Source organism: Manacus vitellinus, unplaced genomic scaffold, assembly GCF_001715985.3.
Source record: "Manacus vitellinus isolate BGI_N305 unplaced genomic scaffold, ASM171598v3 scaffold_2_pilon, whole genome shotgun sequence".
NCBI classification, from domain to species: Eukaryota; Metazoa; Chordata; class Aves; order Passeriformes; family Pipridae; genus Manacus; species Manacus vitellinus.
In genome coordinates, this window is record NW_021940208.1 from 9,512,732 (window position 1) to 9,584,820 (window position 72,089).

At 37.0% G+C, this 72,089-nt stretch overlaps 1 protein-coding gene across 1 annotated transcript; it reads right to left on the reverse strand.

Annotated features, from left to right (window-relative positions):
- Nucleotides 1-1,892: 1,892 nt before the first annotated feature.
- PGR (progesterone receptor) lies at nt 1,893-37,145 on the reverse strand. The gene is given in 9 exon segments (XM_018070991.3): nt 1,893-2,114; nt 4,552-4,709; nt 9,704-9,834; nt 12,656-12,800; nt 14,164-14,466; nt 21,407-21,523; nt 34,610-34,761; nt 35,985-36,025; nt 36,027-37,145. Coding segments are annotated over 9 exon segments (2,322 nt in total). The 3' UTR covers nt 1,893-1,958.
- Between the last annotated feature and the right edge of the window lie 34,944 nt (nt 37,146-72,089).

A 72,089-nucleotide genomic window follows, 5' to 3' on the forward strand; every position in this document is an offset into this window, starting at 1 on the left:
CAAACACAAATTAAAATAAATAAAACAAAACTTCAGTATTTAGAAACAAAGAATTTTGTGGTATTTATTAAAACATAATTGCTTTAAGGATCACAGTTAAAAGTCAGACTGTACTGAATATGAAAGAAATTGCTTGTCTGGGCAGTCAGAAATGATAAACCTAGTCAAATAACACAAAAGTCTGCCTATACCACTTATTGAGGGCCACATCTTTACATCAACTCTAGTGGGTTTTGTACTACTATGTGAGGAATATATAAAATGTTTTATCCCCAGTTGTAATGTAGTTTCTTCTTCATTGGCTTTTGGAAATTATGACCAGTTAGGATACCTTTAGATATACCTTTAGTTGTCAATTGCCAACATTTTTTTCAAGAATCAAGAGGTAATCTTTATGAACAAGTTACATCATATAGTTCTAATGAGGGGCACCCTGGTTTAACCAGGGATACTGAATTTATGTCCCATGGGCCTTTGTTCATGTGACAAGGGTATGTCTGTACAGATCAAGCTACACACCACCAACAGTACATGCTCACACAATTGATGCATCCAACATGTAATGGGTAAGCAAAAGCGTACAACCAGCAAGTATCCAAAACTCACCATTTCCTACATTTAAGTATCATTTCCAGTGACTGGCATAATTTTTCATATTTTAATAGACTCATAAATTCTTCTTAAGCTTTTTCTGTTTCTCTGTTGTTCGAATATGGCTACAATTTACAATTTACGTGCCTTAAATGCATGAGTTGCTTCATATCCATATCAAGGGAACAAACACCACCACATTGTAATTTTTCAGTAAAATATTCATTTCCATGGTAAAACATCATTCTTCTTGAATGTATAAAGCTAATTTAGTTCAACTCCTCTTTTACAGTTACTCCAATTATAATGGCATGCATTTAAAATATAAAATATTTTAGCTCCACTAAATAGTACTGAAATGAGTCTGATTGTATCAAAATATTTGCAGTCATCTTTTCCATTTCTTTTTGCATTTAGTCTCATTCTAATTTGATGCTAATGGCCTTCTGAGTATTCAGCACTGGAGTTCAAAACATTAAGATTATTAAGAGCTGTAGTCAGTGAAAACATCTCGATTTAAAGCTTCTGAAATACAGAATGTTATAGCTGATGAATTTATGATTACAGCTAAGTGATTTAGCTTTAATAAGTGCTGGACTTCTGAGGAAAATAACACAAACCAAAGCTTAGTGGGTTTGCATACACATTACTTCTGGTGTAATATACACTGAAATTTTCCTAAGATTTCTGATTTTTGAAGGAGAGCTGCACTGAACGCTGTAGAAAACAGTATGCTGGACTCAGAATTTCAATGCATCATGAGCATAGACAAGAATATGAATATATAGTGTTATAGTGTATGCCTAGAGCTTCAGTTACTCATGAAGGTACTGCAGTAATGTGTGCTTAATCCTGGATGGCTGACTTTGAAAGGCTGTTTCTGTGAGGCTAATTAGTTAATAAAAAGTTAAATATCCATGAGAAAATGTGGGCAATATTTATTTTAATTCCTAAAAAATATTGTGTTATGCACATACCCACGGGTACCCAAGCACACAATGTACTAAAGTAAAAAGTTTGCACCATGTCATATCAGAAATTCAAGAGCGTGCAACATATAAGAAAAATGTATAACTGTTGTTAGAAATCCGGAAAGTCTACTCACTGTCATCCATATGCATATCTAAAAAGCAGCCTAGCCAAGTTTACCAAACATTTCTTACAACTGTTGTGATTTTTGTAGTTAAGGAATCAGAAACTCACAATATATACAACAAGCTTAAATGGCTTGTGTATGTTACAAGTATACAGCAGGAGGCAAGGTAAGTATGACAAATATACTGACGTCCTGATGTTTGCAAAATCTTGACCAAAATAAACAAACAAAAAATGACCCAGAAATCACCTCTATGATAAGAGAAGACATTTCACTTCTTGTGAAAAAGAAGAGGTTTCACCATCCCGGCTAGAATCTTGGGTAGCTGGGCAGCAATCACCTCTGACATCATCTCGGGGAATTCAACACTCAGTGCACGGGACTGGAGAAATGTGTTCAAACAGAAGAGATGGAGCTGTTTCACTAGCTGGATTTAATAAAATACAAACATGATCAATCAGGCTAAGAGTAATGCAGCCAGATAAACATGCTGTCAACAACTTAGTTCATACATTCATTAGATGACATCATTATAAAGACCTTACTCTGTCATTTCTTGAATCAATAATGAGGGTATTTGTCACTCCCTATTGATGGCAAAAATCATAAATATAGCTAAATGTCATGTCATATAAAAATTGCCTCACTAATATTACAAAGTAGTATCATTCTGACTCATGAAATTTGCAATGAACAGTGGCAATTACTTAACAAGTATTCAATCTTCCATCACCCTCAAGATGACTCAATGCTTTGTTTACTACATGCCATTCAAACACTGCTCTGAGAGACAGCATTTACTACTTACCTGTGAGCTTTTCCATGGTTCTGATTACGATCATATCTGAGTATGCCGCAAACATTAAACTCCATAGCCCTTGTCTCTTAAAGAAACTGCTCAATACAAGTGACTATTTCATCTCTTCTATCCTCTCTGAGAGGCTCCAATTTTTCTTTCAGACCAATGACCTTTATGTTGTCAAATAACATACTATTTCTACTACCCTAAGCTTTAACATCATGCAGTCTCCTCAGTGTGATGATCTATCTTTTCCTTCTATCTCCCATCACTTTTTCAGCCTGAGTTGAAACAGGGGTTGAACAAAGTTACTCTATGGACCACACATCACTTTGCTATTTTGCAGCAAGCCTCCCTCCCTCTCTCCCTCCCTCCCTGGCTCTTTTACTTTATATATTTGAAAATAAGAGATTGAATTAAAACAAAGCGTAAATTTGCTGAGTGCTGAAGAATACAAAGATGCAAAGATTCCATCCACCCTGTACTCCCTGAGAGTTCCTCATAATCAACTCTGAACTCAAAAGTGCTTAGGGGTTGGTATCAGGACCAGTGCTGTTTAACATGGACAGTGGAATTGAGTGCATCCCCAGCAAGTCTGCCAATGATAACAAGCTGTGGTGGGTCTGTGTGAACCTCATGAAGTTCAACAAGGCCAAGTGTGAGGTCTTGCACCTGGGCTGTGGCAACTCCAAGCACAAATACAAGCTGAGTGGAAAAAGAATTGAGAGTAGCCCTGGGGAGAAGGACTTGGGGGTGCTGGCTGATTAGAAGCTCCGTATGACTCGCAGATGTGCTACTGCAGCCCAGAAAGCTGACCATGTCCTGGGCTACATCAAAAGCAGTGTGGCCAGTAGGTCAAGGGAAGTGATTCTGCCTTCCTACTCTGTTCTCACGAGACTCCATCTTTGGGGTGGGGTCCAGGTCTGGGGCCCCCAAGACAAGAACAATGTGGACCTGTTGAAACAAGTACAGAGGATGGCCACAAAGGTGATCAGAAGGCTAGAGCACCTCTCCCATGAAGATGGGCTGAGAGAGTTGGGGTTGTTCAGCCTGGAGAAGAGAAGGCTCCAGGGAGACCTTATTGTGGCCTTTCAGTACCTGAAGGGGCCTACAAGAAATCTGGGAGGGAACTTTTTGCAAAGGCACGTAGTGATAGGATGAGGGGGAACAGCTTCAATCTAAAAGAGGTCAGGTTTAGATTAGATATTAGGAAGAAATTCTTTAATGGAATGGTGGTGAGGCTGGAACAGGTTGCCCAGAGAAGTTATGGATGCCTCATCCCTGGAAGTGTTCAAGACCAGGTTGGATAGGGCTCTGTGTACCTGGTCCACTTCCCCCCTCATATAGCGAAGGTTGGAATTAGATGATCTTTAAGGTCCCCCTTCAAACCAAATCCATTCTATCATTCTATGGATATTCACATGGATAAAGGTTTATATGAAATGTCACTCCTCAATTTTAATGAATTTAAAAACAATAGGATACATGTTGGATTCTCAGAGATGTGAAAAGAATTCAGCTGCATCTTTTAAGACACCTATGAATCTCTGATATCACTACTAGAATTCTTAAAGATTACTCAGTTCTCAGACATAGACAGATCCTGAAAAATGGCACAGAATATACACATAAAATAGTTGAATTAAGGTTTCAAAGAAAATCTTGGTTGTCTTTCTTTAATTCTTAGTAGCCTGACTTTGCAACTTGAATTGCCTATCCTGTGCATTATTATTTTCCTGAACACGTATACACATGCTCACACACACATACACACCACCCCCTACCAAAGCCCATAACTGTATGGCAGGCAGCATGAAACAAAATGGTAGCATTCAAATACATTTCCCACGAATACTTATATCTTGTATACTATAAAATATAGGCACAATTTATATAGTGATGCTGAATATATCTATTCACACAAATATACACGATAAAAGAAAAATGTTTTGTTGTTTTCTTTTGTTGTTTATAAATGTTAACTACTTCCTTCTGTAAAATTATTTTTAAGAAATACTAGTTCCTTCTTACACAAAAAGCAAAACACATTAACAAATAAACTTACATCATGCATAGAATCCATCAGTTTTGTAAGTTGATAGAAACGTTGTGAGTTGGCCACAACACCTTTCTGGCGCAAACCAATTGCCTTCACCAGTTCTCTAATGTAACTCGTTCTCATCTCATCAAATTGGCTTTGACTCCTTAGACCTTCCAAAGGAACTAAACAAAAATAAGACTTGTGTTACAATTTACTCCGAAGGCAATGAAAGAAATTTAAAGTACAGGAAAAAATTATAGTATTTCATGCTGTACAGTGCAATTCATTACTAGATGCCAGGCATTTTTTCCCATTCAAAAGTTACTCCAGAAACAGTGACACAATTAGTTAAATGGATATACCAGCAATAATCCATTAATTTGCTAATAGATCTAGAAATACCCTAACCTTCAGCTACATGTGTTTGCTGAAAAAAAAAAATATGGCCAAAAGAACCACTGCCATCTTTGAGGAAATATGTTATGGACTGATTCATGTTTACACTGCTGAGGGTCAGCTCTCTTCACAGCAAATTTATGGTAGAGAGATCTAGCTTGAGTACTTCAAAATGGAGTCAAGCAATGAACAATCAACTCTCCAGTAGTGTCGACAATAAAGCATCCAGGGCTCAGGTCTCCCATTTGAACCTCTTTCACTTAACAGAACAGATGTACTATCAGAGTCTTACATGTGAACAGCTTTTTAGAAAAATTAGCAAAGAGGAGAAAATGGTTGGACTTCCTCTTCTCTTAATGGTCAGGTGTAAGAATCAAAATGAGGACATGGAGACAACACTGAGAAAGGAACTGCTAGCAATAAGAGCGTATTTGATCACTGATGATAACATTCTCCTTGACATGGTAGAGTGTAATCCACAAGTCTTACCACTTGTGTTGTCAAAGGCAACTAGGAAATGAAAACCTTGTAGAAATGAAAATTAAAAAAAATTATTCCCATCTGGCAATCAAATCTAAATCCTTGCTTCCCTATAATCACACATCAAAACATGGTCTTGTTTCAAACAGACTGTTTTCAAAAGAGATGTTGAATTTCTTCTCCTTTCCTTTCTCTCTTGCCAATGACATTTCACACTGCAACATCATATTTAATGTTTTGTATTCTGACAACCACGAGGAAAAGGATTCACCTCACCAAACTTAGGCATTTCACAGTATAGGTATCTTCACCTATTAGTTACCATAACTACCTACAGCACTAGCAGGAATAATCAGGTAAGTCTTGGGCATAAGGAATGTTCACTGGTTTGAAATTATCCTTAGAAAGAAATTATTTATCCTTATTTTTCTCCACAGACTCTAAAAGAGTGTCATGGATACCAGCTCTCACTGTTAAATAAATTCCCTGCTAGATATCTAGGTACCTAGTACATCTTCATTCTGGTATCCAGCCATAACAGATATGAGGTCACAGAAGACCTCATTTGAATCTCATTTAAAAAAAAAAAAAAAAAAAAAAAAGCTTGGTTCATAAGGACATTGACTTATTTAATATAGTGAAACCTAACTTCCAGGTGATTTGTCACTGTCTGGAATTAAAATACAAATAAATGTGTGTACTAACTCTCTGTACAATGCACTACATTGTTAGATACCTCATAATGGAATTCTTGAGAGAGAAGCCACCTAAAAAGGAGACAGCTGAACAGGGGTCAATCTAAACTCATTCCCTGAAAGAGGATTAGGTAGCAAACCCTGCACTGACAGCAACACTGCTCTCCATTCCGAAATCAGAAATGCTGTTCTGAAATTAGTCATCTAAGTCATGCCTGGTTCCTCAGAAAAGGAGGGAAAAGGAGACGTTCCAGATAAGCATATTAAAATTAAAATTCTCTTGCCTGAGCCCGGAAAGGATGACAAGAGAGAAGTTCGTGTCTCTATTCTACCTGAGTTAAGCAGGCCCAAGAGAGGAAATGATCCCATTTACCTAGGTAGTCTCTCACTCAGTCTCGCCTCAGACAACTGAATGTTTGAGGGAAAGGAAGGAGACACATAGACAGAAAATAGCAAGTTCATTATTAAGACAAGTGCCTAAGTACTGAGTTGGCCTATAGAAGAGAGGATCTGGCTCTTAATTAAGACAGAATTCAAACAAAAGTAAAAATAGAAAGTAGAAATTTTGACTTTTTCCTCAGAAAAAGTCTCAGTCTGTTTATAACACCATATCTAACCTGGTACTTACACTTCCACTACCTGGAAGCTGATGGAGATGAAATGAGGTGGACTTTTGGTTTGACTTGGTATGACCTCTCAAGTCCAGAAAGATAAAGAAGGTATCTGAAAGTGTGCCAGTCACATATACATCAAGAGTCTGAATGGAAGGGACACCTTCTGGTTTGTGGAAAATGCAGTGTGCTTAGGAGAAAAGCAGGCAGGAATACTCACAGCGGGGAAAAGTTATGTCACAGAAAAAGAATAGCTTAATTTTCAAAGCCTGGATGATTCTGGGTATGTCTTATCAACAGTTTTACAGACATCTAGGAAATCTTTTTCATATATTGTGACACTCTGATGGAGTTTTGGGTTAGATGGATGCTAGCCTTGACTTACATCTCCAAAATAGCAATTAAGTCTTTATATTTCCCTTGTCAATTAAGTTAAAAGGTATCTTCCAGCAATGAATGGCCTGTTTCCTTTGAATTCTGCAAAAATACAGTCACATTCCCACTTAGTCACCAAAAGTTCCACTAAGCTATTTATCTGAGTGAAGAATTACAATGTCTTACATGGGCAAATACAACTTAAACACAGGCAGGTCAAATGTTCCCTCCCGCTGAATGCATGCAAAGAATGAGGATGCTTTTATTCAGTGGCAAGAATCAAGCCAAAATCTTACGCAACAAGATTCTGAAATTCCTTTAAATCAAAAGTATGAAAAGTGTTAGAGGTAGAACTGAACTTGCTATTGTAGAACTGAACTTACTTATCTCTCTCTTTTGGCATAGCTCTAGTTTCTTAAATCATAGTCTTTCTGAACTGTTCATATTATTAGTTCTGAGAAGGATGTGGCCTCTGTAAGATGGAGTCCTATCTAGTAGTTAGGGGATACTAGCACAACACAGCATGATACACATAATAAAGAAGGGCCTGTAAAATAGAAACAATTGCAGAAAATAAAAATGTGTGTCCACTTTTTGCAAAGACTAATTCTGCTTTCGAGACAGCTTTAAGATTGTCACAAGTGTATTATAAAGCAAACATTTAAGTCACAGCAAATTCCAAGAAAAAAACTGTAAAATCAAAAATGATGTTAAAACAGGTTCTGGGACTCCATTCAGAATTAAAAATGTATCAGGACTTATATTTACTTATTTTAATACAAATGACTTGTTTCTAAATAATATATTGAACAAAAGACACATTGAGAGACTAAAAGATTAGCTTTGATTTACTGTTATTATAAAAAAGCTTGAAATGGCTATACTTTCCCATTTGAAGAGAATTATGATGAATATCATGACTAAAATAAAAGTAGTCTTAAAAACATTTCAGAGTAACAATGAGGTTATATGGCTTTTTGGAAATACTTTTGTGGAATTATATTTATACAGTACCAAATGTTTACTAAATGTCTCAGCAACAACGATTGTGTTCCTTTTTCCAAAGATCTGACAAATTGTTTTCTCCTATAAGACAATAAGTGTACGAGAGAACAAAAAACAAAACTCATCAGCACAGGAAGAAATACTTTCTTTAAAAAAAACCAAACACTTTCTCGCATATGCATAAACATATCTTAAAAATTAGCTTCTGAGTGCAATGCAATTGACAAAGAATAGTAGTTTGATGAATTCTGCTAAACTGATGCACTCAGAAATGAGAGGGATTGGATCGATCACTGCAATGATTTTTTAAATTTCATCTGAACTTTCTGGAACAGAAAGGGATAGCTGGAATATCAAAAAATTTATCTAAATTTAACTGAAATTTTAAAGTTCCCTCTCAGGTTCAGATGATTCATGAGGGAGTTCTATTTTGATGAAAACAAGGTGGAAAACATTTAAAACAGGAATACATTTAGATTTCAACAAAGCAACTGGACCTACATCAGAGAAGGATTTTTATCCACATTACTTTTATTGCTTTAGCAGAGTCTCTGGTCTCTTGCTATTATTTTAGTAATTTCTATGTTCATATGAGCTAAATTTAATCTTTTTAATCTTATGCTTTTCTGAGACCAAATTTTTTAAGCATGAAGCTTATGCAAATACCAGCCAAGTACAGCTTAAGATGGAATGAATTTTAATTTCTCATCTTTTACTTCAATTTCGTACAACTAACAAGCAGGCTAAGCAGGATTTTCACATCTCTCCTTTGACTCCATAAGTGTGTTGAGAACTAAACTTCTACATTCTTTCAATTATATTTCTCAAAAGTGCTAATTTTCATTTCTAATAACAGGTGTATAAATTTAAGACTTTTTATCTGGGGATTCATAGCTAATAATTATGACCTCAGTAGATGCACATTTTAGAACATCGGTAAAGGAAGATAACTTCACTAACTAACTCACTTCCTAAGTAAAGTGTAATGCAACTTTGTGCTGCATTCTTTAAAAAATACGTCCAATTAAAAGTGACAACGGATTTTGTTCCAGAGAAACAAAGCAAAAAAAACATTTCCATTTGTTAATATCTGTGCTAAACTTCACCTATTTATAACTATAAGAAGTTGGATAAATGTTAGTATTGTACGTCATGTCCACTTCCCTAATTCTTTTGAGTAAACATGCTTTAAGATTTTGGCCAAGATAAAGCCTTCAGTCCTTATAATTTATTAAATATTTTAAATATATTTCTAATACTTCTAAGGTTGTTTTGGTTTGGTTTTGGTTTGTTTTTTTATCTATGTGGAGTCACTTAAACAGATGTTTTCAGGCAGAAATACTACACACTTGTTTTGCAAATGTGTTAATGCAGTATAGCTATACGTCAAAAGGGATTCAATATTTCCCCAGAGTCTTTATACAGAATAAAACCAACAATGAATCACAAATTCTTTGTTCTTTATAAACACCAGAAAAAATATTTTTAAGCCTTGATATACTAACATCCCTCCTAAATGAGTTTCCATTTGCTAAGCCAGACAGCTCAGTGATTGTGAGACGTGGTTCAAAACTCTTTTAGTACGATTCGTTACAAAGAAATAAAAGAACCTACTTGTGTTGAGAAGTAACAGTGCTTTCATACATAGGAACTCTTCTTGGCTAACTTGAAGTCTGACAAATTCCTGTGGGAGTTGCCACATCGATAGACACAGGGAATAGAACGATGATTCTTTCATCCTCTGTCTTACACCCAGAAAAGGTAAACAAAAAAATAAATTAAAAAACGTGAAAATAAAGAAAAAGAATGGCTCCAGTGCTGTTTGAAGGGAATGCCTTGTTTAATTATCACATTACAGACATTAAAGAAGAGGTTATACACATAAACAATTTTCTGAATTTTTATACCTAATGAAAGTGGTATTATTTTGTATGTTTAATCTGTTACTGCTGTCCAGAAAAAAAAAACTTGGAGACTATACTACTTTTCTCTCTGTGATTTTGGTATACGAGTATATATTACTGCATTTATTTATTAGGTATTTCAATTGAAATATTTGCAGCAATAGCATTAAAAATTTTATAATCTAGATTGAAGTCATTGCACATTAACCTGATGAACCAGTAATTAGAACTGATTCTACAAAGTTACATCGTGATCCTGATGAATTGTGTACAACAAGATTAAATTTTGCTTCTCCATCCCCTAGGAAGTTCAGATGAGCATTCCAACCTGACTGCAGATAGTACCCTCAACAATGAAAACAGACTTCTCCATGCAATGAGCTTTTTTCTTGTTATTCAGAGTGCTACCATTATCTTGAACGAAAATTATTTCAATGTTGCTCAACATCTGATATCTCGTACCAGTTCTTAAATGATGTAAACATTTAATTTAATCTTTTAAATCTGAGTGGACTCATTATTTCTATATCTACTTTAAATCTCCCTTCCTATTACTTTCTGGTAGCATGTCTTCCTCATTATAATCTACGAAGAGTGATCAGGGTGAGTGATCAAAGCTTTCAGGGAATGTTTAAATGCTGTTCTTACTCACATTTTCAGAGACTGAAAAGTAAAAGTAACAGTAAACCATTGTATGATGCTAATACTAAGAAATCTTTGTCAAACTAACACTCCTGGCTTTCTTGGTATGAAACTGATACTACCAAACAAGTCCTTCTCGAGAAGCACAACAAGTCAGTTTGCTAAACAACAGATTGGCTGTGAAACAATCTTTGGATTGTGGTTTCATGGCCATTTTGAAACAACTAAGGTGTGCATTGCTCCTTTAGAAGGAATTTCTATTATCTGTTTCTACCTCTAAGCTCACACTCCTGCAATTCTGGCATTAATGTCTGCACTCCAATGTGGTGAGTCAAGTCAGGGATCACCTCCAACTGCTAAAGAATGGCTTTTTCGGGGGGTAATTCTCAGGTATATAAATTCCTTATCTGTTTGACAGTGCAGCCAGATAGTGTTTGATACAGCTTAAATGAAGTCATGGGGATGCATGACCAGGGAAGTTAACATTTTTGGCAGCGTTCAGTAGTTACCTTTGCTCAAAGTGATTATGAAAGTACAATCTTAACATCATCGTAGACAATAAAGTTGCTTACATTTTACTATCTAAAAGCTAACTTATTTCCCAATAAACAGTTGCAGATACAATTTAGTGTGCCACTTACTTTACATGCCTCTGTTTATAACATTTCTAATATGACCCTGATGAGATGGGTCATCTCATCTCTCATAACCACGAGGTGTCAATCCACCTCCTTCTCAGTGTAGATGGTCTTAAACTACCATTAAGAAACTGTTCTGGAAGAAAGTACTCAAAGTCTTCTTCACAAGGTGTCAGCAGTGGTCCACATGCAGGGTTATACCTCAATATGTGAAACTACTGCCTAAGCCATCTCACTTTGTGCTTCTTCTGGATGTTACCATATATCAGATTATGCTGGGACAGCATACAGTCAGAACTACTTTCAAGCTCATAATTTCTAAGTATTTAAATTTGTACACCATAATTAATACAAATGGGAGAGGAAAGAATTCATTACTCAATAACTTCACAGTGATTTACAGTCACCTGGAAGACAAAAGGCCAGGAGCTACAGAGCCTCCTCCAGCGAATATTTTCTATAAAGAACTTCACTGGTAGGAACTTGCACACTATAGATTTTAAAATTAGGTGTCTAGATCTTCTGCAAATCCATCTCTTAATCCTTAAACAATATGTCCTACAAAAAGACTTCTTTCATCTTGCTTCATATCAGTTCTTTAAGATTTAAAAAAAAAAATAAGAAAAATGTATTAAGGAGATATAGAGATTAAATTATATTTTACTGTTCCTGGCAGCTTCCCATGTACTATAAACAAAGTATCTAATATTACAAGTTTAACAATACAAATTTGCAGAGCTGAAAAACTGACACAGATTGAAATGAAGATTATCTAAATTAAATAGCATAGTGAAGGAAAATCTAAGCCAACAATCCCCTCATCCCCCACTACAAAAGAGCAGTCTCACGTATTTTCTCCTTGATATTGAAATTCCTTCTTTGTAATTTTTTTACAATTTTCTAACAAGAAATGTACTTTTCTAACATGAAATGTACTTCAAAAATCAGAGTTTTATCAGAAAGTGTCAAAATTGAGCATTTAGACTATATGCAAATTATTTGCAAAATCACCCAAACAAAACCAAAGAAAATCACAGTCAGTTCCATTTATTAAAAATTAACTCCTATCTTATTCAGATGAATTCAGTAAATTTTCTGACAGCATCACTCTTTTTTTTTAAATTATTATTATTTTTCCCTTAGATAATTAGAATACTATTTGAACACCTTTTGTTTGAACATGCAAATAGAATAGTTGGGGTTCCCACAAAATGCTTTCCAAAGTTACTGAGCTATGATATGATCAGAGGACTTTCCTCTGCTGTTAATTTTGAAATGGAACAAATAATGAATGAAATCTTGGTCTCAAGGGAGTCACATTCCCACTGGCACATATAAGTTTAAAATGTTATTCACATAATGCAACAGCAGAGTCTACTTACTCATTTAGAATCAGATCTGGTGCAAAATATAACATCTGACCACTGACATGTTTGTATGATCTCCATCCCATTGCAAAAACCATTAGACTCATCCAGGAATACTGGATGAGGGTTATCTGATCATCAATATGTAAATTCCGAAATCCTGGAAATGAAATTAAAAGTTAAAATACTTTGTAATTCTCATTTAGACAGCAGCTGAGTTTTGAAGTTACAAATTTGAGCTATACAATTGAGAACACCTAGAAAGATAAGTGGTTTTGGGGATGTAGCTCTCAGATGTTTGGGTAATCTCACTTTGCTGTGATAGCTGGCTATCTCACCTCTTATCTTTTTGTTCTGATTCAGTAAAATTAACTTTAGCAAAAATGGCTGTTTCAGGCAATAGGAATGCACATTATTTTGCTTTGGTAAAAATATTAGTTTGTAACATGATCACTGTAACCAACTCTTATTTCACATAGATAGCTTGAACTTTAGGTTTCTTAACAGAAGATACAGTTGTCATAAAATAAATGTCCGTATTGCACTCAACTAAAGAGAAGCATATTCAGTTGTGTGCTTGCCTTTGATAATCTTTGCTGTTTGGTAACTCTAAAGATTGTCATGAATTATCTGAGTCAAACTAACAGCTTCCTGCCACTGAAAGCAGTGCTCCTGCTCCTTATCACCTGGTCCTGTTATGTCCATCAGGCAAGCTCTGACATTCATGCTACCCCTCAGGGAACTGGTTCAGCTCATGAAAACATAGAAAATGACAGAGGGTAAAAAAAAAAGTTTCTTTTCTTCTCATTTAATGAGATGAATTGGTTCATCCAAGATGTCTGATAAGTGCAAACTGCCAACAGGAAGAGCAGTGATAGAGACTACCCTTTCCTGCAGCAGTGAAGTGTCAAATTGAGCTCACATGAAACTGTATTTTCTAGGCTTTCTGCTCAAATATTGTTTTATATATATTCCAGGATCAAGCCTCTATGACCACAGAGTGGTGTACATACATACACACATATCTACATACATAACATGGATTTTTTTTAATCCAGTCTTGGATCTTCATAAATTCAGTTAGTTCTAATTACCAGTCTATTCGTGAGCTTCTTAGTCCCAGTTGGTACTATTTATTACAATTTTATTTTGTTGCTGTCAAAAATTCATTTTAGTAATAATATGAATAAAGAATATGCAGAAATACAACCCTTCTTATACCAAATGAATAAATAATAGAGTAGGAGGGATGGGGGTGGAAAGGCTGCTATAACTACTACATGCAAGAACTCACTGGGCTTCTGTAGTTTCTTGAAGTAAGCCTAAATATTTAGATTGATTCCTTCAAATGTGTCCTCCTATCAAAATTTATTTGAATAGTTATATTATCTGATGAAGTGGAACCTTAATAATTTTGGAATTTGTTAAGAATTAAGTAGCATGCAGACAATAATATTCTCCCTTGACTGCTCATTCCATGATATATTTGCTTAATTTATGATTCACCACATATATGACATTACCTGGTAGCAATTTAGACCACTTGACTACACAAAGAAGTTGCCTCTCACAAAGATGATTTAGACTGGTCAGCAACGAACTTGGTGTTTCAGGTTTTGTATTGTCATAACCAGCATAGACAACTTCTGGCTCAATGCCTCGTAAAACACTTATCATTGGGGGAACAAACTGTATTTCTTGATTTGGAGAAAAGGACAGCCTTTGGGTTAAAGACTGGCTTTCATCTTGAAGGGTTGCTGGCTGCTGGAGTGCAACATCTAACGTTCTCACAACCTTAATTTTGTTAAACTTTTTCAATTTTCGACCTGAAAAAGAAAATTGTTAATCTGTTAGAAAGAATTAACCAGTAACATTAGTATTTTCCATTAGTGTTGCATTACGCTTTTAATCTATATAAGGAAACTAGAACTGTCTTCTGAGTAAGTTTTCTATCCTTTGACTATTTATATAATTCACAAATAATAATGGAAAATTCTTAAGAGCTCCCTTCACATCCTCCTCCCTTCACTAAGAGATGAATGGCACTCACTCATTAAAATTACTGACACGAATTCTGGGTTACAGTAACCTCATAAAACGTTCTCTGGTTCAGTTCCCACTGCTCTGTCATATGCCAACAGTCGAGCCAGCTGGCTCTACAATTCAGTTTCTATTTAATGTCAATTGAGGATACTGTTTCTTTTACTCCCCAGTATTCAGAAACAAAAATGCTAGTAATTAATTACTACACACAGACATTCCTTTCCTCCAGTGCCCTAAAAGCATTTCAGTCTCATGGATGAATCCTGTTTTGATGGTCAGGGGATGAATGAAAGGTCAACAAATCCTGTAAAACCATTTATAAAACACTTTACTTTCTAAAGATTAATTTCCCTTTCTCAGTATTTGCAATTCTTATTTCCATACTGCAGTGCTATGAACAACTAAGTAAAAAGAAAGATAGATAGCTGAACTCCCTTCCCAAAATAAGCATAGATACATGTGGTATGGCTATGGAAATATATAGAGCTCTAGGTAGCAACTCTTCAAGTTTCTTTCATGGAAAGAGTTCACGTAGCAGCACACACTTTAGTCACAAAAAATCAAACCTTCCTTCAGAGGTTCAAAGACAGTAACCCTCAGTAACATATTACCATATTAAAAGTTTCAATGCAAAGGTAACTCTACGTAGAGATGACTGCATGGAACACACTTCCTTTAAAGAGATCCTCAAAGGTGATAAAAATCCTGCTAGATCATTAGTTCTGCCAAACAAGTTTGGGTTAGGTAAAAAAGGGATAAAAAACGCAATAAAGATACTGATAGTTATGATCTGATTTATATCACAATGGGGCAGTAAGAGAGATGGGGGTGATGGCAAAAAAAAGCGTAAATAATTCTGCTGAAAAAATATAAAAAAATAATTACATGTTTCAACCTTAAAGAAAATAAGGAAGGAGAAGGTTTTTCTCAAAAAAAACCACAGAAATCATGTGGATAGTTTTACTTGTTGAGGTGTTGCATACTTTAAGTAGAAAAAGAGATGCATCAAATTTTACCAGATGAAAGGAAAATCCATGCCTATCAAACTGCTGAACCACCAAGAAACTGCATTACAAAATGGCAATGTGCAAAAACCACTCTAAAAGTATGAAAGGTGAAAGGTAATAGAAACATAATTCTATGCATCTATTTGGCTGAATTAAAATCAAGTTTCTAATATGTATATCAAATTTTCCTTTGAAAAATTGTACTTTTATTTACAAATACACAATTAGACAAGGAAATTTATCCAATCCTAAAGGAAAGGGAATAAAGACTTCTCCATCTCTTACTGCCACCCTTTTGTTTTAGTTGAAAGTAGTGCTGCACTGTTGGAATGCAACCAGTGCAGCATCAAAGAGGCCTTAGGACACAGGAGTAGGGCCTAAACTTTGGTACATCTTAATTCATTCTCAACTATTTATGAGAGGAATAGAGGGATACTAGTATAGTCAGACTCATTTATTACTTTTCTCCTTGGAAAGTTCCAGTCTTCCAAACAACATGCTAAATCAGAAAAATAGTTATACTTAAGGACATGTCTATTCCATTTGCTTCATGTGCTCCTATATCACAGAAGATATCAAATTTTATGAAAATCCAGTGTCTCCACTTAGGAAGACCTAGGTTGTACACATCAGAGAATTAAATTGACCTTTTCAAAACATTCATTAGTACACAAGTAGTATAACTTCAAGTGAGATTTAAAATTCAAATGTGAGAGATTTCCGATGTAAATTCTAAACATTTTAAATAGAAAAATGCTATTACTTAAGTATTTTTTATGTACACTGGTATAACTGAAGGCAGAATCAATCCTCTTGTTTTTGAACCAGACAAGATTGATAAGATGAACACAACATCTACTTTTAATAAAAATTAATTTTGTTTTATCCTATCATAAATATGCATGTTTATGCATTTCACATACAAAGTTATACGCAAACAAGCAATACCTCAATTTAAATTAAAACAACATTTAAAATCAAAAGGAAGCATGCTAAACCAAATTTCAAGAAACACACTTTAATGATAGTATGAATACGAGTGATGAGGCCTTCAGTAACACTCATTATGCAATGAAATCAGGAGTCATATTCCCACTGACTTAATTGTGGGTTTACTTAGTTTGGTATCAAGTGCCCCAACAATCTTCTGCTCATTTCATCACTTGTGGTAAGAATAAAAATATTTCTGATTAGAGACTTCTTAGTAAAGAACCAAACAAAAACTTACACGTTATACTACAGCTGAACCAAAAAAAACCCAAAACAACAGAACACATAAAAAACCCTCCAAAAGAATAGACAATTTATTATGCCAAAAGACCTAGAGCCAACTTCTGTCATAACAAATCTATGCATAGTCCTAAACGTGCTGGGAATTTCCCACTAAGCATTGTTTAGGTATGAAGGAAAACAGAAGGAACAATGCATTTGATAGTTTATAAATAATCATTTCAGGTATTTTTTGAAATAATAGCTTCAGATACTTTTACAGTTCAGAGAACAAGTAAAGAAAGAAACCAAACAGAGTGCTTATCACATGGAAATGTTAGTAGTTAATAAGTACCCATGTTTCCATGTGACTAAATGTATGAGAATTAATGTCACACTGGTTTGCAGAATTCCTTATGTGTTTATTTCTAATTATGTTGCTTAACAGCCACCAGTAAAGCAACTCCACTTGTTACCTATCTACTGGATAGGTGACTATTAATAACTCACAATAAATTTCTCCCATCTACCACAAGGAGACCACAACAAATTAATAAAAATTCTTAAGGACATAAGGAAAACAACACAGATATGACAATAGCTTACTTTTTATTTTGGTGTTTCAGAAACATCCAGGTAAGTTCCTGCTATAAGATAAATAAATATCTCCACTTGTTCCTATAAAGCGTAAAGAACATTAATCCACTCTGGCAACTATTCATCCTAATACTATAACCTATCTATGTATATTTAGACAGTATGAATTTTCTTTGTAACATTGTCATTATTTTGTTTTAAGATAGCCAACCACTCAAGCAGTTTCTCAGTACTCACTGTTCCCTTACCCTCGATTACTATGAGTAGCATGTGTATAGTGTTTGCGTGCTACATGTACCTAGAAAACATAAAAGATAAAATCTCATCATCAAATATATTATGATTTTCCCCTTACTACATAATTCTGTATGTATCAGACATTATTGATGGTACACATTTTGTATTAAAAGCACTGTGTTTCTAGTAAAAGCCTAATATCTCACTATCCTTCGCCTTACTCTGTAATCAGGTGAAAAGCATCAGTAATTTACTATTCTTGACAGAACACTATGGGTCTTACTTTCAGGTCACTATACTCTCACATTTCGTGTAGAAGAAAAAGTTGTGTACACCTTAGGGGGGATGTATACAAAATAAGGAAACCAGCAAAGCAGAAATAATACATGCAGATTTTAATAAACCCTTCGATCCTACCTCAGAAAACACTACCTGGAAAATTAATTCAAATTTTTCTGCATGTAATCATTGCACTGCAGACTGAAAGCTGAGCGAAACAATGAAGAACACAGTAATGTAGCAATACAGTACAGCTGAACCAGGAGTCTGTGATAATCAGCCTGGGAAAACTACAGATTCACTCATAGTAAATAAAAGAGTAAAGTATGTGTTTATTCAAGGACCTGACACAGCTAATTGATATCCTATTAGGCAGAAGATTAGAAAGGGGACAGACTAATGTCACCAGCTGTGAGGCATAAAACTCAAAGACAACACTTTCACAGAGAATGACAAATAAGGTACTATGGAATACATACTTTCATTGATACTTTCCTTCTATACATTAAGAAAGAAGAAACAGTCCATATAGAGAAATATACTGAAGCTATTTGTTGCTATTCTATAATTTACTTAAAACTGACTACAATTTCTTCTAGAACAATTCAAGGGTTTATTGCTTTGAAATTAGGGTCAAAAAATGGAACTGTTGTCCATGACATATGATATTACACTCTATCTATATGGTTGTCACTCAGTAATGTTCAGTGGAAGATAAGTGTACTTCTCCAAGCACACTCTCCAAGTGTACACTCCAAGTTTAATTTAATTAGTATAATTTTTAGAATCTTATCGTTAATATCCTATGAAATCTTTCTCCTTAATTAAGCAATATTGCAGGTCTGAATTTAGTAACTCAAGTAACTCAATATTAAAGGTCTGAGTTTAGGAACTCAAGAGTAGCATTGAGAAACTAAGTATCAGGGACAAAAGAACAAAGATGTATCTTTGTAAGTTCTGAATGGCAGAAATCAGAAAATGCACAAAAAATCTTGAGGTATACAGGCTGTAAACACAAGAAGCAATTTAAAGTATTGCAAATTCTGATTCATTTAAAATACTCAAGGATGTATCTAAGTATGTCATTTGTTGCAAGAACTGGAAATTTGCTTATGGACACATCATAGAATACCAGGATGGAAGGGACCTCAAGGATCATCCAGTTCAAACTTTCTTGGCAAAAGCATAGTCTGATAACATGTTCCAGAACTCTGTCCTGCTGCATCTTAAAAATGTCCAATACTGGGGAATCCACCACTTCCCTGGGGACACTATCCCAATGGCTGGTTGTTCTCATTGTGAAAAATTTTCCCCTTGTGTTCAGCTGAAATCTCCCCAGTATTAACTTGCACTCATTACCCCTTGCCTTTTCCATGAGACTCCCTGTAAAAAGGGAGTTTCCACCTTCTTTGTAGCCACGCTTTAAATAATGAAACATGGTGATAGGGTCTCCCCTAAGCCTTCTTTTCTCAAGGCTGAACAAAGCCAGTTCTCTCAGCCTTTCCTCATATGGCAGGCTTCCCAGCCCTTTGATCACTTATGTCCAGGGGAATGTGATCTAAGTCCTATAGTACCCCATATATGAATTATACTGTGCTGATCAGCACATCAAGTTATGGGTGGGAAATACAGCTCATATGATAGGAGGTTTAAAAAATGGCAGAAGAGCAAAAAGAAGAAGAGTAACAGTAATCATAGGAAAGAGCATTATGGTTAACATAACCTTCAGATTTTTTGCTGGTTTGAATTTTAAGTCATCATTTACAAATAATATAATCTCATTCCAGTTTTCTTCATTTTTTGGTGTACATTTGTCTTTCCTTCTCCTTTCAGTATTAAGCACTGCATTAGGATTGCAACAGTCTCCTCAAAAAATTAAAGACAGCTATGATTAGGTATACTTAGAAAAAGGCTAAACAAATAAACTGGCTAGATAGAACAACCTAACATTAAATACAGAGAAATTAGTCACACTTGCTTAGTAATAGCTGAGGGGGAAAAAAAGGCGATCCAAAGAGAAAAAGGAAGGCTTTACTCTCTTCATCCATGATAATAAAGAACAAAGAATCAGAGCATCTTAAGCCTCAGGTTTTGGTTTCAAGTATGAGGACATAACAACCTGATATGAGGATACACCAATGAGGACATACCATCTCATCAATATTGCTAGCAAAAGTGTCCAACTTCTTCCATTTTAAGTACCTACACCCAGAGGAAAATGTATATATTAAAAAACACTAGTAAAACTAGCATCCATAAATGCATACAAAATGTAGAATGAAGTCAACCCTGCTGGCAACTTCTCCTATGTCGCATTACCATGCAGAGCAGTGCTGAAGCAAAAAGACTAGACAATGCTAGAGTCATCACACTCTTCTGCTTGTTGAAACTGCTGCCTGGGATATTAAAACGCATGGAGTTTAGTTATTGGTGTTATCCAGGCTATCATAAATGAAAATTCAGGTCAGATCGCCACCAAACACTTGGTTGTGCAAAACTCACAGCCAGGAATGAATTTTTATCTGTATTAATTTACACCCATTAGAATTGTAGAATGGTTTGAATTGGAAGGGATCTTTAAAGATCATCTAGTATAACCCCTCTGTCACAAGCAGGGATATATTTTAGAGATCAAGTTGATCAAACCTTACAAGTTCTCCCAAATATTAAAAGGCAGGCACTGTATCTCCCAACTTCTCTTTTCCTAAATCTTCATTCTTACTCTATTTTCCATGGCCTACTATGGACCTCTTGGCTTTCTCCTCTTCCAAAGCTGGTCAAACAATGATTTTGGTTCTGCCTTTGTAGTAATACTGTTTTGAATAATGTTACATGTATAAAAAAAGGCAAATATGTTACAGCAAGAATTATTACAAAGATGGAATTTCCCAGCATCTAGTATGCAAAGTCTGTAGTGTTGGTGCAACCACTGCCTGGCACTCTTCGGTGAAACAGAAGGATTCAATTTTGTTGACATGTACTCAAAACAATTAGAGAGCATAACAGAAAAGAGAAGGGAACAGTACTGATTCCCGATTTTAGTCTCAATTTCAATCTGCTTCTTTATTTTTTTTCCTAAATCAAATTTTCTGATCCAAAATTATTAATAAATTCAAACCAAAGATGTAATTCCTGCCCCTTCAAGAAAATGAGTATAAGGGCACACAGTAGCACAGGGAGATTGCTACAGAAAGGCATTTTTGTTTCAGGTTTTCCAGAATCATTAAAGAAAAATTCTCAGAAATTATAAAACATTAGGTAATTCTTCCAAAACTAACATTTGAATGTGGTTCTTTCCTTTACAGTGTCAAAGTAATGTTGTTTAAGCTCAAAAGATTGAAGGTAGTGTACTTGACTGCCTATTTTTATAGATCTGATTTGAAAAGTAGCTCACCTCCCAGGACCATACCAGCTTGACAGCACTTCCTCAAGCGACATGCTGGACAGTTCTTCCTACGGATTTTATCGACTATGCAGTCATTTCTGCCAGCACACAAATAGTTGTGCTGCCCTGCAGGCAAGAGAAAAACAGGATTAATACTACATTTTCTAACAGGACAAAATTATTTCTGCATATAAATGTCCCAAAAATAACTGAAGATTCAAAAAAGTTGAACCATTAAAGGACTCCTTCATTTTATGCTAATTTCTGAATAATCATGTGTTACTATTTGAATTTGGCCTGTTTAAGAGTGAAACTCCCCATCTATGAAATTCCAAAATACATTAGCAGGCAGCACGAACTACTACCAACAACATTTAAGTAAATCAAGCATGAGGACAGACCAATTTGTTTCTTTCAAACTTATTTTTCCTTGAAGTTATTGTTCCTGGTTTTAAAGAACTTAAGTAATTTTTGCTTGGATTGAAGTGGAGTTTCCAACAGAAAACAGAATGAAAAACTTGGGGCAGTGCAAAAATAGCCTTTAAGAAGAGTAAATTATTCTCTGATTGAGAGGCAGTTTTGTGCTAAACTCGATGAAATACCAGCTGACCAGACGCAGCCAACACAGCCAACAAAGACAAATAGAAGGCAGCTGTAACTTTGTGGTTTAGGTTAGCTCTTAATTATTGTTTAATTCTGAAGGACTATCTTAGAAAGAGTCTGTCATTACTGTATTAAAATGGAATCTCTTAAATGAAATTAGCTTTCAGCAGCGTAAAAAATTGAATTCAGTTGATATCCTCTCATTTTTTTGAACACATGCTTCAATGATATTTCCAAATTTCTAAATTTCATTTCGAGAGAATGAAAATGTATTCTTTAAAATCAGTCACAGAAATTATCAATGAAGTATTAATTTTGAATATATAAACACAGCTAAATAAGTACATAAGTAAGAAGAAATTCACATATAAATTCAAATTAAGCCCAGGTTTACCCCTCAAGGTCTAATTTTAAAATCCCGCCTGTTTGTGCACGTCATCCTCTATTCAATTTCTTAGCAGTACCTAGCACGAAAGTATGAAAACAACAACAAAAAAATATTTTATTTTGAGAGCAATAAATTGGATCAAAAACTTAAAGATAAATCTCAGATGTACCAGTATCATGCATACTTTCTTCACGGAATATTGTGGATGTGGACAGATATCAGTACCAAGCCTTTTAAATTTTCACTGATTTCTAGATCAGTATTACTCTTGAGTTAGCCATCTGATGTCACTAACAGTAAAGAAATCCAAGATGGTTATTCTACTCAGATACTGTTATTCAGCCTTCTTTATAACCCTATTCTGCCATTTCTCTCCACAGAGTAAAATGAACAACTGTTCACCCGTGGCTTTTCTCTACAGAAGAAACACAAACTAAAAACTAATCCTCAAATGAAAATACAGGAGAAAAAACACTCTATTCTAACTAAAGAGCTAGTGTTAAACCATGTGAAACAATGTACTTGTTTCTGTGCTAACATTTTTAAACATTAATAATTTACTCTTACCCATAATTTTAAGAACAACTTGTTTGGATTTAGTGAAAGAAACCTGATTATCTCAAATTAATTTTCATAACAATTTCTTTTTTTGTTTTGCTTAGAAAACATTGAGTAAACAAAAACAGCTGCCTCACCCTTTGCCTGACATCTAAAAAGTACTTAGTAATGCAGCAAATGAAAAGAAATTCTCATTTACTTTTTCCCATTAACTCTAATCCTGGATTTCTTCTAACAGGAAACATTACTGAAAGTATCTGAATGAATAAAAATCTGTCTTGCTTTTGGCAGCAGATCAGTAAACAAAGCACTTATTTTGAAAATTTCTTCCTTGGGATTATTTGCAGTTTTATCTTGTCTTGCTTTGCCTTTATAAGCTGGAAAAGGCATTCAATCTTTTCATAAGCAACAACAATTCTAAAACTCCATTAGTTTAATTAAAATCTGTGAAGCTTATCTCAGCACTGAGGCATTCTGGTGCTTTAATGTACATTTAATTTACAAAGGAATGCTTAAGTGTAGTTAAAGTTTTGTTTGTTCTTGTCTTTGGGGTTTTCTTTGGTCCCCTGAGAGGTGATTTCTTCTGGACTGCTTTTCCAAGGAATTTGTTGAGTCTACACAACATGGTCTGAGTCCATATAACCTGTATCCATTACAAGACCAAAAAATGGCCTATGGATTTCCAGTATGACACTAAATACTTGCAAGCAACTCACAGTGCTATAGGCATTCAAATTGTACTTTTCCTCTCATAATGACACAGAAAAATGTTGATCCACCAAAGCCAATACCATATCAGGAAATATTATTCTTTGAGCACCCAATGAACACTGTTTCTACATTCTAGAATTATGTCAGTATTTAGGACTCACTCTTGAGATGAGTATGTGATTTGTGTACTCAACGCCCAAGTGCATGCTCTAAATACTAAAGGAGGCCAAGAACTGTCTGCTGGAACAGGAAATTATTTGGAAAAACAGAAATTAACACCTTGATTTATACTGATACACTGTATTATTAACCTGTATTATGTACATGATAGTGTTTCAATATTGCACACCTAAGATAAAGCATCACAAATCAAGTTACAAAATTTTAAATTTACAGTTATACATTTAAGTTTAGCTACATTTCTTAAAAAAATTTTCATACTTTAGGGGTTATCAGTAGAGCCAACTTCCACTTCAATTTAAAATGCAGAAATTACTTCATCACATTGCAACCCAAACCCTGTTTATTATAAATCTAAGACTAAAAAAAATTTTTCCCATTTGCAAAACAAATCAAAAATTAATCACAATTAGGAGAACTACTCTTTGATATTCATATGTTGTAAAGTTTCAGATTAGACAAGATTTAATAATCTCTCTACCCAGTGCATTATACACAAGAAAGAAAATCTGTTACTAGAATTCAGGCACGGTAAAATTTGCTTTGATCTTCAATAAGTTAATATTATTTCATTTCCATTTGTTTCATAAACTGTATTTAAAACTCTAATAATGACCAATGACCTAATCTTTATGATGTCTTCACCTAGTTTATTTCCTCCACAATACTAGCATAAAAAAAAAAGAAGCAAGAAAAAGCCAAAACTCTGCCAACTCAACCCTCCCATGAGATTATGGTGACAAAATCTCAGGCACTTCTTGATGGTTATGTTAACCACTTCCATGTTTTCAGGACTATTAAAAAACCACAGTCGTATCCTGCATTTGAATTACACCTTCATATGTGAGTTTTCCACTCCACTGATTTCTACCCCAAGTCTCCTCAACACCTTTCATCCCTAAGTGTATTCCACTCATTCTGATTCAGCTGCAACTTATTTGAAAAACATGTAAGGTTCAATTATATAGTATTTTTCATAGTCTCATCTGTCAATTTTTTTTTTATTATCTCAGTCATCTGATTGCATCTTATATCAACAGAAAAATCTGCATGAACGTACTCATCTGAAATCGCTTCTATCATTGTGCAGAGCAGGGTTCTGGGAAACTGTTACTTACTTGACATTAATATTTTAGGGGCAGCAGCCATCTGAAAGAGAGATGGTGCAAGAAGTAGAACACATGCCAGATGTTTAGTTAATTTCAAAATTATTGGACAATATTTAGTTAGATGAAGATGTTTGGAATGTTTTCATGGGATGCTAAAATATTTATTTGAAAACACATTTGCTATAGCTCAGTCTTTGAGATCATCTATATTTGAACTAATTGTCCTCAATACGTGAGCATTGAAGTTACTAATATGCACGTACTAACAAAGTATCCAAAACCCACTGTCTAGGTAAAATTACCCTTTAATTGGTCATTTGACATTCAGTATCTCTTATATGACTACTGTAATTGTAACCAGGAAAACAAAACAAAACAACTAACCAACCAAAAACCTCAGAAAAGCCAGGATAGTAGTATAATCACTAGAGCATAGGTTTGAAAGTAAAGGTTGGCATTTGCATTTCTTACAAAAATATGAACTTGGGAACTTTCTGGTAACTACCTCATCTTCAGAAAGCTTCACCCAGTGTTAAGGTTTACTTTTCATGTTTACTTTTCACCGCTTTTTGAAAATGCACATGGAGGGTCCCTCTCAACGTATCACTGTATCAGCTTGTGACCAGCTTGGCTGAGAAAATCCAGTTTCATCTGTTGCTCAAATGCTCTAAATTCTTGTAGGATACCATTTTTCTTACCTTCCATCAAAATCCATTTGTGTTAGGAAAGGTGTAAGTTCTAATGAAACAAGTAAACGCGATTTTAAGTACTGTAATGACTGCTGCTATACTGGGAGGTTTTTAATCCAAATAGTGCTGGAAGTAGCATGTACAATGTCTTTAAAAACTGCACTATTTACTGAGTTCACTGACATGCTGTAAGTCACTTAAAATCACTTGAGTAAACTCATGAGTTGCAGAGACTTTGCAGATGTGCAAAATATGGAAACATAAGGCTTTATCTGCACCTGGGCTATCAGATACAGAAGTCAGTTATTTGGGCAAGTGCATCTGTGCTGAACTGCTGCAACCTTGCACAGAAGCAAAGCACTGGTTTGCACACCCTCAGTTCCTCCTATCTGCTAAGAACTGCACTTTCTCAATTCTTTTTTCTCTCTCCCATATATGATTGTCTCCCTGCATCTCTCTTAATTTGCAATGCTTTCGTATAAAATCATCAACTTCTGCAGGACTCTTCTTTGCAGAACATATCATGATGTTTTATTTAGTCTAGTTTTAGATTTCTGTCTAAAAACTGCAGATATGTATTGAATCTCTTTGCAAATTATTTTACTGCCAAATGTCTCCCAATGTCAACTTTTTGCTTCCTGAATGCTAGCTCAAGGTTTTGCTCAATAATTTTCTGACAGTATGTTTTACTTCTTATATTTTTTAAAAAATACCAATTAAATCAATAGGTTAAAAAAAAAAAAAAAAAAAAAAAACAACCACAAATGAATTCTGGAAGCCCACAGTAACCATGGGTTTAAAATTTTAAAAATGGAAAATAAGTTCACCTGTATACCTCAACTAAATATAATGATGCAGATGTAGCTTTTTAGCAAAACTGACTTCTGGAAGCTAAGACAAAGGACTAGGCTAGTCCTTAGCTTGTCAAAAACCTGACTTGTCAGAGAAATACAGGGTAATCCTTACCCTGAACATGCTCTGACAAGTCAGGTTTTCCACAACTAGGCAAACAGTCCAGCCTAATAAAATGGGAAGCACAGCTAAATAGAGTTTTGCCCAGATCTAAATGTAACACTCTTCTATTTACAGTTTTTCAATATGTAAAACAGCAAATGTGGGTTGAATTTACCTCTCACTATATGGGATTATGAGCTTTGGTCTTGGACAACTAGGAATCTATACTACAGAGTTTGTAATACTGAAAATGCACACTTCATGTCCTCGTATACTATTATATGCCATTACAGTCTCCAAGATTCCACACATCTCAAATAAGAATTTTTTTAATCATTTAATACCAATTTCATTTCTGTGGTAATGTTTTTGATAAAAATAAAAGAAGTCACTGAACAAAAACTTCAGACTCTAGCCAACTACCCAAAAAACACATCATCCAGTAGCTAGTGGGGAACTCGGTCCCCATTTCCCTCTTTGCCCACTGAAGTAAAATTCTCATTCCCAAGTCTTAAGCAGGTGTCCTGACTACTACTCTGTAGTCCATATCGGCATAAAGACCTGCTATTCATGCAAGTGTGCTTCACAGCAAAGAATGTAGGATTCAATGGACCAAAGAGGACAAAGAGTGATAGCAGAATAACTTATGAATATGTTCCATCCTAGAGTCTAACTGAAATAATGTGGAATTTCTTTCTTCATAATAATATAGTTCAAAGTGAAAGCAATAAAGAATGATTGCATTCCAGGTAACCCAACTGTATGGTCAGGGTAGCATAGAGAGATTGTTTTATTCCCTTCAGGCATTTGGAGAGAACAAACTTAACTCCTATATCCTGAGAGAGTGCCTTTACTTATCTACGTACTCTACAGTGGGGTTCAAGATGACAACAGGTATTAGTAATTTATCTTTGTGAAACTAGTCTTTCATTCATTAGCCTTACTCACATGTGATGAAAAAAGTGTTGAGTAAAAACATTTTGTTCAAAGAGAATGTAAAACTCCAAAATGTTCATTGTTAAGTTAAACCTGATGTTTTCCTATAGTGTATTTTGCTTTGGTGAACATATTTACAAGTAAGTTCTGATGTTTGACAACAAACTTTCGGTATTCTTCCACTCCATTGACTGCTGGTTTTAAGCAGGTACTGTCACAGTCATCTGTCAGGCTTTTTTGCTAAATGGGCAAAACAAAGTTGATTTCCCTAGAAGGGAAGCACCATTTTCAAAGCACCATGTACCTTGCACTGTTTTCCTTCTAGTCAACAAATCACTTTCAATGTCTCCAACATCTCTGATTGACTCTTTCCTTCTCTTGTAGCCTGATCTGAAAAATCTTCCTGCCTTTTGCTGTGAATCCTGCAGTACCATTGTCTTTTTCCTTCCAAAATCAATTCTCCAAGAGAGCAACCTGTGCAACTTTTTCATGATATCTACAAAACAGAGCAATTAAATGTGCCTATCCTGTTTTCATTCATTTCTGGACAGAGCTAGAAGTTACAACCCTTGTAGTTTTTTATCTTTTTACATTTCCCTGTCTGTTCCATCACTTTCAACAAGAAAAACAAAACAAAACCCATAGAAAAACAAGATGAAGCAAAATTAATAATTCAGAGAAACTATCATGAACTGCAAAATTAGGAATGTTGTTTCATACTGATTTTCAATTGGTTTGACCAAACTGCTTAGCACTGTAACAACTTGAATCTCATAAAGTCTTTGAGTCTAAATACGGGAACTGACAACAAACATTTTCCACAGCTAATACCATTTAGGAAGAGATGGTGGCTTCTTCAAGTAAGTATTTTCAGTTCTTTTTATGGTATTTTGTCACAAGTACTCCTTAGTCATAATTTTTAATTAACTACATCACTGATATAAATATGTAAAATAATGGAAGTGTCAGCATTGTTGTCAGTAAGGGTCTATTTCTTACAAATATAGAGCATGGGATTTGGACACAAAACCAACTTTAAAAACACACCAACTATTTCAGAGGTATACATTATTAAAGTAAAATTTGTTCTTCTTTTGATCCCTGAGTATGATATTCTTTTATCAACATAAGCTTTATATGTGCATTTTAGTCATCCCATTATTCTGATTTTACTGGAAGTATCATAGCACATTGCCATGATAAGTTTTTTTATATACATTTTCCTTATCCTTGACTTGTCCTACAACTGAACCAGTGGGACAGGGGTACTGGTAGTAAAGGTGTATATGTAATAACAGTAGAAAAATCCGGAAACATTAGCAGCAGAAAAAAGCAATGTGCAAAAAATCCCCAGTTATTGCTGCCTGTTGACTGAAACACCTTAGATTGATTTGATTCTATTTGAGTAAATAGATTCTAAAGAATAGACATCCATCAAAACAAGCAGCATACACTGCCTTCTTGGGCACAAGAGCAAAACAGGCACTTCAAGATTCATTTACCTTGAGTAAATGTCTAAATTTTGGTTCTTTAATAGCCTATTGCTCTTCAAAGGACATTTAAAGAGATTAGCCCAAATACAGATGTTCACATTGTAATGCCTGCAGCTAGGTGAAACAAATCTCACATAAAATATTGTCTTTGAGGATAAGGGATGATGCAATCACAATAGGACAAGAATAGGGTAATATTCTGCTGGACCTCAATGTCCACATGTAACTCTTCCTATGTTTTAACTGCAAAAGACTCCATGTTGTTGCAATGTCCTCAGCTGTTAAGCGACATTAAGCAGCAGCTTAAATGCAGGAGTTGTGGTTAAGTACAACCAGGAAACCTCTGAAGTGCAGTCATATGTCACTATATCATTATTTGCATAATGGCAATTGTAACATATCATCTGTTAAGTCTTTCCATTTAGCACTTTCTAAAAAATCGCTCCTTACTCGTAGTACATCATGAGTAATGTGGAACAGATAAACAGCTTAGGGAGATGGACAACATAAACCCCAACTCTATTTTTAACATATAAGTTTTACTATAAATACTTATATTAATATACTTATGTTATATAATCTACAAGTATTTTAATACTTAAAGCATTATTTTTATATATCAAATAATATAATTATAACCTATAATACTTTATATATAATACTTAAAAATAAGTGATACTAAGTGAGTATTTTATATGCTTATGATATTATATGTTTATGATATTATATGCTTATGATATTATGATATTCTACATAAACATATTAGCTACTCTGGTGAAATCAGTGGGATCATGTCACCAAATGCAGACAGGATACATGCTCAGTCACTTTTTTATACTCAGTGCTGAGAAATAGTTACTGCAGCACTGTTAGAGTATTGCTATTTCCACCCTAAAGTATGTATTAAAAATAAGTCAGTGAATTTCTTCCTAAAATTTCGTTTCTCTCCATTCACTATAAAGTGAACTTCAGATGAGCAGCTCAGGTTACTCATATTGTGCACATGTGAAATTAGAACAGAGTATTAACAGCTCTGACCAGTCAGTTGCTGGTGCTCTTTAAAGCATGTAGTTTTACACTATCTGGAATAAGTAGTATTCCACCTGAAAAGATGTTTAAGATAATATTTGATACTGTTTCTAAAACACTGTAAAAAGTTAAACGAAAAAATTTAATAATTGGCATTTCTGCAGCTGATTATGTTCTATGCCATGTCTATTAGGAAAACACTAGCAAGTCATGATGAGAGCAGTAGGAAGCCCAGCATTAGCACAAGAGCCAACCAGAAAAAATGCTACCTTAGCTCGCTCAATCATTGTGCCTCATACAAATCCATTCACCAAACTGCTGTTTATCAAATAGCTGGACAGCAAATATTTTTGAAGTCAGAAGTATGATGAAGATATACAACTGCATATCAGATGCAGATTTTCTTCTTTTCCTGTTCATGATGCAAATTCTTTGAACTCACAAAAGTGACATTTTCCACTTGTATTACTTTGTATATTTGAATTTGAAAATACACTTAGGTTATTGCATGGTAACATATTTTGGCTCCATGCAAAATAAAAGAACTTCAGTAACATTAAATCTGTCATACTGAGTGAAAAGCATTTTTATCTCTCAACTTATCCAGTGTATGCTTTGTGTGTTTGTATGTTTCTATTTCATGAAAATTTCATCACTATAGGTTTACAGTACATGCTGTACCAAATTCTGTTCCCAACATCCAGTCTGAAAAGTTGGATTAAAAATTAGAAGTCCCTGCTGAGTTATGAGACAGGTGTTAAAGGTTCCTTTTTCTCCTCATTTTCACAGCCGAAAAGGTCTCTGTGGTGTTGCATTTCTCTTTGTTTTCAAAGAGGATTTTCTACTACTGGTTAGTCTTTTATTTTTTTTTTTAAATACTTGGTATGTTGTATCATTTTACATTCTTTAGATATGGAAAAGCACAATTGTTTAGACAAGCAATTTTCCTTATGCATATTATTTCACTACTTACATAGTGAATCACACTGTCATCACAAAACTGCCTATCATAACACTGATAAAATTTAGATAAGCTTTATCAGAAATTTTGATTGAAGTCATAAACAGCCTTCTTACTGTGTAGGTGTAGCTCCTCATCAATGCCTCCACTGTACCTCTCCATACACAGATAGTGAAAACTCTGATGGAAGTCCTACTTTCTGTTTATCAAATTCAGGTCTCAGAGAGAGGCAAAGTTCACACTTGGTCAGTTAAATGTTACCTACTACACATGCTTGAGCTTGTTCCCTGATGCCATTGTCTGCAAAGAGTTGCTAGCCTGAGCTTGAAGTACATATTAAAACTAGAAAAATTTGCTACTCAATTAGTTGATCAATTTTGAAATAGTTTTCCAGGTTTAAACAAACAAAGAGATAGTTTCTGACCAACCTCCAGTAATATCATCCATTCAAGTTGGCCTCAAACTCTTCGGGTTTGGGCAACTGCTTTTCCTTAGACATTGATAATATAAACAAATTGCACATATAAATACAGAACAAAAATGAGAAGTGGAACTTTATTATAGGAAAAACAGGACCTTAAATTTTTCTCAGGATTTCGTTAATTTTAAATTTTAATTTTAAAACTACTGCAAAGGAGGCACTTTCAGCAAGAAGGCAAGAATGCAGGCTACAAAGAAATCACGTGTTAGCAACAGTGTAACTCCAGAATCCCAAAACTCTAAATATTGGGTTCCTCTTCAGGGGCAGACATTTTTACCATGGTGTCCACAACCACTTTGATCATAATTATCCTGCATGGTTTTACATGAAGGAATTTTGTAAGACATTACTAATGACTGTTTGACAATTTAGTGCTAAAAATCTTCATTCTCCTAATGCCCTGTTAGAAATATTCTCCTCTATTTTTTGTTGCCATGAATGAGGTATATTGGTAGCACTTAAATAATGTCTGATCATCAACAGCAAATTACTTTGCAAACATAGTAATTCTACATACTGGAAAGTATTTTGAATATTATTTCTGAATTCTTTTGATTGCTAACTACAAACTTCTCGTCACTCTCAGCTCACTGATAAGGAACGGCACTACCCCATCAAAATACTGAATCCAATTTTGTCTTTTCAAATTTCTTAACTGAGTATAAAAAACACTAACTTTTGTTATTTTGAATATACTTAAAGGAGAACTTTAAAGCTTTTTTTAAAAGCCTTGCAATTTGTTTGTTCATTAAGTGAATCTACAGACTGGCAAATCAGTTATTTGTAAGAGTCCACTGGAAAATGTACCACCTCTAAATGCAAAAAAAATGTTTCCTAAAAAAAATGCCACCCTAATATCTTTGTCCTTTTTCTTCTACCCACTTGCAATATTACCTTTTTTTCATATCTGCTGTACTACAGGTTCCCAAAAAAATGACTTGCATTTTTGTTTAACCTTACTTCAAGATTCTGCCTAGAGAAAAATGTGTTTATTATATCAACACCAACCTTTTCTTCATGTATATATAGACACATATGGGGAACCAATAACCCAAAAGATAGTAAATATCTACAAAATCATATATATATTTAAGAATTCAGTGCCAACAAACCTTCTAAGTAATGTTTGTGATCCTCACACAACTCTGACCCCCTGTTAAACTACATGTGTGTCTCCTAGTTACATTCATATGTATGATTAAATCACAATTAGTATAGAAACATTTCTAGGTTAGCCTACACAGTTCTAAATGATTGTTCAGTCTGAGTATTTTAAATCAGCTCAGGTTTCATTTCAAAAAGATTAGAGATGTAAAAAACAGAGTTTTCTGGATAACATAACAGTCCATTTTATCCAAACAGAAGCATTTAACCAATACAGTACACACACCAGGGAAGGTAAAATAAATGGTGTATGAATAGGACAGTTTCTGTGAAAAAAAAATTACAAAAATTACATAGGCTATTTGATTTGAAACAGCCAACGCATCTGAAATCACAGAAGTAATTAAGATAAACGACATTTTCCAACAAATTTAATACTACTATATTATTTACTTTCTTATCTACACACTTTGAATAATCCACAAAAAAACTTTAAGAGGTTTCTATTATCAATTTATATGCCTTCTTGACATTTACCATTAAAATACTTTTGGTAAACAATAATAAGATATGTTTTTGAGCAGGTTCACCTACCACACAAACACAACTGGATACTAAATTAGGAAGGAGAAGAAATCTAAAAGTGATAGAATTAAATTCAAAGAAAAAATTGCAATATTATTTTACAGGTGAAAAGCAAAAATAAAACCTATTTTAAAATATGGCACTCATATATTACACTACACTCCGTATTAGAACTTCAGCTTCCTGACTTTTTTTTAAAAAAGCATATGGTTGACGTAGCAAAACATAGAAAAAAAAATGTGAAGCCAAACCAAGGGACCAGCTAGCACAGCCAGTGAAACTTTAATGTACTCCTGAGACTTGCACTCTAGAGCCTTGCAGCCTAACACATATGTTTCTAACAACTTTCTCATGAAACCCGTTTGAATGTATTAGAGAAAATGCGACACTAGCTCAAAAGTTCACCTAGACCACCTAGTCCAATGTTATCACTTTGCAAATATCTAATATGTTAAAGGAAGAACATGAGCATAAGCTTAAAGTAGAAAGCAACAGCACACTGAAACAAAAATTCTAATGACATTAGTTCGCTAAGCTTTTACTTTTCCAATTTGAAAAGTAATAAACTCTATAAAGCTGAAGAAATTATGTATCACAACAAGAAAATACATCATACAATTTTATTATTTGAAGGAATCCTATCCATTGTAATAATGGTTTTGTTAAGTATATGGAACAGAAAATTGAATATCCTAGTTCTGACAGGATCAAATAAAAATCAAAAAAGGAGAAAAAGTATAAAAAGTAGAAGACTTTGTTGTACTGCTTCATTTGTTGAACTATATAAAACAATCTGCTCTTGTATTAATATTTAAAATCTCAGTGGACAAGGCATATAAAACAATCCAAAAAGAAAATAATAAACATAGGTATTGCTACTGATTTACTAAACCTACAGTTTGAGTTTCTAACTTAACATCTATTTAGAAAAAAATTCAAACACGATTATTGTTTTTATTACTTGAAATAGTTCAGTGAAATTTCAAATACTTCCATGATTCTCAGGAAACCAAAACTCTGCATCCTGCAAGCAAGAAAAATTCCATGACTTCAAAAAGAGAACAAAGCCAAAATAAATTCTTATCTGCTTATCATTGGTTCATATTTGCAATATTTTCCTTTGAGCAGTATTTACACTTTTTAAAACAAATTGTGTAATACACAGTATTTTTATGAAACTACCTGAAATGACTAACTGATAAGCAGTAATATAGCATTTAATAGCAAATAAGTAAAGTAAAACAAGTAATACTAGAAAAATCAAAAGTGGAATAATTTTGTCAGTATTCACTGTAATATTTAAACAGTCAACAAAAAGAATTTACTACAGTGATAATATTTATAAAGACGAACAATAAATAAACGGTATGTCCTTAGCAGTGCCTAGAAGATATATTTCAGATAATTAGGAACAATGGCATTATATAGTACCTTCCATTGCCCTTTTAAAGAAGACTTTACAGCTTCCACAGGTAAGTACTCCATAGTGGCAACCAGAAGCCTCATCACCGCAGATGAGACAAATCTTCTGGGGTAGTGATTCAAAACTGTACTGAGAACTTTGGCTGGCTTCTGTATCTGGCCTTCAAAAGAAAGAGGATTAAGAGAAATGAAAGATCTGGTTTTGCACGGTTAACTACTTACCTGTATTGATCAATTTTATACTAAAAACTTTATTTTAAAATTTGTAATCAAGCTACAGAAGGACAAGAAAAAAATAAAGTATGACTGCCTTTCAGCGTAAGGGTTTGTCTCTACTATGCACTATAGGAAAGCAGTGGGCAAAAAGCATAAAGTTGTATTTTAATCCATTTAGCTTAAAAAGGTATTATCTAGAAACTTTTTGCTAAAATGTTCATCTTCCTCAGATCAACAACTCTAGTGAGTGGAGTCATAGTGACTGATACTCTTTTTTCCTGTACAGAGACAGAATCAGATAGAAGTCAATTGAATTTCAAAGGCCTCTTTCACGTGGGAAATAACTAAATCTCATCTCAGCTAGAAAAGTCTTTAACAATCAGTTTATCACCCCCCATTCAGCTGCAGCATTCTCAGCAGTAACTAACTCTGATGGGGATATATCAAGGATATTTCCAATTTCTCTCCATCAAAAGGCACAGACTAAGCGAGGTAACCACTGTACTCAGAAAAAATAAGGGATTTCTGCTGAAAATGTAACATTATATGTACGTATTTTTGCACGTATTTCTAGGTAACAAACATCTCGCCATGATAGCACCCAATTTCATTCTAGCAAATCAATATACAAGCGTTTCTGTTTTCTATTTTGTGTGAAATCAACTGTTCTGTTTTTTTTCAAATCGTAAATAAAGTTTTGGAAAATATTTAGGTATTGATGAATATGGTCTCGCTGCCAGTGAGGGTAATCTGGAGAACACTCTGCACCCCCTTTCTGGAGCCGGGCACTGGCTCGGTCATCGGACGGCACTGAAGCACCGCAGCGACAATAAGTCATCGTCTCCTAGAGCGTTACAGCGCCTGAAAGAGCCGCGAGGTGCCAGCTGCTAAACTGACACTGTGCCAGTCTCACACCGCCCTAGACACCCCGGCGTGCTCGAACAGCGAGGAGAATGGAAACGGGGGCTGCAGGTCTGCCTAAACACCCAAAAAGGCCTTAGCCGAGAGAAACTTCGCCCACCCTTGCCTCGGCACCCCCGGAGCGCCCATCCCGCGGCACGGCCGCCGCTCCGGAGCAGGAGGATGCGCGGAGCTTTCCCACCGTTCAGCGCGACCTCCCGACCCCGTCCCTCGGCGAGCGCCTCGCCCGCTGCCGGTCGCCTCCTACCGCGCGTAACCGAGGTAGGGCGGGCACAGCTGGGGCAAGCCGCTTCCTTCAGCACGGCGGCGGGAAGCCCAGGCGGCTGTGCCCGTTGAGCCCCAGGGCCGGGTAGAGCCCCGGCGGCGCGGCTGAGGTGGAAGGGAGGCTGTCGGGCGCAGCCGGTGGCCCATAAGCGCTGGCCAGGAGGGTGGGCTCCGCCTTGTACAGGACGCACTCCAGTGAGGACTCCTGCCCGGCCCGCGGAGCCGAGGGGTAGTCGGAGCAGCCTGCCGCGGGGGTGGCCCTGCCGCCCGGGTACCGGGTGGCGAGGCCGAGACCCTCCTCTTTGATCTTCAGGACGGGCTGGAAGTCGCCGTAGGCGAAGGATCCTTCCTTGGCATCCCCCGTGGGGAAGCCGTACCCCGGCAGGTCCGGGGCGGGGGGCGAGCATCGCGGCACCCCGCCGCCCTCGTACTCCGCCCCGTCCAGCAGCTGCCGCGTGCGGGAGGCCAGGAAGGCCGAATTGAGGGGCAGAAGCGGCACGTGCAGGTATTCCTGCCCCGGGTCCCCTTCCCGGGACCCGCCAGGCAACGCCACAAGCCCCGGGGCATCGTCCTTGGGGGCCGCGGCGGGACCCTCCGCGCCGCCCCCCGACGGCAGCTTGGCGGCAGTCAGGGCATCGCCGGGAGGCCAGAGCGGGGCGGGCCGCGGAGGGGGCTGCGACGGACCGGGCGCCTCTGGGGCCGCTTCGCTCGCCTTCTGCGAGGGGCCGCGGCTCATCGGGCCGTCGGGCGCCTCCGCTGCCTCCACCTCGAAGAACGACCAGGGCGCCGCGGCCACGGCGGAGCTGGCATGAGCCGTGGGAGCCAGAAAGGTGTCCAGGACGGTGTCCAGAGAGTCCTTGTCCGAGAGGGAGCCGCTCCCCGGCCGGTAGGAGAAGGAGTCCCGGCCCTCCTCCTGTCCCAGATGCTGCTGCCGCGGCTCTTCCTCCTCCTCCCCTTCCTCCTCCTCCTCCTCCTCGTCCTCCTCCTCGTCGCTGCTCTTGGGGTAGAGCAGCCCGTCCAGGGAGATGTCAATGGGTTCCGCTTCCCTGCGGAAGGGGTCTCGGCCGGGCTGTCCTTGCAGCAGGACCGCCCCGTCTCTGGCAGGCGGAGGCGCTGTGGGCTCCTTGGCCTTCACCTCGGTCATGCTGGCGCGGGTAGCGCTGAACACCGACGAGTCGGCAGCTGGGCAGTGGCGGGGGGCGGGCGGCCGGGCGGTGCAGGATGCGGGCGGCTCTTCACATCCTCGACGTGTCCGCTGCGGCCGCGGCACAGGTCCCGCTCACATGGTGCTGCTTTCGCGGGGGTGGCTCAGCCCCGGTCCCTGCCGCCGGGAGAGGGGTGACACGAAGCCGGGAGCGGTGCAGCCTGGAGAGGAAAAACGATGGCAGCGTGTGCAGAGGGCAGGCAGGAAGGCAGGGTTCCCGCCAGGCTCTGGCGGCGGCGGGCGGGATGCCGCTCGCTGCCCCCCGACTCCGAGCTCCGCTGGTCCCTGGACTGCTTCCCACTGCCCGGGCGGGCTGGCTGCCGGCTCCACGCCCCCTCGTCCGTCCCTCCCTCCCCGCCCCTCTTCGCCGCCAGCTCGGTCCCTTACCAAGGGTCTGCGCTGCAGGGCACGGGCTCGCCCCTCCACGTCCCACCTCTTTCCGCTGCCTCTGGGCACCGCGGCTCCCCCAGCAGCACTTCCATCGGCTCCACCTCCACTCCACCTTCCCCTGCCTGTCCTCCCCGTCGCTCGCCGCGCGCATCCCTCTCGTACCTCATCCGGCACCCTGTGCCTTAGGTCTGCGCTTTTTGACCTATCCTGGCATTCTCTCTGTCTTCTCATCCTTTTCCCTCAGCTCCAGGGTCGGTGCTCCGTCCTCTCGCTTCACCATCCCCAGAAGCGCAACTCTGGGCAAGAGGCTATAAGCCTCTGGTTAGGTCGCTGTTTTGGAGAGCAGAGAACAAGACAAGCTTTACTTATCTGCAGTTGACAATAGTATAGTCTTCCTTTTGTCTGTTTTTCACTGTTCTCTTCAGACGTTCACTGTAGTTTTTCGTGGTTGAGCTCTGTTACCAATCCTCTTCTAGGATCCATTTTCCAGTAGCAAAGAAACCGAGGCATTGTAAAGCTCTTTAAATTACATTAAGGGATCTCAAAGCATCCTTTGCTCCAAGAAGAACAATGTCTTTTCTACAAAAGGTTTGGAAAATGGGGCATTCTTTGCTTCTAAACTTTAATTACTTCATCAGGGGCATGAGAGGATGTTGAAAAGGGACCTTGTTTACAGGAGCTGGCTGGCCAGCCTGCATATAGCAAGTTATAATTCAGCCCAGGTTAGTTCTGACCAAGAAACTGTCACCAGCTAATTGCTGCCTGGCATTTTGTATAAAATGATGGCTTTGTGGCAGAACCCATTCAGCTCAATAATACAGCTACTAACTGAAGGGGGAAAAAAAGGCAACACAACCCTTAGTATATTTTTATTATATAGAAATACAGAAAAGAAACCTGTGTTGAAAGATACGAAGAATAGATTGGCAGAGGAGTAGTGACTTTACGTGGAATCAGTATATTTCTGATGTGTAGAGAAAAGTATGCTGTTACATGATCGATTGTGATCTGTAAGTATAGCATGCTTTTCTGAAAAAAAATCTTTTTTCCACAAAACTGTGATCACCACGAAATAGTTGCTTTTGTTATTTTACTTTCAAAACATTTTCAGACTGAATAGGACAGCTTCTCGGGGAGAGAAATATAACTATTTGAAATTATTTCAGTAGCATTTGAAATCATACAGGGCAAGTTTATAGAAGCAGTGGCGTCCCATAAACACTCCTCAATGTGGTGTGTAGTTTCTACTTTATTCTTGGTAAAATACTACTGGCTTATAGACTGCTTTGTGAGTCTGCCTTTTATTCCTTCAAGAATAAACAGAAGAAAATCTTTATTTTTTTAGTATTTAAAAGAATTAAGGCAATGTGATAATAACTAACATTTTAAACCTCAGATGTTATGTGGGCACCTCTCTATACATTTAGGGGGTTCTACAGAATAATGCACCTCCAAACATACTTGTTATTAGGAGTATTTCTCGAACAGCAGTATTTCACTCTGTAGATATTCCAGGGAAAAAAACTATTTGAGTAGCAAGTACCAAGAGTTGAAGATGTTTTCACAAAACCTGTCAGTGGAACCAATGTAAAAAGAATTATTTGAGGAGCTACCTAGTTCTGTTATGACGTGACATTAAACAAATAATTTGAAGTGCTTTTCTGGTTACCAAATTTCTCTTTTTCGTGCTACAGTATTTCTCTTTTCTCCCAAACCTGCCTTTTCTCAGAAGGGAGAGAAGTTCCTCTCCAGTACTGTTCATCTCCATGCTCTTTTTGGTTTTCCCCTGATGTTTTCATGCTTAGTCAGCTAGTTGTCACGCCTTTTTATTGCCACTGCTTTGCTTTCTCATTTCCACTTCCCTATATGCACCCAGCATTCATGGTCTGCTGCTTTACAGACATGTGCTCCACAGACATGTTTCCTTACAGTGACTTTCCTTCTTCCTACTCCTTCAGGACTGGGAGAGGTAAAGAGCCACAGATAGCCTGAAGAGGGGTCCTGAAAGGAAAGCATCATTGAGTAGTTTCCGCTTGTCTACTAAAATTCTACTCTAACAAGGCCATGTGACTGTAAACACCTACATGTTCACCAGAAATATAAATGTTTACTACTTGCATTATTTGTCTAAATGTTAGCAAATAAATGTTGTCCAGGTTTTCTGCTGTCCTGATTTCATTTTTATGACCTGACAAATATACTAATTTCTTTAATAGTAGCAGTAGTTATGCTGAATTGTCATTATTTAAGGAAAATATTTTGGGTTCTTTATCTTTAGAAAATTTATTTGACTTTTAATTTATACTGGCTTCACATGATTTCTATGAACTTTCACTGGAAACTTTTAGTATTTTCTTTAGATTATTCTACCTATAACCCTCATGCCCCATCCCTGGAAGTGTTCAAGGCCAGATTGGATGGGGCTTTGAGCAGTGTGATCTAGCAAGAAGTGTCCCTGCCCATGGTAGGGGGATTAGAAAGAGGTGATATTTAAGATTCCTTCCAATCCAAATGATTCAGTGATCCATTTGTTTCTTTTGCTCTTAGATTTTCCTACATCACTTGGATGCTTTACCTGATATTACTATGATATCACAAGTTTTTAATTAGGAACATTTCAAAGTATGCCTTATCAAATTTTTTTACGTTCTACTGTTGTTGTTTCTTAATTCTGATTTATTCATTTTGTTGTTGTGTCAATCAACATTACAGAAAAACAAGTTTTCTTATGGTGTTTCCACAGCTGATTTTCGTTTGCAAGCTATTAAAATTGAAACTGATATTTTCAATTCAGATCTAAAGACATTTTTTTTATTCAATAAGATTTTACTGAATATAAAAATTTCAAAAAGCAAACAGTATGAATGTACTTCTGAATAAACCTATTTTGAAGCAAAAACTAAAACTTTGGAGGGTTTGATTGACAATCTTGCATTTTTTAAATTCAGTCAGAACTTGAAAGTATATTGGAGAGTTCAAATAATTTGTGTCTGTTTTCTTGCTCTGTTCAAAAAATGTGGATGAGTAAAAGCTGTGCTTAACAAAACTGTATTGCTTTGCAGCACAATTCCTATATAAAAGGTCAACAAGAATAGCAATAGAATTATACTGAGAACTCTCATTGTAAAGCCGTAGATTTGCACTTAACTTTTAAGTAGTTCCTAAGCATTTGTTTGGCCATTCAACCCTTCAACTGTGGACTTTAAAGCAGTAAAATTTTTGATAGACCCTTTGAAATATTGCTAATGTTATTGGCTTAAATAAAACCAAAAAATGCTGGGTGAGAAATAGGACAAATACACAGCCTCCTTGAACATTACAAAGATCAAAATCACAAACCTTTTCTATGATGACATTTTCTTAAAAACTTTTGAATCATGGTCTAAAAGTCAACAAAATCTAAGTTCCTGTTCTCAGACTAAAGTGTTCCATTTGCGTGTAAAGAGTGCTCCATATAAACAGTGCCATAAAGTTAATGTCCATACAGGCTTTACTTATAATGACCTCAATATTGTTCTGCACAGCCTGTCGGAAAGCAGAACTTAGAAGTTAAAAATAATGTTGTTTTTTTTCCACAGTTAATGAATGCCTTACAATTTCGTACTATCGTTGCTTAGGATATAGTACAACCAAAAATGTGATTCACATTTTGTAAACAGAGAGAAGGAGAGACTATCTTCTTCAAATAGCTTATGAGCTCATGGTCAAAAAAAAATGGAAAAAAGCAGCTTGTAAAAGGAGATGTTTAGAGGTTTTTGCTTCTATTCAGAGAAATAACATTTTTATTTAAAACAAATAGACCTCTGTAACTGCATTTTGCAATTTCTCAACTGTGAAAAGCCCCCACGTTTTCAGTGTGTGGTGTAGAGGATTAAAACGTAGTGTCATATAAATAACAGCATATTCTTGTTATGTTACAGGTTTTGGAGCTATGTACTTCTGTGATTGCATCCCTATCCTGTAAAAATGTAGACCCCTGGTTAACAGGCTAAAGTTCAGTTAAATTAGGAAGCCAGCAGACATTAAATGTGCACTTCTCGGAGATCATGATTTTGAAGTACCAGCTGAGTCATGGAAGCACTGGGCATCAGGGATGTGATTTGATGGTAAATGCGCACATCTAAGATGATCGGGTTTCTGTAGTCATGTAAGAGTCATAGGGATCTGTAGGGACCATTTTCTGGAGCTCTTCAGAGACACTTAGTGTTTTATTAAAGACATAAAGGACATCTGTGATCTGAAGCACTCTAAAAGCCATGATTTTTTGGCAGTGCAATGTCAATGTCTACATGAAAAGATCTGAATCTAGTCTTAAATCCTTAAAATGCAGTATCAATGTGCTCTACTACAATAATTGAAAACATTATAGGAATCATAGTTTCAGAAACTGCACTGTAGGCATACTTTCTTTTCCTCTAAGAAAAGGCATGCCACAATGTAATTAATCTCTGTGGTCTGTTATCAGATATTTTCTTAGCTTAAGGTAAACCACCAGATTTACTAAAAACTATCAAAAAAAATACGAGCGTGTATTGGGAGAAATGTAGATGCAAAAGGGATTTGCAAACAGCAAGGTATATGACAAAGAAAGTAAGCAATAGAGTTATAAAAGGAGATGAGGGAAAGGAAGCTAATCATGGTGCATGTTACATTTCTTGCTTTCAGGTGCTAAAGCTGATGCAGGGATAATATTGATATGGGAAGCATAGTGGGCTTGAGACACTTTTATCTTTATAAATTCTCCAAAGGGGCAAACCAGACGGGTACTGAGTTATAGTTGAGAAGGTGATAAATACTTCTGGCACAGAAGTAATATATTTTATTTATTGTTCTTTATCTGTTTATACTTTGGCTAACCCTCACTGGACTGCAGTATATAATACACTTGTAGCTGAGCAAATAAGCAGAAGCATGAGACATGGAAAAAAGAAAAAGAGAAGCTTCCTGATTTTATGCCCCACAGAGAATGTTATTGCTTGATAGATGACATCCTCAAAAAACTTTCTCAAATATATTGTTCTTTATCTTTCAATGAATGCATCACCTCAGGGTGTCAAAAGGCACACGCTACACTTCCCTCTGGGCCTAGCTGGGGGACCTTTACCCAAACCCATCATCTTCTTCAATGTGGGTTTGTTGCTGTTGTTTAGCTTCAGGACAAAGATGATTCCCAACAGTTTAACATTCATGATAGTCAATGTATTGCAGCAAGTTTTGTTTGCTAGATGGAGAGTAGGAAGTTGCAATCAGTGATACTAAACAGCTGTTAGCATCTCTGAAATTCAGGAAGAAGTAGACAATAGATCTTCAGAAGTATTAAAACTAATATCCTGATCAAATTGTGTCTCCTAAGTAATCATAGAAAATAAGATAACTGGATAGAACCTCAGGACATATGCAAGTAAATTTGGAGGTCCAAATTGATATGAAAAAGATAAAACAAAGCTTCAACAAAACTATGGCATTTTCTTAAGAGTTCAAAAGCTGAATGAAATAGAACTGATCTTGAACCTGAGCCACACTGTAAGTGGAAGTAGGCATAATTTGCTTTTACTTTCAACCAGTCTTTGCTGCCAACTTCAATTTGATAAACGACATCCTTCCTACACAAATTCAAAGTATTTTAACAAGGCTTAATCTTCCATCTACTTATTGTAATCCAAAATTTTTCTTTTTTTTTCTACTCATGATCTAATTGCCCAGTAGGGATGTGGTTGTCCCAAGAAATTTCAGTTGACTCTTTGGCCTTGGAATATTCACAAACTGGTCTGAATTATCAGTTTCTTTTCATAACCTTTTGTTAAAGGCATATATTAATTTCTATAAAAAATACTATATTAAAAGTTGCATCATACTTAGTTATCCCAAAATTAATTGGAAAAGGCTAAATGTCATATCAAACTTATAAAAAATAGTCTCAGTTTCTTATTTTTCTGTATTCCATCACTACTACATGGAGACTAAAACATTGCTTAAAACTCCATCCACTTTATAAGTTTCCAAAGAATTTTGTTTCTTAGGAAGTTCCAGGTAATTTTATTTACTCTTTCTCTCTCATCCTACAGGTTGTTCTGGATCTGTCCTCTTCTGTCTGACAAACTGTGTAGATTGTACTTGAGGATGTGCTTTAGGAAAGCAGAGAAGCCTAATGTGCCCACACCTATCTGCATACTTCTTGCACAAGGTTTTGTGCAATAGGAGGGAGGGAACAATAAACTTCCTGTCTCAAAATAGTGACACAGACAGGTTTGGGTTATGCTCCAGAATAGGGTGGTCAAAGCACTTGAAGAGACTTGAGTGCCAACATTTGTCTGATTCATCCTTCACAGGAATTTAAGTGATCTGGGACTCCAGGTGTGGGCATGTTTCTTTTTCACATTTCTGCAGGTGAATTGACTTCTATTAGATTACTTTTGGGTGCCAAAAGAGGGGTCGAAACTGATAAAGCTCTTAATATTTTGTATTAGAAGATCATTTGAAGTTAATAACCGTAATATGACCTATAGCAAAAAAAAGAGCATTGCTTCGCATGGATGCCACATGAGATACAAATCTTCCTTTTTTTTTCCTTCCTTCCTTCCTTCGAAAGTTTTTGGGCTCTTGCTTTAATTATATAATTTTTCATTTCATTTCCTAATTAGAGCTCAGCAATAAAATTATTCAAATCTTCCAAAACATACATTTACTCTTCCAAAATTCACATGCCCCTTTGACACAGTATAATCGTTGTTATAGAATAAATCTCAAAAATTGTGCTATCATTCTGCAAAATCCAATTTTGTAGAAAAATATTCATCTGCCATGTAATCTATGAAAAAGAGAAACACAAATATGTCTTCCAAGCCATTGCTTGTGCATTGTTGCACAACATTGTACCTCTGCTGTGAAACTTTATTGCATTAGATGTGAGCCTGCTCAGTCTCTTAAGTGAGAGAAAGGTTTTACATGAATATGTAAATTTTAAAATGGTATAAATATTTTCTATGTCTGCTTACCTTTAACAGCTTCTGTGTCAAAATTAATTTTTTTTAAAAAATTACGTAACTAAGGATCAGACCAAACTCCTTTCTGTGCAAGAATGAGTTGCATTATTACAAATCCTGCTGTGAGAACATGGAGCTATATCAACAGGAAGGAGTTAAGCTCTAGATTCTACATTGAATGAATCATACTCGCTGCATATCTAGGCTGTCCTCGGAACACAACAGATCTCCATGTGGTACTTATCTAAACTTCCGGTTGTAACACTGATCTCCATTTAGCTTTTATTTGCTCTTTCTTGGACACATTGTTATCTTAAATTTGAGTCCAGAATGTAAAGACTAACTCTTAAGTTATCATTATTAAATTCTTGAAAATCAGCAAATGTCCATTTTTTTTCATATCTCCTTCTTCTGTGATTTCTCACAGTATTTTCTTTGATGATTTCGCCAGTTTACTTGATTCAAATACACTGAATTAAACCAGATAAATCAAATTGTGCTATAGTTACACATTACTATAAGAACATAATTTTTGTTAAGAATGAATATAAGTAATTTGTATTGTGTAATAGTTAATATCTTATCTATGCATTAATTATTTGCTTTTTGAAAACTGATAGGTCTGTGAAAAATCCATTTTCCTAACAATTTATAAAAACCTGTGTGTGTACAAATACAGAACCTCTTGTGGGTGGATAGTAATTTTCTAGTTTCAAGCAGCTATAAAACTTTGCATTGCTTCCAAGCTTTCATCTAAATGGCCTTTTGGTGTCATCATAAGCAAAATAGCATCTGTAGCAAAATAGTTCTTCAGGTTTTTTGTTGGTTGAAACAACTGCCATCTTTTCCTCTGCTGCATGTTGACATTCTTGGCTGGGCTTTGCAGATCATTTTTGACACTGTTCTCTGTCTTATATCTAATTGATCCAATTTTCTCACTGGATGAGATAATTTTAAATAGTAACTTTTTTTATTATTATTTTACAGTACCATTTGAGGAAAACAGTTATCAAGATGAAGATTTACTCTGCCTCTGTATGAGGATTAGCTATGAAGGTGTCCATATGTTCAGCAATTCTGAGTAGAAATACTAAGATGCAAAGGAGGATGCCCTGTGATGTGAAAATTAAGCAAAGACTGAGGTAGAAATCCTTCACCTTTTGAAAGGTGAAGTCCTATCCAGATGCTGTATAACAATAAAATCTACTCAAAGTATTGTCATTTGTTTTTGAATTGACCAATCATTAAAGAACTGGAATGTTAGACTCTGAATTTTGCATCAGATACTTGAATACCATCAATCAGCACAGCTGCATGAGATCCAGTGAAAGAATTCAAGCTTAAAAACTGTCAAAGGACCAATATTCTTTAATTCTCCCAGTTCTAAAATCTCCTTAGAGAGTGTCATATGAGGATAATAAATGCCAGGTCATTGTCTCCCAGGAAGCCTAGAAGGGTATCATATTTGTACCTTTGGGTCTGGATACTTGTCTAACTAGTAAATTGCTCTCAAAGTGTCAGAAAAAAACAGTATTTCACATTTGACTGACTGAAAAGAGCTAAGTTATTATGAATTCTTGGGAAAGGAAGCATGACTGAATTGAGAGCAGCAAAAAGATGGTTAAGAAACTCAGAAGTGGAGATTTGTTATGAAAACACTTAACTTAAACCTCTGCAGATTATAATTTATTACTCACAATTCAATTAAAAAAAAGAACTAGATTTAAGCCACAAGCCTGCTAGGCAATATTTTGGATGTGGAATATTAAACAACAGGAAGTGAAGGGAAGATATTGGCTGTAGCATCATGGTTGCTCATGTTCTTAAATGAATCAGAGCAACTTAAATTTCATCACTGAAATTTAACATTACTGCATGCCCTTTATAAACGAAATCAATAGTGAAACTTGTCTGGAATATGAAAAATAACAGATCACCACTTCAATTAAATAGGAACTTTTAAAAGATGAGAAGGCAGTCTAAACTAAACTGGTATGAATCCTGGGCTGTTTAACAAATTGATAAAACTTTATTTACCAAGAGCCTTCATATTACAAAAACTATTTTTATGTTTACCTGAAATGATGATTTGCACCCTAATCCCTTAACTAGACATAGAAAGACATAAAACACCTGGTTCCCACTGCTTTATGTTAACTCCAGACTTTCTAGTCTTGATTTTGAGAAACTGCCTAAATTTTCCTTTGTCAAATAGCCTTGTTAGTTCTTTTATTAGTTGTTATTGCTGGTGTTGTGTTCATCCCCAGAAGTATCTGTTATTGATCAGAGTTCCCAGTTCTATGTTAAGTATTTAACAGAAAGAAGGTGTCTTGAAAACCTACCACAGAAAATGATATTAAGGTCATCTAAACCAAAAGATAAATGTTAAGATGATAGTGTAGTTTGTTGTAGAACTATAGATTCATATGGGGGAGATGTTCACTTAATCACAACACCAGAAATATACTACAGCTGTTAATCACTCTGCCCCAAAATTAATCTCAAGATACTCTGGCTTTGAAATTCTAGCCATAACTCATCTTACAGGAATATTGTAGGGTTTGACTTTCTTGTGACTTCTGCTCTCCTTAGGCTAAAAAATAATTGCTACATTTTCACTTTAAGGGGGCAGTGCCCACACAGGGCAAAAAAATTGGATACTGAGTCCTATCTGTGGTGCTGTTTACCATAAAATTTAAAAAAAGTTATCACTGGTCACAGAAAAAATATGTCAATGTGGTAGGAGCTAGACTACCAGAGTGGTGGCAGTGGGTGGCAGGAGGGGTGGAGGCAATATATGGAAAGAACCAATACCATGTTTACATATTAGGCACAGAAGCCTAGCTGTCTTTACTTTTTCGTAGTTTGTTCATCTTAAACTTTTTCATCACTTATTGACAACAAATCTCATGTTAAAACAGAACTACTAGATTTCTGCAACCTTTCCAGCAAGTAGACCACCACAAATCTGCTAACTTTAAGGTATTAAATATGTATTCTGTCTCAAATAGTGTCTAAGTACAATTTTTAATAGAATACAATCAATAAATTAACAGGACACTTGTTCTGAGTTATTGGAAGTCACTAGAAAAAAAACGGATGAGGACAAAAAATTTAAATATTAAAATATTCTTACATGTTATATAGTTATATAAATTATGTATTATACACACTAGTCTATTATAATTTTTATATAAAACTTAATGTAAATTAAAATCCTGTGAATTATTACTATGGGTCTAAAGAATGTTGTTAATACCCTGATTCTACCCAATGGTGTCCAAACTGTATCATTCTTCCCTGTAGTAAGACAAAATTTCTGTCCTACTCCCAAAACCCAAATTCAGAATACATGAATGATATACATCAGCTGGGTATGTTAAAATCTACTAGCAAAACATGCACCATTTTAGGTTAAAAATATAATCCAAGCTTTTTTTACTTGACCTAATATCTATTCTTATATTTGTACCTTTTTTTAATCAGTAAATGGCATTTTTTCCTTTAGTCTTTAGCCCTAGGCTTTATTGCATGAACATTCTGCCTTGAGTTATATTTGCTTAATTTCTTCAGTTTGTGTGCTTTCTCAACTCGATACTCTCTCTCAGGTCTTTCAAAACACAGTGCTCAGTCTTTATTTTTAATTAACAAAAAAGTGATCAACACTGTACTTGGGTGAAGGTGCTCTATTACAAGAGATGAAATATAAAAAGCATGATGAGAAGCTGATGTGTTTGATATGAAAGTTATCAAAATCATCTATAATCTCAGAAATTAATGTTGTAATTTCCAGGATAATACATGATGTTTAAAAAACACTGATGTATTTAGATGCCTCTCATACATAGACTGATACAGTTATCATGCTTTCTATTACTAATGCAGGATTTCACTCATCAGAAAAGATTTCTGTCTCTGGTATAAACCTCAGTCAGTAAATGTTCCAAAGCATTAGCTGTTATTCAGAAAAGATACTAAGAACGTTCCATTTCACCAGAACATTAAAAAGCTTTCAAAGAGTACAGAATGCAATTACAAAAATAAGAACCAGGTCACAGCACTAGAACTACTGTCCTGACCCATGCAAAAGCAGTGGTTGTTATTTTTTTCTAAATGATGACTGATATTAAAGATGTGACATAGTGACTCAGTAGATATATACACTGTTCAGGAGGGAGCCAGACAGAAAGATCAAAAGTAATTTCTAAGAACAAAATTAAAAATGTAAATTAAGGCTTGCAGTTAGTTTTCATATATTTATCACTCTCAGGCCCCGTACAATCAAGAATGCATGAATTATGAGGACAAGGAGCAAGTAATCAAGAGATAATTTAATCTATCATAACTGTAAGAAAATGCAAAAAAGGGAGCAGACTTGAAGTTTTTCCTTGTTATCCTTTTAAGTTTTGAACTTATAACACTTTGTGGCAGTTGTGAAGTGAAAAATAGTTCTTTTCTTAGACCAGCTTTGCCATTCTAAACAGATAAGAAATTATACTCACTAGAAACTGCACTTTCATATCAGGGACGATTGTCTTAAAGTTGATCTGAACAAAACCATCCATATCTTTGTTGGAGGCTGTAGTTGCCTTTTTATTTTAAATGTTTCATAGTGTATAGCCTTTGTTACAGCTCAACCACTTGGAGATGTGAGAAAGCAGCCTGCTGGTTATGGAAACATAAGTTATAGAGTAGTGATGATGTGGCAGGGGTCACTATATGTGTTGAAAAAATAGATGTACTGGAATGGAAATTATTTTACTTCCTTTTTGGGTAATTGTCTGAGTGGATTATTCTAATCTTAATAATTCCTATATGTTTTACTCATCAGAAGGGAAAAAAAAGAAGAAAAAATACCTCATAGCAGGTCTGAAATCTTTTAACAGAATGTATTGGCTGTTGAGGATGCAGACCAAGGTCCAGGAAATGCCTGCTCAAATCACAGAACCAGGAATATTCATTAATTTATATCTTTTTGTTGAACTATTGAGTACAGATGTACTCTTTTTGTCTGTTGTGATCAAACTGGAAAACTTTCTAAATGTCTTTGCTCTCTTCATGTGAAATGATAACTCTTGTACAGTTCCATTTCACCTGGGCTGGGATAAATATTTGATGAAAAAACATGAAGATGCATTGATTAAATAAAACCAAACCCAATGCTATCTCATAAAAAAAACCACCCCTGGGAATGACATTGTCCTCATGAGACATACTGCCCTTGAAGCAAAGAAGGTCCTCATCATCTTGGACTGTATGAGAGTGTAGCCAGTGTATATAGGGAATCATGCTTCCAGTTACCCTGGTGGGACACATTTGGAGCCCTGTGTCCAGTTCTGGCCTCCCCAGTACAAGTAAGACATGCAAACTGGTCAGAGAGCTGGAGCACTGAACATACAAGAAGAAACTGAGCAAGTCATATTTGTTCAGCCTGGAAAAGAGAAACCAAAGGGAAACTTTATTGCTGTCTACGATTACCTCTCAGAGGATATCAAGAAGACAGAGTTAGACTCTTCTTGGACATGCACAAGAATAGGAAGAGAAGTTGTAGACACGAACTAGAACCTGAAAAATTCCAGTTATTTTTTTTATTTTTTAAATACCAGAACATTTCCTCTGAGAGGCTGTGGGTTCTCCATCCTTGGAGGTATTCAAAACTCAACTAAACAAGTTGAGGGGCTTGGACTAGGTGGCCTCCTAAGTTATTCTGTGATCTTGTGGTTCTATGATTGCCCTAGGGGGGAAGCTACAAGGAGATGGCTACAGGATAAACTTGAATGGAGATAAATGAAACCTTGTTTGTCTTTAAAGAGGTTATTTGGTGTGTGTATATAGAGCATATATAGACATATATATAGACATATATATATGAACATATATAAATAGACATATATATGAACATATAATACAATTATTTAGGCTACATGTACAGATATTTATAACATAGGACAAGTAAAATTGCAATACACTGCAAATGTAATTGCCACAGTATCACACTGGTGGAGAATTTGTTCCTCTTTGCTATGTAAAATTTGTCTAATAGCACCACATTTCTGTTATTACAGCTGATGTGCTTCTGCATCAAGTCCACAGCATGTATAACATCCGAGTTATCAGCAGAGGAAAATGTATCAGGCTACTGTGAAAGGCTGATCAGCTGATCAGCGAAGACACACCTAACCTATGTGGTCCAGAATAATCTTCCAGTATTTTTGTGCACTCTAGATACATTCTGAGTTCATGTCAGGATGAGACATTGTACTCACTTGTACACTTCTTTCTGTTGGAAAGAAACAGCAGCGTGGACAGAAAGGGAACCACAGCATGACTCAGAAACTAGGACTAAGAGACGTACCATGGCAGATTGCAATGCAGTGCAGAAAACCAAAGACATGCCTAGGTTTCCTGATGATGTGGGGACTTAAGGACATTGTGAGAAGTTGTAAAATTACTCCAGAAACTTTATTTCACTTCAAAGTTTTATCATGCTGCTTGTGTTATATTTAACAATGGGGCAGAATTCTAATGTAAAAATCTGTTCCTGATATTTTCACTGGTATCTGCTGGTTCAGCCTCATTTTTTGTCATTCTGTATGCCCTGAATTGATATAGTACCTCCTTCATTGAATCTATTCTCAGTGATTCTCAACTAGGTATCTCTTCAAACTGTGCCACAACATTTATGTATACTTGTATATTTGTACATATGCTGAATTTTTGTTTGCTCTGGTGTCTTTGAAACTTATTCATGGCTATACAAGTTTTTGACTGCTCCTTTGTGTCTGACATCCACGAAAAAGTAAGAAATACTGAGTACTTCTTTTCATTTAAAAAATATCTCCAAGAAAAAGAATTAATTAGAAATCAATTTTCAATAATACATGTCATATTCAGTTTTCTAGAAAAAAACAACATTCTATTTTCTACTCAGAAATATTATACTAGGGTAGAGGTATCTCTAATAGTGGAATACAAAGGAGAGGGAAAATAGAACTCAAGATGTCTAAGGGAAACAGATCAATGCAAACCAGAAAGATCCTTCTTCTAAAATCAAAATGAATGGTGCTCAATTAAATTCTGCTGACTATGTCTGGTTATTTGGGTACCACCCAATGGTCTGGTTGCACTTGATATTGTTCAGAATCTCTGAGCCATCCAGATAGTGAAGATCCTTATTCTGTGAGAATTAGGCCTAATGAAAATATTAGGGGAGCTGATTTTTCTGCCTTGCTGAATGAGAAAAGGATGACCAACCTTCCACAGGTACTGGCAGGAAAGTTCACACCTCTTTCCTTTTCCAGGATGGAAAAGTTCCGGGAAAGTAACAAATTAAAATTCTGTAATTAAGCTCCTGGGAAGAATTGAGCCACCAAATTAATTAATGAAATTGTGATTGATGAACCTGGGAGTTGGCACAATTATTTATGACTGTAAATCACACAGTGTTCTTCCTCATTAATATTCCATTACTGGTTTTCTTTTTAAAAGTTGTACTGACAATTATCAGAGATCCACTAAAAAGGTATTTTAAATATTAGATTGAAATATTGGACTGAGAACTTGATGTTTTAGCAAGAATTGAATACTATTGTTAAATAATAAGACCTTGTCAGAAGTAAGCTCTCCAACTTTTTTAATGATTACTACCTTTTAAATTTGATTTTTAAAAGTTTTTTTCCAAAGTGAAGAAATACTATATGCATCTTTCCATTTCTAATGATTATATTAAAAGGCCTTTTGTGGCTTAACAGTCAGTTTAGTTCTCCTTTTCCTTCCTTTGCCAAAGGAAATAGTTGGAATTTTTTTCTTCTTTTTCTTCTTCTTCCTACAGATGACCTGGTTTTGCTGTTGCACGCTTTTCTAAGTCAAGTTGTGTATTAGAGAACTGAGCTTCTTTTAGCCTTCAACAGCACACAACAGAAGCCATGAGAAAAAAAATTTTTTCACAGACTGAGACAGCAAATACAAAAGATTGGTAGACATGTTATAGAACAGGATGTATTTTCTCCTTTATAAAATCTAAGTTATCTGTAAGGACTTTGTTGCTGACAGTGAAGAACATATAAGGGCAGCATTAAGTTTTATGCAAACCACTTCAGTTGTGTCCATAAGACAGCTTAGTTCTGAGAACTGCTGTCTGTGCCTCAGTTCCCATATAGCCAAAAAGACCTTTTCTTGATAGACATTTGTACAAAGTACACTTTAAGTCAATGTGCCAAATTCTTCAATATTCCAGAACATGTAATATCAGCTAATGCACACCATCTTCCAAAATTCCTCTCTTACATATTCATCTTACGAACAGTAAGACTTTCCAAAGCCCAGATTAAATGTTTTTGTAATCTATTTCCCTTATTTTGTTAGCCTTGAAAAATAACCTGGTTAGAGCTGTAGGCAAAAGTAATAAAACAAACAAATTAAATTATGCTCACAGTAGAAGCTGTGGAAGTCACCAGTTCAACAAATGTTAACTGCAACTGGTTTTACAGTCTGTTTGTGTGTGTGTAATTAGGAGAGTATGTAGGTGTTTTACACACTGACAAGATAAAATGAGTCTAGTAAGTTTTCCAGTTTTGAATCTGAGAAAGGGAGGTTGGCAGTCATTTTTTTTTCCATTTGTGTATCTGACCAAATTAAGGATATGTTGCTTTCAGCATCTTTTCCATAGGTCTCAGCTGATGCATATCCTCTCATCTGATAAGTGTCACGATCCCGGTTGTAGGTCTCTTGCTACGTGGGCTCAAATGTTAAAAAACCTGCCATGTGGCAAAACAAGTATACCTGTTCTTACCCTCATCTCTAGTTAGTCATAACAGTAAAATTCAAGTATGCAAAAAGACACAGTCTATTTATGACTGAAATAATATGTCTTTGCTGTGGTATTTATTTTTCTTTATATTCATTTATGTTGGTTATTTAAGGTTGATATTATGCTTTTACATTCTTTATTTTTAAATATATCATTAGTCTTTGCATATTGTACAGTGTGCTGTGATCTACAGCTAGAGTGCTATACAGCCATCCATCAGATATAAGGATGGGATGCTCAGCTCACTTGTTATCCATGGGTATGGGCAGAGGTGCAACACCAAGCAAACTCAATTCTCTGCTTCCAGGGGCAGCCTAGTTCTTCAGGAGTACCACCAGTTCCATCATCACAAGGGCTAAGGTCATAAGCCCTCCCAGAACTTACCGGGCCCCACACAGGAGTTATAGTTTTGGCAATTGAGTAGATAAGGGAGTGGTTTAGGGTTTCAGGACATGCAGACAGTCATTTCGACTGAGTGTCAGCAGCATTAACTGGAAAAGCTCTGGTCTGTCTGCTCTCATGTTTTAATTCTTCAAACAACTGCCAGGCCATGTGTGAGTTCACAAAGCAATTAGTACTACAGTGTAAAAAAAACAAACAGGCTTCATCTAGTTCTCTTGAGTGTAAACAACATATAAGCATTGAAGTAAAGTTCTAGCATAGTCGACAGCACTGAGTCATAGTGTCAAAGAATCATAGAATGGTTTGGGTTGGACAGGACCTTAAAGACACCTTACACTAGATCAGGTTGCTCAAAACCCCATTTAATCTGGCCTTGAACACTTCCAGGGATGCAGCATCCACAACTTCTCTGGGCAACCTCTTTCAGTGCCTAACCACCCTCATAACGAAGGATTTCTTCCTCATATGTAATCTAAACCTACCTTAGTTCAGTTTAAAACCATTATCCCTTGTCCTATCACTATCTGCCCATGTGACAAGTCCCTCTCTAGCTTTCTTCTAGGCCTACTTCAGATACTGAAAGGTGCTACAAGGTCTCCCTGAAGCTTGCTCTTCTACAAGCCGAACAACCCCAAATCTCTCAGCCTGTCTTCATATGAAAATAACTCACCTTGGCCATCTTGGCAACCACTATTTCTTGCCTTCAGTATTACTGGCATGAGCTCGATAGGCTGTGCTGGTTTTATTACAACTGCACAAGCTCTAGTGATACCTCCATAAGCATATACACAATATGGACACATACACAAAGGATGGATGATGCCCTCTTCATTTTCACTGACTAAAAAACCAGTAAGTCCTATAGGAGGAGAAATAAATGTTCAAGTACGATTACATTTATGATTTAGACAACTTGTCAGGCTATTTTTGAGGATTTTTGAGGCTGGACTTTTCTGGGGAACCCTTATACACTGAAATGTGTGAAGTACTTCTTAGGTCAAAATATACAGTGTGTTTTCTGCTGCTATATTTGAGCTGCTGTTTTCAGTGTTTCTTGATGGCAGCTTAGTTTGCCAAAGTCTTTGGATCTGATAACACAAACTGAGAGATTGAATAAGACAGTTAAGTAGGAAATGAAGTTATAAATATTTGCAAGGTACATATTAGAGAGTAAAAGCAAGGCTGACTGCTTTGGAAGTAGGGTAGGTAATACACATACAATGCAGCATTCTGTTTTCTTAATGAAGCATTGCACAGATAAAAATCAAATCTCCCATCCCCACTTTACTATTTTTGTATCTATCAGTTCAGGTCACTTATATTTTCATTCCATTTTGAGGTGCAGAATAAAACAAAGCATTATGATCGCTGTTAACCAGGTCATGCCTTCATCTCTGAGTTTGCCAGAACATCAGTATCATGACTGGAAAATGTGAAAACGTGATTGAATTTTGTAGAAAGAAAAATAGCATCAGGAGATTTTTTTGGCACTAATGGCAGCACCTGCCAAAGACAGAAGACTCCTGCTACCATGAGGTTTACTCTTGTTGTAATTCTTTCCTTTTGCTGCTTTCTTCTGAGTGGGTGAACAAGTCTTTTTTTCCTTTCCTTTTTTATCTTTTACCAGATCTTCTGGCTGGCATTTTTCCTACCCAACCAGCCAGCCCTTTGCATTACTATTCAGCAGCTATCCCTGACTGCCTTTAGCTTTAGTGGAATTTTTCAGGCACTAATACTGATTTGCAAAACCACAGGTATTCTGAGCAAGAAATGATAAGGAAAGTATGTGAGAAGAGTGTTTGAGAAAGTGGATCATAAATCTCACTGGGGTCTGGAATCTCTTAATGACAGGGAATAGTCTTTTTTTTCTGCTTTTTCCAACTGAGAAATGAAAGAGAAATGGTAGGAACCAAGGTAAAACCTACAAGGTTTAGGTTATCTATTATTGGTAGTTTCTTCTTCTTCTATATGTTTTTTCCTTTCAGGTCAGCCCTTGACATATGCCCTTTTTGGGGCTGTGTCTGCACATAAACTTGAGGGTTATACACAGTACTCACACTTCACTGTTTTCTCCACTTCATAACTACAACCGCATATTATTCCAAATAATGTTGTAACATAAGCAGATGATGATACCACGGATGTTCCTTGCAAACATAGAATCATGGAATAATATGGGTTGGAAGGGACCTAAAGGTCATCTAGTCCAATATGAGCAGGGATATCTTCAACTAGATCAGGTTGCTCAGAGTCTCATCTAACCCAGTCTCGAATGTTTCAGGGATGGGAGCTTCTACCACCTCTCTGGGCGACCCGCACCAGTGTTTTACCATGACTATTGCAAAAGAAAAAAGGTTTTCTTTGTATCTAGTATGAACATATGTATCATTTTATCACTAATATTAAAAGAAGTGCCAAATAGGAGACACCCCTACTGCTGGTTGCTGAAATGAATGGGACTGTCTTGTACACATGCATGGGAACCATGCAAGCTAAGCGTGGCCTGGCTCCTGGCACCTGCCAGGAATGGAGGAAAAGTTGGCAGCTGTCACCACATAGCACAAAAAAAAAAATCCAATCAGTTTGTACAGAAACAAATGTTACTCTAAGAAAACTTTTCATGCTTTTTGACATCCTGCTTGCCCACAGATCAGTGGTAACAGGCATCTTGCAATGCATTAAATATAAAGCCATTGTTTGTATTTGGTGCCACTTGGGTGATGTCTTTTGCCTAACTGATGCTTTCATTTTTCAGAGGCTGAGGGAGTTCCAAAACAACATCTACAGTAAAGGTAAATGTAAACTCTGCACTGACACTATCCCTATGGCCAGTAGTACTATGGTGTGCTCAGAATTCTAAGTATAACTTTTTGTCCCTATTGCTTCTGTACTGTTCCACTTAGCAGGAGTGAGGTGAAGCACTGGTCAAGCTGGCTTTGTTTCCTTTGTGAGCTTTTTTTCTGCACTAACAACATTCATAATGTCAACACGTCTTTAAGAATAGTGTTTGCTAACTTGCTCTGGCTCTGAAACAACAGATTGTAATGCTGTTTAAATTAATGCTGTAGGTGATTAAAATGCTAAATACTGTAGCATTTTCATAAACTTGTATTTCCTCATTTAGCAACAGAGTGGATATAGTGCTAACATTTTATCAACAACAGGGACACTCCTCACTAAACTATAGCAGTGTTGAAGAAAACAGTTAATTGTCAAAACTAGATTGAGGTAGGGGAAATGTGTATTTATAAATTGCTTGGGTTTGTGGTAAAAAGGTGCTATTGAACTGCAAGATATTATAAATATCTCACTATCTGTGAAAAATGTTAAGATGTAGTCAACTTTGGCCCCAACTGATAGTCTTCTTCTTTATGATCTCATAGAACAATAGCATCTACATATCTACTTTCATTACCTTGACCTGGGCTGTTTATTACACGTTTAATAACAGTGTAGTAAAAGAGTCTTCATCCAGTAAGGTAGGGAAACATTCTGTAAATTTAAGCACAGAGACCAACACTGAAATTAGTTATCCTATTTTTTTTTTTCAATTATCAAACTAAAACAGGACTCTAGGAAGAATTCATAATACACTATTTTTTTGTTGCTGTTGTTTTAAAGTTTTGAATGTTCTACATCTATGCAATCATTTTATGTGCTTTGTCTTAGACAAGTTGTACATGCATGTCACAAAACATATCACATGTCCTGGTCAGTTTAATTTGGTGTGACTTAAGCCGAAGGACAAAGTTACTTGTATAAAATGAAGATGATCTTAAGGCTAGCCAATTAAATACAAGTTGCAAGAGTGTCCAAAACTGACAATTCCTTTTCCTTATTCTTTCTGATTCATATCCTCGAGTTTTGGTATGACTTATAAGTAGAAAAAGAAAAAAAAAAAGAAAAAAAGAGAGGGAAATTTCTTTAATTTTTTTTTTTTTTGAAAACACACAGTCATTTTAAAAGTTTGTTGTTTAAGTATCACTAGACTATTTCAACTGGACGTTTTGAGGTGAAGTTTGATTAACAGAGTCTACAGGAAACTTTAGGTGAGCATTTATGTGAATTTGTACAAGCAGAAACATGATGAACAAGTGGAAGATAATCAAAGAGTCACAGAATTATTTAGGTTGTAAAAGACCTCCAAGACCATCAAGTCCAGCTTTTGGTTATCACCACCTTGTCAATAAGACCATAGCACCAAATACCACATCCAGTCGTTTCTTGAACACCTCCAAAGATTGTGACTCCACCACCTTCCTGGGCAATCTATTCCAATGCTTCACAACCCCTTCCATAAGGAAATTCTTCCTGATGTCCAACCTGAACCTCCCCTGGTACAGCTTGAGGCCATGTCCTCTTGTCCTGTCTCTAGTTTCCTAGGAGATGAGGCCAACCCTTATCTGGCTACAACCTCCTTCCAGGTGGTTGTACAGAGTGATAATGTCTCCTCTGAGCCTCCTTTTCTCCAGGTAATAATCCAGGCAGTAATCTGTAAAATAAATTGATAAATTCAGTCTCATTTGTTCACCTACAAAACTATAGAAATTCTAACAAACCTTCAAAAAAGGTGCATTTCTAGATATACAGTAATTTTATGGATGCGTTCACCTTAACCAAGGAGTCACTGCTCTATGTACATTTATTTTCTCATGCATCTGAGAAAATGAGGTGTTAGGATGTGGCCTTTGTCACCCTCAGTATAAGCAACTGTAATTGTTTCGTTTCTGTGATAGAATGAGTATTCAGAACTTTTTCTTTTGCATTAATTTATTTTGTAAACCTCTAGTATTCAGCACCAAGTCTTTGAGCACCATTGCCAATCAGTCTTTTAAGAAATCTAAAAGAAGTGACAGCCTGTCCTTCTGTACAGTACTGTGAATGAGTGTCTGCAAACTCTTCACAAGGAGTGTAAATCACTACAATCCTCCTCTAGGTTGTTTCCAGAAGTCAGTAAAATGGTCAGGAGAGTGGTTAGGCAGAGTCAGTGATGGCATCTGTGATCTAGGTGAAGCACAGCCCAGAGGTAACAGAGGGGGGTCCTAGTCTTGAAAGAAGGGACCTGGTGCTGGGGGCAAGCCTCATGCAGAGAGGACAGTGCAATATCTGGCTTTCTTTTCCTGTTTAAGTGATCCTTAGGGAATGTAGCAATCGAGGGAACTGCAAACAGGGACCTGGCAGATGGCATGGCCATTCATACAGCAGGGCATGCACAGGGGTTGTGGGACACTACTTGGGTTGCTGTTCGCTGTTGGAGCCTGCAGCTTCTCCAGCAGTCAGGGCATTGCTTCTTCATCTTCTTGGTCTTCTGGGAATTTAGAGAACTTCTGGGAACAATTCTAGGTACTTTGGGGTGTTCAGGGGTGGCCACTGAGATGACGGGGCTGGAACACGTGCCCCACGAGGAAGTACCAGGGGAGCTGGCCTTGGTCAACCTGGAGCAGAGATGAATTTGGGGACACCTAAGAGCAGCCTTATAATACTGAAGAAGAGATTACCAAGAAGACAGAGCAAGCCTTTTTACTCAGGCGTCCAACTGGGGAAAAAGAGACAATGTTCTTAAGGAAGACAGGAGAGGTACAGACTGGAAAAAGAAAACCTTTCAATACAAGAATAATTAAGTGCTGGAACAGGTTACCCAGTGAGGTTGGGCAGTCTGCATGCTTTAATGTTTTCAAGAACTGACTAGAAAAAATTTAAGCAGGAGGGGCTAGAGACCTCCTAAGGCCCATTCCAACTTGAATTATTCTATCACCCCAAGAATAAGTCTTTTCTGAAATCTCACCAATACTGTTGCAATTCGTCATGTCTGTGTGGTCACAATCATGTTTTGAATGAGCCAGTACCACATCTAACATTTCCAGGCCTAGGATCAGAGGGGAAAAGAAATGGAGTGGTTTTGGAGCTGAAAATGGCAGTAGTTTCAAAAGGAAGAATGTTCCATTCAGAACAAGACAATTTCAGGCATACAGGTGCTTAAGTAGTACGCTAAATGTAACATGGAAATCTAAATAACAGCATGCTGAAGAGACAATTAAACTGTCTTGGACCATATCATATTATCCAGATGCCAGAGGAATGAACATTCGCAAGCTCAGCCCTACATCTCTTGGAAACAATTTCTATTTCTTTCTTAAAGAGATTCTGGACATGATGAACAGGTAATCTGCTCCCTGAAGTAGTTACTGTGTTCCCAAGGCACAGAGGTGTGGTCTCAGGGTTCCAGTGAAATATACTTAAGGAAATATAAATGATGATGCTAGACTGATGATGCCATCCCTGTGTCACCTCAGCAAGCGTGGATCAGTGGTTACTATTATAATGAATAGTAAAAAACAAAGAATGTTGTAAAAATGTACAGACGTGTCACGATCATAAACTGCATAGGTTGGATTTTCTTTCAGTAGTAACTAACATAATGTACTAACTTCTTGAAGTGAGCCCAGCTTACAGTCATAGTTTAGCCTTGGGTTTTAACATACTTGTCCTTTGTCTTGTCAACTCTCTCCAAGTCTGTCTACATTTCTAACCTCTCTACATCCTCCCTATGAACTCCTCACTTATGCACTTGATGGTACTCCTCCTTTTTTTTCCGGGTCACTTCTCAAAACTACCTTTTTCCATGATGACTTTTGTCAAACCAAGTAAACTTAATATACTTGGAAGAAACTACATGAATTGTTTGAATACTATGCCTTTGATCTGTGGACCTTTTGCCTTAGTAGTCCTCTGGGAGCTTAAGCACACTAACTCATTGACAGCATTCAGTAAATAACTCAGGTGGAAATCTTCCAATTAATTATTTTACTCAGTGAAATATCAGCCTTGAATTACAATCAATTTGGTTTTGGTTAGGAAAAAATAGATCGCATATTAGTAATTTTCTGACATCAGATAATATTATTTTACTTCATTTTCTAAACGTCATACTTCAGCTAAGACCTTGTCTTTATTTAAGCATACACATGAAGGACTGCACACTATGTGCTTATGGAAGAATTAAGGTAGGAAATTCTTACTGTGTAAAGGAACCTTTCAGTTTTAGGTTAAATTCTGATTAGAAAACATATTTACTTTGCTTGTGAGGTTACTCCAACTCATTTGTTACAGAAAGGCTATCTTGAATGTGTGTAAACAATACATAAACCAGTGTACAGAACAATTTTTGTTTGTTTTCATGTTTATAGGAGTACATGTAAAATCACCCTTAGATTTTAGGCATTTTGGTTATTAACATGTTTTCTATAAACAGAACTATTTATAGTGATAAAATTACAGGGTTTTTTTACTCATGAATATGAATAATCTTCATAAAGCATGATTCAAATACAAATTTCCTTGTACTGTGTAATCTGCTAGCACACTATCTTGTACTAAAGAATCCTGCTTGTCTAACCTTGATTTAATTGTGCTCTGTGCATAAGCAATGACCTCACTTGGGTCATGAATCGCTGAATCAATGGAGCAAAAAGTACCACATTTGACCTTGCCATTAATGGCAAAGCCTTAAAGCCTTCTTTTATGCAATATATGTATTCTCCTGAGAATATAAGAGAGTTTTCAGTTTTTAAAAATAATTAAAAACAAAATACAAGTGACATTCTGGGTCCTGCCCTCTCCCTCCCCTTTAACCCAACAGGCAGTCCCTGAAAAAAATCAATTTAATTAATTGAAAGCTAGGATTTAGAGTATTAGCAAATATTTGTTGGAGTTTCGATTGCAAAACTGCATACAATAGGAGCAGTATTAAATCCAGAAGATAATGGCCTTGTAGCATATCTGAAATTGCAGTTAAAATTTTTAGATCATTCAGTTGTTTTACTGGGGTGGGATAATGTAGAAATATAATGTGGCTGTGAAATCCAGCCAGCTGACAATGAGACAACTGGGAAATATTGCTGCTACTGTGTTTATCCCTTTGGAAATAAATAATATTTAAATGTATAATGTATCTTACTTACACATCTAATGCCACTTGTCCTTCATCACTGTATTTCCTGTGACATATCATGGGGTGTAAGACATGATTTTTGTTTTTGAGATCCAGCCCTCTCCAGCATGGAAGGTTTGTTATTGTTGTGTACCTGCTCCTAACATCCATCCTGCATAAACTGTGGTATATATTACTTCATTTACCAGAGTCAGATGCAGGGATGAAAGTTATAAAACAGAGTGCATTGTTATTGGTTTACATTTATCTGATTTCTTCAAATTGTGTTTGTTATTTTGTTTTTGGATGACCTGCAGCGTTTGGGAAGTGTGAGGACATTCAGGCTTATGTGACAGTGACACAACTGGTAGAAAGACACATTTTCTAAAGAACACCATTTCCTATCAAAAATGCGGTTGATCAAAATGGACTGTCCTCCTGAGTGTGAGTGGGGATGTTTTTCTTTGACAGGACAAAGAGAGTGAAGCTGTATGTATTTTGCATTTCCATTTTGCAGGCTGGCAAGGCTAGTGTCAAGAAACCCTTAAATGGAGGCTGAGCACCTTCAGAGACCTCTAATTCTTATCCTGAAGCCCAGGTTTAGAGGCTTTCAGTCACTCAGGGAATTCAAAGAAGATCTCTCTTTCCTCTCATAAGAGCTCAATCTGTAGGGAGGGTCTTCCATAGATATCCTGTCTCAGCTGTGGTCACCCTGTGGCCTTCCTGTGTGTCTTTCCTTAACGATATTCCAGTACTATTCCCCCAAGTCCAACTGTAATGTCTTCTAATCTTTGCCTTCCTGTCACACGGTTGTTTCTAGTACCATTCCACCCTGCTGATTTTATCAGCTGAAGTCATTGTGTTAAGACACTTGAACCAAAAATGTTAGCGAAATTATTTTTCAGGATTTTTAACTAGAGTGAAACGCCATGTTCTTTTATCATGGTCCCCTTACAGGATTTGGACAGCACTGTGGTAAGCCAGAATAACATTTTTGTGCCACGCCAAGAGAATGCATAGTTCTGATCAAATTAAAACCTGCCTATCTGAAAATGTACTGCTGAGTGGCAAGAAACAAGAAAGGTTTTCTTCCCCCTAATTATTTCAGAATATTAGCTGTTACAAAGAGTTCTTTGTAAGCAGAATACTCCCAGCCCCTCTCTATTCCATCTTATCACTTTTGAAGAGTGGAAATGAGTAGAATTTTTCTCCAGTAGTTATGGAGAACGATTCTATTTTGAGGGTTTTTACTGCCTTGTAGAGGTCGTGCTGGCATTTCTAAGAGCTACTTCAGGCTTCTCAAAAAATTTTTTCATTATGTTGTTTTCTGTTGGGGACTATAATTCTTTAAGCTAAAAACAGGCTGACAGTACTCAAGAAATAAAGTCATGGGCACAAAACTCATATTCTTAGGGTAGTTCTCCCATCTGCGGAGTGCTCCATGGTTATCAGCTGAAACACCATTTATAGGAAGTTTACTGTCATTCAGCTCAAATTCTGCAAATTTACAGTAAAGCTGTCTTTACTGTAAATTTGTTGTGAAATTCTTGTAATGATCGTTAACTAATTGTGTGTCTAAACCAGAAGTGATTGATAATGCCATTTTTAAATTGAGCTGTATATAACCACTGGACAATTGTGCCCTGTAGATGGAACATTAAAGTCATTGCAAACTATTTCTTTTCAAGATGAGTTCAGAAATGAAACTTCAGAAACTACTAAAAGCATCATTAAAAATTTAAAGACAGTCTGGAACCTAACATTATCTTCTTCAAAGAGACCAAGTCATTTTCTCTCAGTCAGCTTCTTTTTTTATCTAAGAGAATCTCCTAATTCATCTGTGCTGCCAGGTAAGTAGAAAGTTAAAGCTTCAGGACTGAACAGGATTGAGTAACACTGTATAGGATACAACTGCTGGTATATATTTCACTAGTAGCAGAACACAGGAGCAGAGGGACTTTTTCAGGTCATGCAGTAATCACAAGCACTTTATGATCAAAGGCTAATAGGTCATAAAACTCAGTGCTATTGCTATATACATAAAATTCCCTCTTTGCTTTAGTTATGCTTGTATTAAAACGTTTCCCAACATCCCACTTACAGCCCTTCCATGTTTATCTATTTGACAATAGCAAGGCGAGTGGTGTGGTCAACATACTGGAGAGAAGGGATGCCATTCCGAAGGATCTGTACAGATATGAGATGTGGGCCTGCGTGAATCTCATGAGTTTGAATAAGGCTAATATAAGGTCCTGCACCTGGGTCCAGGTAATCCCAAGCACAAGTACAGGCTGGGCGGTGAATAGATTGAGAGTAGTCTTGAGGAGTAGGACTTGGGGAATGTTGGTTAATGAGAAGCTGAAAATGACTGGCAATGTGTGTTTGCAGACCAAAAAGCCAGCCGTGTCCTGGGCTGCATCAAATGCAGTGTGGCTAGTAGGTCAAGGGAGGGGATTCTTCTCCTCTGCTCTGCTCTGATGAGACCCCACCTGGAGTGCTGTGTCCAGTACTGGGGCTGCTAACATAGGAGGGACATGGATGTGTTGGAGTGAGTCTAGAGGAGGGTGACAAAGATTATCAGAGGGCTGTACCCCCTCTCCTATGAAGGCTGAGAGAGTTTGTGTTGTTCAGCCTAAAAAAGAGAAAGCTCCAGGGACACCTTATAGCACCTTTCAGTACTGAAAAGGGGCCTACAAGAAAGCTGGAGAGGTAGTTTTCACAAGAGCATGTAATGATGGAACAAGGTGCAATGACTTTAAACTGAGAGTAGATTTAGATTAGATATTAGGGAGAAATTCTTTACTGTGAGGGTGGTCAGGCACTGCAACAGGTTGCTCAGAGAAGTTGTGGGTGCTCCATCCTTGGAAGTGTTCAAGGCCAGGTTGGATGGTGCTCTAAGCCAACTGGGCTAGTGGAAGGTGTTCTCATTTGTGGCACAATGGTTGGAATGAGATGATCTTTAAGGTCCCTACCAACACAAACCATTTTATGATTCTATGAATTTCCAACAGGGATCACAAATATACACCAATCCAGTTATAGTTTTATCCTTTATGTTGAATAACTATATTTAAGCTCTATTTAGATATGCACCTGTAGCATATATTTCTCTTTCAGGAGCTTATATAGTATCCTCTTGACTTTATCTCAACTTTAATGATTTACTGTCTCTTCTGATCTAAGGTCTATTTCTCCATGTAAAAAGAACTACGAATTTTGAACAGGAGTCCTTCTGGATTCATTTGATGACCCCTTATTCTTGTACTGCAAGAAGAAGATGACAAGTGAATCTCTTCCCCTTTCAATGACACTCATATTTTAATGGACATCTATCAAACCCCTCTGTTCCTTAGTCATATTTTTCTCAATTTTAGTAGTTCCTTTGATGGAGCTGTAGGATCTCTTCACAGCTGTAATAATGGTTAACATCATCTATACTGCACAGTTTTTTCCCTTGTTAGCCTGATAAAAACTTTGAATGCTAGATTCCTGTATTGCAGGAATTTTTGCTTCTTACCAGCTCCTGAAAATTTGGTTTTACATTTATATATTCTGATTTATTCTGTTCATCAAAAGAAAGTAGACAGTAAATATTATATCTGATTTGGTTTTTTTACTGTGGATTAAGCACGGAATAAACAATCAAAATTAAACCAAACCATAAAACTCAGAATCTAAACATTCTCATATGTCTATGTCCATTCCAAAATGTCAGTCCATTCATGTGTACTTTCCCTATGAGCATCAGAAGATACAAGGAACAGCAGCTACTAAGAAGAACAACAAATTCAGAAGCTATAAAAGTTAAGAGAATATCAGCTCCATAGCTATTGCTGTGGCATTTTCCATTTCCAAATCAGCCATTTAGCAAAATCAATATAATGGAGGAAGAGGAGGATCCATTCTGAGAGGTTTTCTGACCCAAATCCTCTCCTTACATTAAGACATGTAATTTCAGTGTCAGTGAGTAGGCTCTCCCTTTTATGCATTAGAAATCAGCATTAAGAGTGTTTAAAAATGGAGTATATCAGAGGGAAATAGATATTTTTTTATTTGCCATTTAATATTTCAGAGCTGAAATCAAGTTCTTGAATATAAAAAGAGCCAACAGCTGGTGAGCCTGGAGTTGAACTGGGGTCATTTCCTGTGGCTTTTGCAGAAGCTGCATTTCAGTTGTACATTAGACATGCAACCTTGCATTGCCTGAAATCTAACCTACTCTGCAGATGGTAAATAAAGAACTTGGAAAACACTGAATGATTCAGCATTGATTTCCACAGGCACATTTATGCTTCAGATTCACTGGCTGGAGGTGGGTTTAATGTGTGGTTCTAAAATTTACATCCTGCCCCAAGGCTGTCCTTTGGCATTCATGCTGCAGCAGAGCTGTTACAGCACTGTATCACAGAAAATGTCCTCAATCTCTGAGATTTACAGGACACTGAAGTGTGCTTTTTAATCTCATTTGATTAGTCTTTTTAGATAATATCTCTATTCTCCCTTTCATTTTCTTCGAAATGAGAATTTAGTGTGATAATTTCAGTACTGCACCTGTGAACTCTATTACAGGAAAAAGTAGGCACTGGCAAGAGGTAATGATAGAGAATCAGAAAAGAAGTGAGGTGGCAAAGAAAAGCAATAACACAGACAGAGTTATGCATTTTCTGCTTTTTGTTTGTGCATCTTCCAAAATATTTCCTTAGTCCTTCACACAAAACTTTCTCCCATGGGTTTAAGGAGGCAATGCATATCTCACTGGTGAACCACTGCACTTTCCAGTGACAATGATGTTATGGACCTATAATATTGTTGTTGCTAATACTTTATGATTAGCAGTGACAGTAAGTAATATTGCTACTAATAATTATGACCAGATTTTGCCCTATGAAACTATGAAATTACACAGGCCTGAGCCACAAGATTTTTTTGTTACTTATGCCTGAACTTAAAGTGGTTTTCTACTGCCTGAACATCAAACTGTGTGGTGTCTGCTCCTGAAAAGAATTCCATGCCCAGGAGAAAACTAATCCTATGTTCAGTGTCAGAAGAAGAGAGAGGTGCCTCAGAGAGGCTATCCAAGGTGTCCACTTCAGCTGACTGTACCGCATGTAAATCTACCTGACACAAAATACTTTTGGCTGCTTCTTCATATTAGAATAAACCAACAAACAAAGCATTTGAATAAATGCTTTGGGATAAAGAGGCACTCAGAACAAAATATACAAGTTTAAATAGGCAGAAGAAGAAGAAAATGGAGTGACACTACAGTTTTCTTATGTCTGTTTTCAGTTTCTTTTTCCTTTTTCATATTAATACGTTTAAACACAAAAATTTTATCACAATTAAATTGTGCTCTGTTAATTTAATCTTCTTGCCATGGTGATGGTAAAAGAATCATTTTGTACAAAAGATCATTTACTCAATAACGATTGGGCAGAAAGAATTAGTATCAGACTACTTTCTTCTAAATTAATCATTAAATTAGAGTTGATTAAATCATAACCTCTGTTTAGAATGAATTTGGTTTTTAAATCTGCCAGGATTAACACTCATAAGAATAATAATCGATTACATGTAGTATATTAAATAATTGTAATAATATACGAATAATGAATATCTCTTTGGGGAAGTCTGTTCTGGGTTTGCATGGTATCAAATAAGGAAAGTCTTATTTTATCTGAGATGTCTAGGTGGGAAAGGAAGAAATCTCCTGGGCAGAAGATTCTGGCATTATCTTACTGTCACAGGTGTCATCTATAAAGTGCCATGGAGACTGGGAGAAAACATAATGATGTGGAGCCCTTCATAGGGGAGTAAAACAGCTGGCAATGCCCAGTTCCACTACTTGCCAGCTGCTTGCTTTTACAGGCAGCTGCTTATATTACAGGCACCCTAAGGTGTAATTACATGCAAATACTTACTCATTTCCCAACACTCACACCACTTTCTAAAGGATATTAATATAATCCATTTCACTCTTGTCTATATTAAAAATTGTCTGTAAATACAAATGGGAAAATTCAGTTTTGAAAGGGCAACATGTTTTTTCGCACAGTCCATCTTTAGAAAATTATTGTTTGTCTCGAGTGGTCGATATCACACTGCTATCAGCTTCAGAGCTTGTAAGCCAGCTACAGCTATTCAGTTATTATCTAAAAATGCACCATTCAGAGTTTCTTCTTGTGTTCTGACACCTCCACACAGGCACCATCACTGCAGCTGCCTGAACATCCCAGACAACTGGTCCAGGAGAGCTAGTGGGTGACTGGAGGTCAGAGGGGACCCCACTGGGGTGTCACGCTGCCTGGCGACGGTCAGGTTGATTTCTTCAAGTTGTCATGGTGACATTTGCAACACAAGTGCCACTGAATGAGGGATCTGAAACCATTTGCTCTTGAGAAACAAAGTTCTACTAATGCTGCCCTCGAGAAATGGGTCATTTTATTGCTGTCATCAAGGAACTGTGCTTTTTAAAGACAAACCAGCTGGCTGCATTTCTGGGTAAGAAGTTGTAACATTTTTTTAATAAATTCAGATTCAGTGGTATTTGGGCTCTGCCACAGTCCCTCAGGGATGTCCCTGCCCCAGCAGGGGTCACCCATGGTCCCAGTCCCTCGGGATATCCTGACTGCCAAGGGTCACCCATGACCTCTGTCCTATCCCTACTCAGCATGAGTCACCCACAGCCGTCAGGACTGGTTTTGCCCCCTTGGCTTATAGTGTCCCCAGCTGTGTGTCTGCAGCCCTTCATGTCTGACCATTTCTTTCTGAAGTCAGTGTTAGTCAAGGCACTGTGTACATCTCTGACTGGCTGAAGTTCAGGGTGTGATGGATTGTGTTTCTGTGGGGCACAGACTTGGCTGGAGTAACTCTTGACTGGCATCTGGTGGACCATGACTTCTCAACCCACTGTAACACCGTGGTCCCAAAACCTCAAGCTTTACTGGGATTATTACTTTTATTTAGACTTCAAGAGTTCACCCATCGAACTTTCACAGAGCCTTTAAGTTATTTAATACCTTCAATTCACATAAGGAGAATATGTCACTAGTGTTTTTCATAAGACTTCTTTTAATTTAGTGAGAAAATAGGCATTTTGGCAAAAGGTTTTATGGGAGAAACAAGCAATCATTACACTAAAGCACCCAGCAAACACCAACCCACAACGTAGTGAAAGTACAACCCATCTTTCCCACAAGAGGAAGAAAAGAATGAAGGAAGAAAAGAAATTAAGAGAAGAAAGGAGTAAAGAAAGAGAGAAGAAGAGTTAAAAAGTTACCATCAAGAGTAAGTCCTGGGACTTACGCTCCCATGGCAAGTCCTGGGAGAGAACGGCTGAACTTAAATTGAGTCCCTCTGCACACATATTTATATGCCCTGTCCCAGGTGGGACATTGACCACTCAGTGCTCTCCTAGATGGAGTGAGGGGTGAGTCAGCCAACCAGAGGCTCCAGAGGGCATGGTTTGGGTGGGCTACCAGGCAGGCCTTTTCAATTGACATGCCAGCCACGTGGCTCCTGTGCCATGTGCCTTCCGAGCTTCCATGTTGGCTGCTGACCATGTGCCTTCTGATACTGGAGGCCTGACCTCCACCCCCAACACACACTCAGAAGCTGGTTGATTCAACCCAATTAATAAATAACCCAGTGAGATACAAATACAACTGCTATTCCTATCTACATGTTTTCATTTTTGCACATTACAAGTGCAAAGTTCTGTCTCTCACCTCATCCCAAGCCTAGCACCAGGCCCTTGCTTTGACCTTGGCTGAGCCTTGTCCATGTTCCTAGTCATGACAATCTTGAACAAATTCTCAGGGGAAATTTCTTCCTGTAGTTCAACCCTTGGTCGTCCCCTTTGCAATTTCACTCCAGCTGGAGCCCTAGGATTTGTCAGTCTCTTAACTGTGACCCTAAAACTTTTCCAAATCTGATTCTAACCCTAACATAAGTGCACAAAAACTGCACAAGAAGGGGGTGAGAATGAAAAGCCTCCTCCCATGAGAATCAGTTAATGTGGACTGTGGCTGAAGAATTGGTGCTAAGGCTCCACTGTTGCCAAGAATTAGGTTTATATATAAGGCTACATCAACAGAAGCTTCAAAGGTGCTCAAAAGGAAGGAGGTGTCTACAGCAACATCTTAGGAAACATCTCCCTTGAGACCTCAGTCAAGAGTTCTATGACTAAGGATCAGCAAATTCCAAGACTTAAGGTGATATTTACTGTCACGTTTAGTAGGGAGAACATGTGTCGGGCTCCAGTGGGAGTGTCAGTGCAAAGGGGATGCTGGGCTGCAAAATCACTTCCCTCAAAGAACCTGTACAACAGGGATATGGCACAGTGGTGTTGACATAGGTTTTAGCCCAGGTCAAGAGTTAGGCCAAGGGTTAGGGCTAGCATAGAGACAAAGCCTTGGGCTCCAGCTGGAGTGGGGGCTGCAAAGAGAAATCTGATTACTTTTTCAAGAGGGCCATGACTGAGGATCTTGGGATACAGCTAAACCAAGGCCAAGAACTTGTTGTCTTGGCTTAGGATTAGTATTATGAGAGAGAAAATATGCATAGCTTCAGCTGCAGTGTCGTTTCAAAGGGGCTGATCTAGTCTGATAGACTGCAAAGCCAAATTGTTCATAGGAACTTTCTTCAGCAGTGCCATAGGTAGAAATTTTGAGATTAGGTTCTGCCCAGGCCAAGGTCTTAAGATTAGTTAGGTTTAGGACTAAGTGAGAGACAAAGCCTAGGGCTTCAGCTGGACTAAAGCTGCAAACTGTTGCTCAAGGAAGGGGTGGGCAGTGAATAAAAAAGTCCTGTTAGAACTTTGTGAAACCAAGAAAGTAAGGAGGTCTTGAGCTAAAGAAGCCTGGTTTAGGGTTACATTCAGGGTTGGGGTTCGGAGAAGGCCAAACTTCAGCTCAAGTGTGGGGGGCTATAGATGGAACAGAGTCACAAAGGCCTGATAAAGTAGGAGATGGACTTCAAAATGTCGCTCTTGGGAATTTGACTGAGGGTCTCAGGGTAAGGATCAGTCACTGACATATCATAAGTTTATCTTTAGGCTTAGGGTTTAGGTTAGGGCATAGGATCTAGGTTAAGGTTGTGTTTAGTACAGAGACAAAGCCCATAGCTCTAGCTGGTGCAGGGATGCAGCAGGCATCAGGGGAAAGAGGATGAGCTAAAGACAACCTTAACACTGACCTCTTGTTCCACATTATAGTGTTGAGCATCTTGGGTTAAGGATGCAGTTGATGTCAAGAGGCCTCTGGTCTCTTGTGCTTTACTCCATAGCCCACTCAATATTGCTCTTGAAAAACTTCCCAGAAATTATTTATTTTTGGACACTTGCCCCTCCCTTTGGCAGCTGCACCCCCACTGAAGCCTCAAGCTTTGGCTCTCCATAACTGTAAACTTAACCACAGGTCTTGTCCTTGGCTGAGACTTGGCCAAATCTGCCCAGCCATGCCCCTGTTTGAGAAAGTTTTGGAGGATGCTGTAATGCTCTGCAGCACTATTTCCATTTTCTGAAGACTGTATTCAGGGTATTCATGATATTTTCATGGTGTGTATCTCACCATGCTAATTTATTTCAGTGAGCTTAAATGAAGTTTGTCTGAATGTGTCTATGACCCCCGCATGCCAATGGTGTAAGGAGGCAATTTTCAGTGAATTTTGTCTCATGTGGTAATAAAATACATAACATTTCCACACCAGCTGACAGCTTCACATATCCCCATAAAGATAAATCAACTGATATCTCCTGTGCTAATTTTCCTTTAATAAGACATATTCAAATGTTAAATCTGACCAGCACTTTTGCGACCTGCACGCTTATTTTGAAGAACATGAGCATATCTCAGCCAGCCCTCTTGTATGCTAATAATCTCCAAGGCACTACTGCTGCTCTGAACACTAAATCTGCCTAGATCTGTGGTGGCAGACAGAGCAGATAGTGGCTGCAGCAGCTGGATCAAGTCTAGGAAGATGGGAAGTAACTGGAAAGGGAGGGAGAAGAATTCTTGGATGAGAGCTTTCAAGGGAGAGAGAAAATCTGTGAGAGTCACGGACTCTGAACTATTTCATTGAGGTCCTGAGCAGTTACATTACACTCTTATTTCCTCTTACAGGAAAGTACTGAGTCCAAATACGGTTGTTTCTTATGTAAATTAGGTATTCTTTCTCGACTGGGAGACAACATTTTTAATAATTCAGTTATATCCCTTTTTTGGTTTGGTTTTGTTTGCTTTGTGATTGCTTCAAGCGTACGGTGAAATATTTCTGTGTGTCTGTGTGATTCAATCATTTGCTTTGCCTTGAAAACAAATGATCACTTATGAGGCAGTGTGCTCCTCTTCACATTTCAGGGGGTAATGCCT